Source organism: Loxodonta africana, chromosome 3 (genome assembly GCF_030014295.1).
Source record: "Loxodonta africana isolate mLoxAfr1 chromosome 3, mLoxAfr1.hap2, whole genome shotgun sequence".
Taxonomy (NCBI): Eukaryota; Metazoa; Chordata; class Mammalia; order Proboscidea; family Elephantidae; genus Loxodonta; species Loxodonta africana.
In genome coordinates this window covers 135218297-135290385 of record NC_087344.1, presented here as the reverse complement: position 1 = coordinate 135290385, position 72089 = coordinate 135218297, and the positions used below count along the sequence as shown (strand labels likewise).

The following is a 72089-nucleotide window of genomic DNA, read 5'->3' as shown; positions in this document are numbered from 1 at the left end:
TTAGAATGTTCCATGTGATATTCCTTTCTGCCTATTTTGTTCCCTACTGTATCTCTAGCACGTCAAATGACACCTAACTTGAAATAGCTACTTAGTAAATAATGATTATTATGGATGGAATTGTGTCCCCCCAAAAGATATGTCACATTCCTAACCCCCCATATCTGTGAATGTGACCTAGTTTGGAAGTAGAATCTTTGAAGATATTATCAGTTTAATTAACATGAGGTCGTAATAGAATTCTTATTTGTTGTTAGGTGCCATCAAGTTGGTTCCTACTCACAGCAACCCTGTGTACAACAGAACAAAACACTGCCTGGTCCTGCACCATCCTCACAATCATTGCCGTGTTTGAGACCACTGTTGCACCCATTGTGTCAATCCATTTCCTTGAGGGTCTTCCTCTTTTTCGCTGACCCTCTACTTTACCAAGCATGATGTGCTTCTTCAAGGATTGGTCTTTCCTAATAACATGTCCTAAGTGCGTAAGACAAAGTCTCCCCATTCTGACTTCAAAGAAGCATTCTGGCTGCACTTCCTCCAAGACAGATTTGTTCATTCTTCTGCACTCCATGGTATAGTCAACATTCTTCACCAACACCATAATTCAAAGGCATCAATTTTTCTTCAGTCTTCTTTATTCAGCATCCAGCTTTCATATGCGTATGAGGCAATTGTAAATATTATGGCTTAGGTCAGACGTACCTTAGTCCTCAAAGTGGCATCTTCGTTCTTTAACACTTTAAAGAGATCTTTTGCAGCAGATTTGCCCAATGCAATACGTAGTTTGATGTCTTGTTTGCTGCTTCCATGGGCCTTGATTGTGGATCCAAGTAAAATGACATCCTTGACAACCACAGTATTTTCTCTGTTTATCATGTTGTTGCTTATTGTTCCAGTTGTGAGGATTTTTCTTTACATTGAGGTGCAATCCATATTGAAGACTGTAGTCTCTGATCTTCATCAATAAGTGTTCCAAGTCCTCTTCGATTTCAGCAAGCAAGGTTGTGTCTTCTGCATATGGCAGATGAGTCTTCCTCCAATCCTGATGCCACATTCTTCTTCATATAGTTCAGCATCTTGGATGTATTTTCTCAGCACACAGATTGAATAAGTATGCTGAAAGGATGCAACCCTGATGCACACCTTTCCTGATGTTAAACCATGCAGTATCCTCTTGTTTTATTTTAACAACTTCCTCTTGGTCTATGTACAGGTTCCTCACGAGAACAGTTAAGTCTTCCAGAATTTCCATTCTTCGCAATGTTATAATTTGTTATGATCCACACAGTCAAATGCCTTTGCATACTCAATAAAACACAGGTAAACATCTTTCTAATATTCTTGGTTTTGGCCTGGATATATCTTACATTAACAGCAATATCCCTTGTTCCACATCCTCTTCTTAATGGCTTGAATTTCTGGCAATTTCCTGTTGATGTACTGGTGCAATCATTTTTTAATTATCTTCAGCAAAATTTTAGTTGTGTGTGATATTAATGATATTGCTTGATAATTTCTGTATTCTGTTGGGTCACCTTTCTTTAGAATGGGCACAAACATGGATCTCTTCCAGTCAATCATCCAAGTAGCTGTCTTCCAAATTTCTTGGTATAGACAAGTGAGTGCTTCCAGCATTGTACCTGTTTGTTGAAACATCTCAAGTAGTAATCTGTCAATTCCTAGAGCCTTGTTTTTTGACAATGCCTTCAGTGCAGCTTGGACTTCTTCCTTCAATACCATTGGTTCTTGATCATATGCTACCTCGTGAAATGGTTGAACGTCCTGGAGTTAGGAAAGACCTGGAATTAGAAAAGCAAAAGGGAAAAACACGCTTGGAATTTTCTCAAGGTGAAAGAACAGAAGAAAAGCACTGAACCTCCAGTTGCAATATTGAGGGAGTCTATGCACAACCTATTGAATGACGCAGGAAGCTTCAAAGGAAGATGGAAGGAATACATAGAGTCCCTGTACCAAAAAGTATTGGTCGATGTTCAACTACACTAGAAAGGGCTTACTTACTGTCTAAGTATCCCTGTCTGTGAAAGAGGATATTGGATAAAGTGGTCTCACTGTGAAGACCTGTTCTCCAGGTTCACAGTGTTCCCTCCTACAACATGAACTTCCTTGAGCTGGGTCAGTTGACCCCCACGTTTGTACTCAGTCCCACCGCTAGGTCTCAAAGTATACTCTCGCATTGTGTGGAAAACCATCTCAAAAGACCAGTATGCTGTAGTTGACTCTGATGTCATTCCTGAATTCCTATAATCCACTGAATATCCCACGTCTTATGATTGGGTGACTATGGCCTCCATTTATGAGTTCTTATGCAAATGACTGCACAGGATCTCCTTACCTCTTGTGCTGCACCCTGAACTGTTTCACATTAGCCAACTCACAAGATACTATAGCCTGACCATGATTTCTGCTCCGAGGTCAGTGCCCTGATTGGTATACAAGACCTTCCAAATGCTGAAGGTCTACCTTCATTCTTCATCACTCTGTTTCCCATCCTTTTGAGTAGGATTTTTGCTTGCCTGAAGTGCAAATTTCTACTGTCATAATCTCTTGACCTGTTCATCAAACTAAACTATTTTTCTCTTCTAGTCATGCCAGCTCTTTTTTTTTTTTTTTTTTCGTCCCACTCCAGGGGTCCATTGTAATGAGTGGCTCAAAGCCTTTCCTGCTTGTCCTACCTTGAAATTACTGGCCTTTAATATAACAACCGTAATTATATATAAGTAGTTAGTATTTAGTAAATAGCTTTCTATCAACCAAATGAACAATTGTGTTGCAATATCTGAGATATAGAAGATACTTAGTAAATGTGTTTTTAAATAAAATGGATTCTCTTTTTCAAAACAGAAGTATCTTTATAGATTTTCCTGATTACAAGATGAACCCATACCAATTGTTTAAAATATAAAACTCCTGTACAAGAAAAATGAGCCACATGTAATCTCACTACTTAGGTAAAAGGATTATAGCACCATAATATTTTTATGCCTATCTTTTTGGCTTTGTTTTACACATATTTAAATATTTTTATACAAATAGGAGAACATATGATTGACTATTAACTACTTTTTACAAGTCTACTCAGAGTTAGCCATTCAGATAAATGAAGACAGAAAAAAAAAAAATCCAGATCTCATGTACTGAAAGTTAAAAAACAGTTTGAGTTGTTTTTGGACAAGTTAGTTTAAGTTGTGTCTGGACAACTTATTGGATTTATTTTCCACCAACTTGATATAGAAAATTTGTATAAATGTAAACAAAGAAATAATTTTATTTGAGTTAAATAGAGCTGATTTCATATCAGTAGGCTTATTTCAAAATAAACTAATAGCACTTCCATTCTTTCAGATTCAATTTGACCATACAGATACAGATTTTCCTAAAGAAGGCAAATTTTAGGGAGTCTTCAAGGAAAAGAATATTAGAAGAAAAGTGATACAGTTCCCACCTTGAAAACCCAAGAGATCCCAATTGAAAGGTTATTGGAGCCAATAAAAAAAATTGAAGCGAACAAATGCAATATCATGTTATAAATATCAATAGTACTCCTATATATCAGCGTAGGTTAAAGGCTATAATGAATAACCCTACAATCTCAGTTGCTTAACACAAAAAAAGTTGATTTATTACTCTTGTGCAAACTTGTAGGGATGGGAACCTCTGCTTCTTGGAGTTTCCTGGGGACTCAGGATTCTCCCATCTTTGGCCCCATTCTTTATTATGGTATTCATAGTGATAATATTAAGTTCCACTGATCCAAAATGTTCAAACTAAATTGTTTGACATTTTGTCATTTCTGTGGGGATAATAAAGTGCCAATACTGGTTGGGGTCTGCTACCTCTTAAAGTTTCTTTATATTTATTTCATGTTTCTCAAATACCAAGAGATTCCCAGAATTTCCTGTTGTTACATCTGCAGCTTACAGCCCCGCTCCCCCTCATATGGTTCCCTCTGGGCTCCACAGTGTAGTCCCAAGCCACAGGAGCCTGAATGTTGTGTGTGCCTTATCCCAGATTTGTGGTTTTGCTTGACACTGAGGGACTAGGAGATGCAGGGTGATTAAGGACTTGAATAAAATTCTCCTTTTGTTAAAGCAACGTACATCCTTAAGTTGTTTTTACCTAGGTTTGAACTTACAATTTATGATATCAAGCATCCCTCACATCAGCCCCTCTCAAGACCTTCTCCACTTGATCAATTTTCAGTTCTCATCTTATTTTACGTTTCAGCAACATTTAACAAAGATGGTCATCCCTTTATTCTTGAAGCATTTTATATCTCTGGCTGCTTGGATGCCATATACTCCTCATTGGTCTGTATATCACCAGGGAACTGCCAGAAATTCAGGCTGGTTTCAGAAGAGGACGTGGAACCAGGGATATCATTGCTGATGTCAGATGGATCCTGGCTGAAAGCAGAGAATACCAGAAGGATGTTTACCTGTGTTTTACTGACTATGCAAAGGCATTCGACTGTGTGGATCATAACAAACAATGGATAACACCGCAAAGAATGGGAATTCCAGAACACTTACTTGTGCTCATGAGGAACCTTTACATAGATGAAGAAGCAGTTGTTCGGACAGAACAAGGGGATACTGGTTGGTTTAAAGTCAGGAAAGGTGTGCATCAGGGTTGTATTCTTTCACCATACCTATTCAATCTGTATGCTGAAGAAATAATACGAGAAGCTGGACTATATGAAAAAGAACGGGCATCAGGATTGGAGGAAGACTCATTTACAACCTGAGTTATACAGATGACCCAACCTTCCTTGCTGAAAGTAAAGAGGACTTGAAGCACTTACTAATGAAGATCAAAGGCCACAGCCTTCAGTATGGATTACACCTCAACATAAAGAAAACAAAAATCCTCACGACTGGACCAATGAGCAACATCATGATAAATGGAGAAAAGACTGAAGTTGTCAAGGATTTCATTTTACTTGGATCCTCAATCAACAGCCATGGAAGCAGCAGTCAAGAAATCAAAAGACGCATTGCATTGGGCAAATCTGCTGCAAAGGGCCTCTTCAAAGTGTTGAAGGGCAAAGATGTCACCCTGAAGACTAAGGTGCACCTGACCCAAGCCATGGTATTTTCAATCACATCATATGCATGTGAAAGCTGGACAATGAATAAGGAAGACCGAGAAAGAGTTGATTCCTTTGAATCGTGGTGTTGGCGAAGAACATTAAATATACCACAGACTGCCAAAAGAATGAACAAATCTGTCTTGGAAGAAGTACAACCAGAATGCTCCTTAGAGGCAAGGATGGCGAGACCGCATCTTACATACTTTGGACATGTTGTCAGGAGAGATCAGTCCCTGGAGAAGGACATCATGCTTGGCAGAGTACAGGGTCAGTGGAATAGAGAAAGACGCTCAATGAGGTGGATTGACACAGTGGCTGCAACAATGTGCTCAAGCATAACAACGATTGTAAGGATGGTGCAGGACCGGGCAGTGTTTCGTCCTGTTGTGCATAGGGTTACTATGAGTCGGAACCGACTCGACGGCACCTAACAACAACAACAACAAAGTGTTTCTTAATGAGTGGAGCACCTAATGAGTTAAAATCATTGATCTTTTGGTTAGCAGCTGAAAGCTTTACTACTGCACCACAAAGGCTTCTTACCACAAAATTAGTGGAGTAAAATAACTCAAATATATTTCTTTAGAGTTCTGGAAATTAAAAGTCAAAAACAGGTTGGCAAGACTGCTTTCATTGTGGAGGCAATAGGGGAGAATTCATTTACTTGCCATTTCTAGTTCCTAAAGGCGTCCTGGGTTCCTTGGCTCATGGCTCCATCCTCCATCTTCAAAGCCAGCAGCATAGCATCTTTGAGTCTTGCGTTCTCTGCTTTCTTCATCACATTGTCGTTTCTGACTCTGACCCTCATGTCTCCCTATTATAAGCATTTTTGTGATTACTTGGGCCACTCAGATATTCATGATAATCTAGTTATATCAAAATCCTAAAATTAGTGCCAACTTCAAAGTCCCTTTTGCCAAGTAAGGTAGTCACAGGTTCTTGAGGTTAGAACATGGACATCTTTGGGGAGCTGTTATATAGCCTACCACAGAAGATATCTCTACTCTAGGTCAATTTATTTCAAACTCTCATTGAAAGCAAATATTTGACTAGAATAGCTTGCCCTTTAGTTAAACAGTCTCATTATTATTCACATATTCATGACTGTGTGGCTTCTCTCTTCTAAAGGTAAATCTGTTCTTCCTTCTAAACACTTGAAAACATGGCTGGATAGAGCAGTTTAAAAGTGCAGATGTGTCAAACCCTCACAGACGGTGACAAAAGGTGACAAGGTCACAGTGGAGGAGACTAGACCAGAGATGTTCTTTTGTTATGCTAGTTTTTAAATTACCTGCTAGAGAACTTAATACTGTGCATAAAATCCAAGTTATTATCTCTAACCTATGGAGAGTTCATGGAATTATGGCAATTGCAAACACTCATGTATCCATCATGGTTTTGTTTTTACAGCAGATGCTTATTTAGCATATTCCATGGCTAAACATATTCTGAGGGAAGGCACAGAAAAGCGAATAGTCTCTCTCCTGAAATGAATTTTACTATATAAAGAAAAGCAAAAACTGAACACCAGTCGGTCAACCTGGGCCAGGAATATATTTATTACCTGGTACTCATGTGCCCCTAATTTGACAGGAGGTCTATGATGTCCTTCTGGTATCTGGATGTCGATGCCAACTTGGATCCTGATTCCAAGAATCCTTGAAAGGATTGGGTATTCCCATTTCCCTATTGCACAGATACTTGAGTAAATGGTCAGCGGTCCCCTTGGGGTTACACTATGGAAACATTATCATTTATCCTTGTCCTGGAGCTGCAGTTTCCTTTTTTCTGGGGATCTAGGTTCTCCTCAAGGCAATGGGTTCCAGGTCTAAAACTGGCTCAGGTCAAGGCTAAGCATTTTACTGGGGCTACCGCTAAGCCCCCCACACATCTGTTAGTTTGGTGTACTCTGGGGGCTTGCATGTTTCTGTGAAGCTGGAAGCTAAGCCACCAGTATTCAAACACCAACAGGGTCACTCATGGTGGACAGGTTTCAGCTGAGTTTCCAGACTAAGACAGAACAGGAAGAAGGACCTGGTGGTCTACCCCTGAAAAATATTAGCCAATTGAAACCTTATGAAGAGCAGCAGGACGTTATCTGATATAGCGCCAGAAGACGAGCCCTTAGGTTGGAAGCCACTCAAAAGACGACTGGGGAAGAGCTGCCTCCTTCAAAGTAGAGTCCACCTTAATGAGGCCGAGGGAGCACAGCTTTCGGAACCTTCTTTTGCTGATGTGGCATGACTCAAAATGAGAAGAAACAGCTACGAATAGCCATTAATAATTGGAACACGGAATGTATGGAAGTATGAATCTAGAAAAATTGGAAGAAGTCAAAAATGAAATGGAACAAATAAAAATAGATATCCTAGGCATTAGCGAGCTGAAATGGGCTGCTATTGGCCATTTTGAGTCTGACAATCATACAGTCTACTATGCCAGGAAAGACAACTTGAAGAGGAATGGCATTGCTTTCATCATCAAAAAAGGACATTTCAAGAACTATTCTGAAGTACAATGCTGTCAGTGATAGGATGATATCCATACGCCTACAAGGAAGACCAGTTAATAAGATTATTATTCAAATTTATGCACCAACCAATAAGGCCAAAGGTGAAGAAATTGAAGATTTTTACAAACTTCTGCAGTCTGAAATTGATCAAACACGCAATCAGGATGCATTGGTAATTGCTGGTGATTGGAATGCGAAAGTTGGAAAACAAAGAAGGAGTGGTAGTTGGAAAATTTGGCTTTGGTGATAGAAACAATGCCAGAGGTCGCATGACAGAATTTTGCAAGACCAACAACTTCAATGAAAATACCTTTTTCACCAACATAAATGGTGACTATGCACACGGACCTCACCAAATGGAATCAAATTGAGTGCATCTGTGGAAAGAGAAGATGGAAAAGCTCAATATCATCAGTCAGAACAAGGCCAGGGGCTGGCTGTGGAACAGACCGTCAATTGCTCATAAGCAAGACCAAATTGAAGCCGAAGAAAATTAGAACAAGTCCATGAGAGTCAAAGTATGACCTTGAGTATATCCCACCTGAATTTAGAAACCACCTCAAGAATAGATTTGGTGCATTGAATACTAATGACTGAAGGCCAGACAAGCTATGGAATAATATAAAGAATATCATACATGAAGAAAGCAAGAGGTCACTGAAAAGACAGGAAAAAAAAGAAAAGACCAAAATGGATGTCAGAAGAGACTGAAACTTCCTCTTAAACAACAGGTAGCTAAAGTGAATGGAAGAAATAATGAAATAAAAAGCTGAACAGAAGATTTCAAAGTGTGGCTCATGAAGACAAAATGACGTATTATAGTGAAATATGCAAAGAGCTGGAGTTAGAAAACCAAAAGGGAAGAACACACTCAGCACTTCTCAAGCTGAAAGCTCTGAAGAAAAAATTCAAGCCTCAATTTGCAATATTAAAGAATTCTACAGGGAAAATATTAAATGATGCAGGAAGCATCAAAAGAAGATGGAAGGAATACACAGAATCAGTCATTTCAGGAGGTAGCATGTGATCAAGAATCGATGGTACTACAGGAAGAAGTCCAAGCTGCACTGAAGACATTGGTGAAAAACAAAGCTCCAGGAATATATAGAATACCACTTGAGATGTTTCAACAAACTGATGCAGTGCTGGAAGTGCTCATTCGTCTATGCCAAGAAGAGATCCACATTTGTGCCTTTCCAAAGAAAGGTGTTTCAACCACATGCTGAAATTATCAAACGATATCATTAATATCACACACAAGGACAATTTTGCTGAAGATCATTCAAAAGTGGTTGCAGCAGTACCTCGATAGGAAACTGCCAGAAATTCAAGCCGGATTCAGAAGAGGAACGTGGAACACGAGAATCACTGCTGATGTCAGATGAATCCTGGCTGAAGGCAGAGAATACCAGAAAGATGTTTACCTGCGTTTTCTTGAGTTTGCAAAGGCATTAGACTGTGTGGATCATAAACAATTGTGTATAACATTGTGAAGAATGGGAATTCCAGAACACCTAATTTTGCTCGTAAGGAACCTCTACATAGATCAAGAGGCAGTCATTCCAACAGAACAATGGAATGCTGCGTGGTTTAACATCAGGAAATGTGTGCATCAGGGCTGTATCCTTCCGCCATGTTTATTCAATCTGTATGCTGAGCAAATAATTCAAGAAGCTGGACTATATGAAGAAGAATGGGGTATCAGAATTGGAGGAAGTCTCATTAACAACCTGCAATAGGCAGATGACACAACCTTGCTTGCTGAAAACAAAGAGAACTTGAAGCACTTACTGATGAAGGTCAAAGACTACAGGCTTCAGTATGGATTACACCTCAACATAAAGAAAACAAAAATCCTCACAATTGGACTGATAAGAAACATCATGACAAGCAGAGAAATATTGAAGGTGTCAAGGATTTCATTTTACTTGCATCCACAATCAACACCCATGGAAGCAGCAGTCAAGAAATCAAAAGATGCATTGCTTTGGGCAAATTGGCTGCAACAGATCTCTTTAAAATGTTGAAGAGCAAAGATGTCATTTTGAGGACTAAGGTGTGCCTGACCCAAACCATGGTGTTTTCAATTGCCTTATATGCATGTGAAAGCTGGACAATGAATAAGGAAGACTGAAGAAGAATTGTCGTCTTTGAGTTGTGGTGTTGGAGAAGAATATTGAATATACCATGGGTTGCCAAAAGAACAAGCAAATCTCTCTTGAAAGAAGTACAGCCAAAATGCTCCTTAGAAGCAAGGATGATGAGACTTTGTCTCACATACTTTGGACTTGTTATCAGGAGGGACCAGTCCCTGGAGAAGGACATCATGCTTGGTAAAGTGGAGGGTCAGTGAAAAAGAAGAATATCCTCAACAAAACGGATCAACACAGTGGCTGCAACAATGGGCTTCAGTGTAACAACCATCATGAGGATGGTGCAAGACGGGGCAGTATTTTGTTCTAAGTAGAGTCACTATAAGTCAGAACTGACTCAATGGCACCTAACAACAACAACAGCCTCTCAACCTTTTGATAAACCACCCTTGATTTCATTAATTTTTGACTCCCCGTCCCTTTTACCCAACCAGTGCGCTCTTCTATTCCCCACTTTCAGAATTCCCCACTGGCCAGGCCTCCTTGGCTGCCACTCCAAATGTGCTGCTGCTTACTATAATTGTATCTACTTGGCATCTGATAATGAAGTGTCACCATCTGGCCTCCATTGTGCCAGGGTCTATCATCCCCAACACTACCAGTGTGTCTGGCTCTGCAATGGCACATTTTCCGTGTGCCCTGGACTACAGAGGAGGGGCCACCACTGAACTTTTTAAGGATACTGGTATTTCTTTCACCAGTGCATGTTATTGTTTGGTATTCCTGCTTCTAACACCTTAAAACTATAATTCAGAAATAGAAAGTTGAGGCCACTCTAGCTGAGATTTCGAAGGATCACAGGAAACATTAAGGCTTAGTTTTGAAGTGAATAAAGGAATTTAAAAACCAACACCAAAATGAAACAAGACTGGATGCAAATTTTGTGGTTTCCAGCACTCTGATCGTATTCCTAGAGCTCCTCATGGAGCTGACTGATGCCGTTTCTGGGAACACTGAGCAGCAGAATCATTTAATGGTTAATTGCCATGCCTTGTATTATCATTATTAATATTAAACATTACATTTCTTTTCTTATTTGTTTCTGAATGATAATACAAGCTCATTTTACAAAGTTCAAAAGATAGAAAGATATAACAGAAAGTAAATATCCTTCCAACCGCTGCGCCTACCTAGTTCCCCCCACCAGGAATCAATGTTACCAGTTTCCATGAATCTGTCCAGAGATATTCTATGTGTCTGTATGCATGGGTGCATATCCTTATTGTATTTTTACAGTGATCACACTGAGCACTTTCTTGTACCTCATTTTTTCATCATAAAATTATCTTCAGGATTGTTCTATATTAGTACAAATTGAGGACCACTATTTATTTAGTGGTTACATAGTACTTCATTATATGTTTGTACTAAAATTTATATTACCAAATCCCGGGTAAATAGGTTATTAAATATTTTCCAATCTTTTAGTGTTAAAAGCAATGCCTCGATGGACATCTTGGGTTTGCGTGTATGATTTTGTACATGTGTATTTACTAAAAGCGAACACGCTAAACCAAAGTATATAAACATTAAAATTATGTTTTAGTTTTGTTTTCTAATAATTAAAAGTTGAGTATCTTTTAATTATTTTCTATGAACTACCTACTCATATATATTGAGTAACTCTTTCTGGTATAAATCTTAAATAAAATAGTTCTTTTTCTGCAATAATAGCTGAAAATATCTTTCCAGAGTGTTGTTTTCTTTGACTTTGTCATTTTGACAAAGAGGATTTACTGTATTTTCATGCAGTTTTATACGCATTTCATGTCTTCTGGGTTTATGTCATACATAGATAGAAATTCCATGTTCCAAGATTTTTTTTTAATTATCTGGTATTTGCCAATTTTATGGTTTTAATCTTTATGTTTGAGTCTATGGACATTCTAGAATTTACTTCGTTACAAGATACATGATGTTTTTTCTAGATGACTACCTTATTGTCTGAGATAATTTATCAAACAGTTCGTCTTTTCCACTGATCTGAAATAAAACCTTTAAGATAAACAGTTCCTGCAGGCATTTGGTTCTCTGTCTAGACTTTAAAGATGCTCTATTGATTGGTCTGCATTGTGAAGTCCCAGTGCTGCACTGCCGATTATCACAGCTCTGCAATAGGTTTTCATACGGAGCAGATACGGTCTTTCCTCGCTCTTCTTCTGCATTATCCTGGAAATTTTTAGAAACACAGTAAGCACTTCAACTTAGACTTTCATGAAGGTAGCATGTCTAACTTCATAAAAATATCTCTTTGATATTTTACCTCACAGCACATTAAATTTACAGATGAATTAGAGAAAATTGACTTGAATATGCATACTTCATATAATTCCTTTTGTGGCTTACAGTAGCATTCTTGATAAACTTATATAAAGTATTTTTTTACTACTATACCAAATTTGATCTTGTTCTCTATTCCATCTTTTGAATTGGTGATAGCGAACTTTTTTTCTCAAGAACCAGGCAATAAAGATTTTAGGGCTTTTTGGACCATACAGTGTTTTAATTACCCAAGCAACCATAGACAAATGAGCATGGCAGTGTTCTTATATAACTTTTTTATAATATCAGATAACAGGCCTGATTTGGCCCACAGGCCAGAATTGGCAAACACCAAAGCTAAAGTGCTGTTTGTCTCATCTTTAAATTAACTAATAAAATCAATATTTATTCTATCTAATGTGGCACAATGTCCTCTAGTAGATACTTTTTATGTTTAAGACTTTGCTGGATAGAAATGAAAAACTAATACACCAAATATAGGTCAGAGGATGTATCCACATTCCATAATTCAGACCCTACAAAGGTCCTGGCCAGCTTAACCTTCAGCTTATGCTCCGCAGCTAATTCTCTTTAAACAGTGAGTTGAAACTTTTCACAACATTACCAAAAAATTTACCAGGTGCACACAGGATGAACTGATTTCTTTGGCAAATGTGTCAAGGGCCTGTGAAATAAAGGGATTATCATTTTTAGTAGTATCAACAATACTTTTCAAATAATTTATCTCTGCCACCATCTCTTCAGATTTCTCTTAAATCCTTCATTAAGCAGATCCTCTTGGTTCTAACACAAAAGATGGGAAGGGAGTAAAATTTTTTAAATCTGAAATTTTTAAAAGAATTACATTTTTGCATTTAAGGACTTTGTGAAGCTGTCTATGTTTTACTCCTAGTAGTGTTCTCTCTTACTACATCATGAGAGGAGAATATTGGCAACAAGGAATATGTTCTGCCTTGGATCTGGACATTGAGAGAAAGCACTGTTCACAAAATTGCTAACATTCACCCACACCATTTGAGTTTTGCTAGGGCACTAAACTAGGCATGAGAACAAATACTGTAGTAAGTTCCAACCAAAAAAATGCCAGTTGGGAGGAAGTCATTGGTCTGATTGTAGTAATTCTAGGTCTGACTTGGGATGGCATGGTCATCTGTATCTTAAGAATAATAGGAACCTAGATTAGTTAATCTAGAAAACCCTATAAATACTCCCGGACGGAAAAAGAGAGAGCTCCCCTGTGCTATGTTGTGACCTGGGCAGGCTATCCTCACCAGAGGTTAGACGCTAACAGTTGCCTATATTTCTAATTTTCTATATATTCTAATTAGGACTTATCTGATAGTTTTAGGTCAGCGTGGCTCTAACTCAGGGTCTTTGAGTTCCTGATAACTGGCAGTGACCTTGGTAAAGGAAACCAGTTGCTACTTATTTTACATACACCTAGTTGAAACATATGGCCTTGTGAGATCAGTTTAGAATCATCCAAAACAGCAGTTCAAACCTACTTATATTCTCCAAAGACTTGGATGGGCCAAAGTTATTCTGGATTCTTCAGAGGTTCAGTGTGCCGCAGAACTCAAAGGCCTCTTGAAAAACTGGAAGGATTCACAGCTTTTAGTGGGTCATGCAGTAGGTGACCATGAAGCTTCCTTTCATTATGTTGCTCTAACCTTCCTGGGGTACCAGGGCAATGACCTTCAGGCACTACCAAGGTCCCAGCTTATGCTCCATTGTCCTTTGTATCTCTCTAATATAGTTCTCTCTTCCCTTCTCCAGTTTCTCTTTCATTTGCCACTTGTTTTCCTCTAAACTCCTCTCTTGAGCCTCTTCCTGCTGCTGCTGCTGCTGCTCCATCTGTTTCTGTCTTAGAAGTTCCTGTTCTATTTCAGCTGCCTCCTTCTTGGTTTGCTCCACTGCCCATGAAGATTTTAGAAAGGGAAGAAAATAGTAGTTCAGGCCTGAGCTCTACCTGCCTGAAATCAGAGACCAAACAAAATTTGAAAGAGAGGTGAGAAATCCTGAATTCATCCAATATCAATTTGGACATCAAGAGCAGGTTTGAAAATATGATCAGAAAGACCCTGCCTGTCCGGGTGGACTTACAGCCACAATCTCCTTATTTTCAGATTCAGCAGAGTGCGTGTTCCACAGAAGGAAAGGAAGCTCATTGTCTCAGGAAGATCTTTCTCTCAGATTCCTCAGAGGGCATTGCAGGAACCTCCCCACCCACTGTGGGCTAAGCCCTGCCACTGTACCTGCTATGGCCTTCTCTGCATTTGTGAGGGCTTTGACTGCAGAATAAAATTTTCTATTTGCCTCTGAGACTGCAGGAAGTTCTGGAGGACCTCATTTGCCTGAGGAACCAAGAAAGACCAAAGAAATTTCCACTGAGGAGATTAGTGCTGCATAAGCAAGTCGGCCCATGTCATTTTTGCTTCCTGCTGAAAGCCTCCAGCATACCCCTACAAAGTCCAAGCTTCTTCGTGTAAGCAGAGACCCTCCTAATCCCTTTCCTCTCTTCCTTCAATCCCCCCTCCAGTGCTGCTCCCCACCACCGCCTTAGGTTCTAGCCAGTCAGAACCATGCACAGTTGTACAAACACACACCCTCAGGTGCTTTTACATATTTATACACCTACCTATTTTTTTTTTTTTTTTACCTAGGGCTTCTCCCTTCATGTAACATCTCAACTTTGATAACATGTACAAATACTTCAAAATTTACGTTACCTTCCTTTTCCGGAAGGTTTCCTAGACCATCTTCTCAATCAATGGGAAACACTGCCTGTAATCCTTGCTGCTGCTCTCCCCTGACACTTGCTGGCTGTGTAACTCTAGGCAAGGTATTTAGCCTGCCTGTGCCTCCCCAGCTTCCATCTGTAAAACGTGGAGAGTATGAGTAGATGCTTCTTAACCTTATTGGGAAGATTAAATTAAAACCTCCAGGCAAAGTGCTTATCATTGCCTGTCACATGAGGAAAAAAAGTCTTCAATGTATTTATTTTAGTTGTATTTTTACCCTCATATTTCGTACCATGACTGGTGCAGTTCAGGACCACAGGTTCATAGCTGAGAGCTCTGTATGCAATGTATGCAGTTGTCTATTTATTTGACTCTTTCTCACTTTCGATCCACCCTCAGTGCAAAGACTCTGATTTTACTTGTAAATCCTCAGCCCTTGGCACAATGTCTGTCTCCTGGTTCGATGAAGGGAATGAATAATTTCTGTTCTGTCTCTCCTGGATTTCTGATTTCCGTATTCTTTCTTTGGAAATGAACATTTCTATTGCCAAACATTTATATACAAGAGTAAATAAATAATGGACTTTGAAAGTTAAAGGTTTTATGATATCACCATGCTTCTTCCTTACAGATGGTGTTGCATTATCAGGTTTCAGGGACCCCTTGATTCTGTTCTGTAGGCTTCCTTGTGCTCCCCTTGCTCCTCACCTTTACTCCTTTCCCAGGCACTTGAGAATAGTCTTGTTCAGTCTTTTTCTTTGCTTCTATGTAGAACTTGTGCCCTCCAGGGACAAAGAAAATTCCAGCTGAAATACTTTCCACCAGGGCCTTTGAAAGCTGCTTCAGCCTATCCCAACAGTATCTACAGATTCCTCTTCATTCTGCAGCAAGAAATCCTCCTTTTTGTTTTCTATGATTTCCTGCAAGAGAAATGCAGAGGAAACTCATCAGAAGAAAGGAACTGGGGAGATAAAATTTTAAAGAAACCAGAATTGTTGATTGTTGACATAAGTAAAAATCAACTCAATGGCACCTAACAACAACAACAAGGGCATGCAATGAATCAGGAATCAGGGGACTTAATCTACTCCGAACTCTGAAAATTTTCCTAACCTGCCTGGGCCTCAGTTTCCTTGTCCATGAAATGATGGGGTGGCAATAAATAACCTCTATGATTCTTTGCACCTATAGCAGTCAGTGACTCTATCTTCAATGATACAAGAGCACTAAAGTTTAAGGATAGCCTGAAATGAGGCTCTGATAAGAGAAATGTTGGTCCTAAGGAATGAGAGAGTGTGTTCAGAAAAGCAACAAGTTCAGGAATGACTTTTGGCTGCTTTGTGCAGGCTTTGAATCCATAGAATTATTCACATAAGGTGATATCTATATTGATCTTGTTCAGTGATCATCTCGATTTCTAGATAAAGTGTACCAACTTTAGGGAAAATATAGCCCCCTATAGCTCAGACTACTTTATTCTTCAAGTTAGAAATAAGCCATGGGGACAATAAAGGCACCTGTAGGCTTCATTCCTTAATGAGAAGTGTCACAAAAGGTAAATATTATGATTAAGTACCACGAGCATCTTCTGGAACTCGTGATTTTCATCTTTGAAGCAGTGCTCCATGAAGACTGCGATGACTTCCTTCTCACAGGCCATGTGAGCATCCAGAAGCTCCTGGAGTGTGTCTGTAGGAAGCCTCAAGCACTGAGCCATCTGCTCGCTGTAGTGGTTGGTTGCCTTCTGCATGGCTCCCGAGTTCTCAAGTCAGGTCCAAGTTGTCACCGCATTCTCTAAACAAAGCACTGCACCACTGTTGATGACATCCACAAAGGTCACTACCAGAGTCCCCAGGCCTGAATGAGGCAGGAAATTCAGGAATAAATATCAAGTTCCAAGATTCTTAGACTACGTTTCTAAAATCATACAAACACACACACCTACTTCCTTCTAATATCATCACCTTCATTTTCCTATTGACTCTTCCTTCTTGGTTCTCCAGGCCAGAGCATTAAAAAAAATTAAATGTTTACCTTCATCTAACCTACTCAAGAGTGTCAGGAAAAAATTAATTTTCCAATAAAAGGAATTAAAAGGAAAATAGATTACACAAGTAGTCAGATAAAGCACAATAAATCAGATCATATTTATTCCTAATTCATAGGCTTCTGATCAATTTTGGGGAATTTATGGGCTAATATTGATTTCTGGGTTGCATTAAACTCTAAAAATATCCTTCGTATTCTCCTTGCAAAGAATATTTTTCATATAGGACTTTCCCTACAGAAGATGGTATATTTTGTCCTTACAGGCATTTAGTGAATCCCATCTCCAGTTGCCAAAGCATTAAGCAATCCCCAGGTTTTCCCAGTTGAGTAGCACTTGAACTTCCCTACCCCAAATTTCTGTGGGTTCCAAACATGAAACCAATTTTTTTTTCAATTACTCTTATTTGAAGAAAGAATTAGGTGTGAAGGAAATGTGAAAACCACCACAGTAGGGAAAGCAATTACTGTTGAGATTGTCCCATCCCTTCCATCCCTTTAATTATTATTCCACTTTTCCACTAGACCTCCTAGATGGGCCCAATGCACAATCTGTGGAACCTTAGGTGAGTCTAGGTTAGATGAGTCTGGGAGGTCCACTAATGAATATTTGAAGTATAGCAGTCATTTTATTTAGTCATGTATATGCATTTTATTAAAAAAAAAAATTAACAAGTAAATCAAGCACACCTGCATCATATTACAAACATGGTAAAGAAAAATTATGTGTACACAAATGACAACCAAACAAAATCTGACATTCACTACCAAACCCTAAAATCAATTTTCTTGTTCTAGCCTATTTTTCTGTATCTCAACCTCTTCCCGCATCTTCTTACATGGGCAGAAAAAGTCAACCCTCCCTCAACTTTTAATTTCCAACATCATACCCAACAGTGTAGCAAATTAGGGACACTAGTAGAACTCTTTCTTCCTAGAAAAAAACAGAAAATTTTAAATAACATGTGTGTTTGCAAATTTATGGTTAGAAATAAGGAAAACATCTTACCTGAATAAATACTCAAATCTTGAGTGTATAGAGAATTTTTAGAAATCGATAATAAAGAGCCAAGCTAATTAAAAGTGGGTAAGATACTTGAGTAGGCTTTCTTCATGAAAGGAGATTTCTTAATGGCCAAAAGACACAAGAAAGTATATTCAACATCATAACTCGTTATGGAAACACAAGTTAAAAGCTCAATGATGAACAACTGCCGCCTTTGCCATGAGACTGGAAGACCTGGATGGTGTTGGGTTATCATTACTGAATTTTTATCCAGGATTCTATAGAGGAATCCTGATCAAAAGGGGGGAAATGCAGAACAAAATTTCAAATTTTCATGGACTCTAGCTTTTGTAGAGCCATGGAGGGTGGATGAACCCCTGAAGCTATTGCCCTGAGATAATCTTTAAACCTTAAACCAAAAACACTCCCTGAAGTCCTCTTAAAACCAAATAATACTTTAGCTTAACTAGTAAAAAATATCTGCCTTGAGCATTATGTTCTTTTTTTAAAAAAATAATATTCTATTGTGTTTTCAGTTAAAATTTATACAGCAAATTAAGCTCCCATTTAAAAATTTCTACATGATTTGTTCAGTAACAATGGTTACATTTTACACAGCATGTCAACTTTCTCATTATTTCCATCGGGTTGTTCAGTTTCCAGTAATCTAATTTCCCTGCCGCCTTGCCTTATCGTCTTTGCTTTAGAGTAAGTGTAGACCTTTTGGACTCTAGAGTAAGTGTTGACATTTTGGACTCATACAGATGATGTATTTTTATTTTTTAAGGAGTATGGTATGCACAGGTGATATTGTTCATTTTATGAGCCAATGTATTATTAACTAGACAATGACCTCATGGAATAGTTTTGTTTCATGGTTTAAGAGTACCTCAGGGCAATAATCATGGGAGTCCAGTAAGTGTGGACTTTTTAAGAACTTGAGTTCTGTTCCACATTTTGCTCCCATTCTATCAGAATCCATCAGTTGTGCTCCTGATCAGAACTGTCAGTAGTGGTAGCTAGCTACCATCTAGTTCCTCTGGTCTCAGGGTGGATGAGGTCTTAGTTTATGTAGACTACTAGTCCTGTGGACTGGTTTCTTCTCTGAGCTTTGGTTTCCTTTACTCTCTTTTGCTCCACATGCATAGAGAACAATAGTGGTATGTTAGATGGCTGCTCTCAAGCTTTTAAGACCCCAGACGCTACTCACCAAACTAGGACGTAGAACAAAAACTTAAGGTACTATATTATGCCAATTGACTGAGTTGTTCCACAAGACTATATGGTCCTAAGCCTTCAGACCCCATAAACCAATCCCACGAGGTGTTTAATAAGTACCCGTGTTTGTGCCACCTATGTGCTTTATTGTATATATGAATATGGATGGATGCATACACTTACATATATATATATATATACACCTGCATATACCAAAAACAAAAAAACTATTGCCATCGAGTCAATTCGGACTCAAAGGAACCCTATAGGACAGAGTACAAACTGCCCCATTGGGTTTCCAAGGAATGGCTGGTGGATTCGAACTGCCAACTCTTTGGTTAGCAACTGAACGCTTAATCACTGCACCACCAGAGCTCCTGCACCTGTTTAGCTGTGTATACGCTCAACAACAACCAAATAAAATTTAAAAATCACCTAGAATGAAACAAACAAACAAAAAACCTCAATGAAATAGCATTACACACCCACCAGCATAGGCAACATTTAAAAGACAGAGAACACAATAGTCCTGCCAAGATGTGGCGTAAGTTACTGCTGATTAGAATTCCCTTCTAGAAAACTGTTTGGCACCTTCTGGTGAATTGAAACTTGCACCTATCCCACTACCCAGCCATTCCAGTACTTGGTATAAGCGTATTGAATAAAAATGCAACGTATCAAAATTTGTGAGGAACAGCTAAAGCAGTGCTGGGAGGGAATTTCATGGCACTAAATGCTTATATTTGAAAAGAGTCTCAAGTCAATAACCTTAAGCTGCCACCTCAAGAATCAAGAAGAGTAAAATTAACCCAATGCAAACGCAACGGGAAATAAAGATAAGAGCAGAAGCCAATGACATAAAAAAGCAAAAAAAAAAACCAACAGAGAAAACCAATGGAACAAACACTAGTTTTGTGAAAAGATCCATAAACTTGACAAAGAAAAGAGAGAAGATACAAATCACCAGTGTCAGGAATGAAACGGGATATCACATATCCCTGACTTGGAGCTGATGAAGCCGGCAAACTGGAATACAAAAAAAGTTCCAACAAAATCCTGTCCTATCTAAGAGTAGGAAAAGGACAGCTTAGCAAGACAGAAAACTTTTAGGCAATAACCACTCTCCTCCAGCCAACGGCCACAGAGAACATTAGTTTCATTGTGTAGCATAATGAGGCAGAAGAAACGTAGAGAAGACATGAAAGAGAGAAAAGCAGGAGGACCTATCTGTCCAAGAACAAATCAGCAACATACTGTAAAGGTTTTTACCTCAATAATATTAAAGGAAACAGAGAGGTTGCCAGGAGCTTGTGGCGCACCGTGATCGTATAGCGGTTAGTACTCTGCATCTTGGCTGTAGCAAGTTTTCAGTTTGAATCCAAGTCACGGCAATGTCTGGTGTCTACCATGGCTGAGCCTGGCTTATCTTTTCCTTTCACTTGTTCATTTCTGTGCTGGCTGTGCCCATTACCTGAGGCCACAGAGGTTGCCTTAGTGCTGCCTTCCGCCAGCAATCCGCTGTCCCAAGAGGGGAAGGAAACCCTACAGTGCACACACCTGCATCGTGGTCATCTGGAAACCCCGGGCTTGCCTAATGTCTGAGCATGTGCACAAACTATCCCAAAAGGTGAAGGCTGTCCATAGTTTCCACTAATGAAATGTGTAGTCATAACCCCCCACCTTTTTTTTTTGGTCAAGTTTTTTCAAATATCAGTGTGGACCTTACAGACAAAAATAGAAATAAGAATTCCCACTGCAACAGGAAATTTTGCAATAAAAAGTAATAAATACAAGAAAATCTAAACTTGATGCCGTCAAAGTCTCCCCTTTTTTATAACAGTAAATTATTGAAGTATAATTCACATAGAGTAAAATGCACAAATCTTATGTACACAGTCTGATGAATCTTGACAAACATAACCATCTCCTAGATCAAGTTACAGGTTTCCATCAACCCACAAAGATCTTTTGAACACTTTTCCAGTCAATCTTTAACTCACTCCCACTTAGGCAATCACCATTCTGTTTTCTATCTCCATAGTTTTGACTATTATTGAAATTTACATAAATGACTATACTTTTTTGTGATTGTCTTTTTTTTTTAATTGAACCTAAATTTTTTTTTTCAATGTTTCTGAGATATATCCATGTTGCTGCATGCAAGTGTGTGTATTATTTTGGTGTTATTGGTGAGTGTAATTTCAATGTGTGAATAAAAGACAGTTGATGAACAATTGGGTCATTTCTAGTTTTGGCTATTGTGAATAAGGGTGCTATGGAGATTCTTGTACAAGTCTTTTTGTGGATATGTGCATTCATTTCTTCTGGGTATGTACCTATTAGTGGAATCGCTGGGTTTTGGAGTTTTCCAGATTGGTTGTGCTATTTCACCGCTTTAATAGCAACAAGAGCTACCGTTGATGCACATTCTTGTCAGCACTTGGTGTTCCCTGTTTTTTATGTTTTGCCCATTCTGATGGGTGTAGGATGGCATACCATGGTGTCATGGATTGAATTGTGTCCCCAAAAATAAATGTGTATCAACTTGGTTAGGCCATGATTCCCAGTATTGTGTGGTTGTCCTCAATTTTGTGATTGTAATTTTATGTTAAGAGAATTAGGGTGGGATTGTAAAACCATCCTTACTCGGGTCACCACCCGACCCAAGGTAAAGAGAGTTTCCCTGGGTTGTGGCCTGCACCACCTCTTATCTCTCAAGAGATAAAAGGGAACGGAAGGAAGCAGACAGTTGGGGAACTCATCCCACCAAGAAAGTAGCACCAGGAGCACAGCGCGTCCTTTGGACACAGGGTCCCTTTCCCTGAGAAGCTCCTCAACCAGGGGAAGATTCAGGACAAGAACCTTCCTCCAGAGCCGACAGAGAGAGAGAGAAAGCCTTTTACTGGAGCCAATACCCTGAATTTGGACTCGCAGCCTGCTAGATTGTGAGAAAATAAATTTCTCTTTGTTAAAGCCATCCACTTGTGGTATTTCTTTTATGGCAGTACTTGATGACTAAGACACATGGTGACTTAAATTTTTGTCTCCATTATGAGTGATGCTGTTGAAGGTTTTTTCTTATGCCTTTTGGGTATTAAAAAATCTTCTTTTGTGAAGAGAGCCTCTTCAATTTTAATTGGCTTAACTTTTTTTTAACTTTTAAAATAAATATTTTATCTTAGGTTACATTTATACATATAGAAAAGTTGAGACAGTAGCACTGAACTTTCACATACATTTCACAACCAGTTTCCCCTATTACTAATATCTTAGCACATTTGATGCAATTAATGAACCAATATTGATACATTCTTATTAACTGAAGTACATATTTTATTCAGGTATCCTTAGCTTTTGCTTGATATCCTTTTTCTCTTCCAGGACATCATTATATTTAATTGTCATGTCTCCTTAAGCTCCCCTTAACTGTGACAATTCCTCAAACTTCCCTTGTGTGTGATGGTTTGACAATTCTAAGGAGTTCTGGTCAGGTATTTTGAAGAATGTCCCTCAATTAAGATTTGTGTGATGTTTTTCTCATGATTAGACTGGGGGTATGTGTTTGGGAAGGTAAAACGCTATTCCATCACATCATATCAACGTGATTTACCACTGTCGATGTTAATTTTGGTCATCTGTTTGAGGTAGTGTTCCTCAGGTCTTTGTTCTAAAGGTGCTCTTCTTTCTTTGGAAGGAAGTCACTATAACTAGCCACATTTAAGTAGTGGGTTTTGTGCTACACCTCCTTGAGCCCAGAGTACCTAAATTATTTGGCATTCTTCTGCAAGAGATGTTAGTCTATTCTTATGCCAATGAGGGGCATTTATATTTATTTAGTCAATCCTTTGTTTATGTTAATAAGAACTTGTGAATGTGTATTTTATACTTTGGTTAATCTAATACTAAAAAACCAAAACCAAACCCAGTGCCGTCGAGTCGATTCCGACTCATAGCAACCCTACAGGACAGAGTAGAACTGCCCCATAGAGTTTCCATGGAGCGCCTGGAGGATTCGAGCTGCTGACCCTTTGGTTAGCAGCCATAGCACTTAACCACTACGCCACCAGGGTTTCCAATCTAATACTACTGTATTTATATTGTTGCTAAAATTATTTTAGTTTGGCCATTGGGAGCTCTTTCAATCAACTCCTGTGTCCCTTTGACCTACCCTCATCATTTTGGTTTTTTTAAAGGAGTCTCCGGTTGGTGCAAAGAGCTAAGTGTTCAACTGGGCAGTTTAAGTCCAGCGAGAGGCGTCTCAGAAGACAGATGATCTGCTTCTCAAAGGTCACAACCTTGAAAACCCTACATAGCAGTTCTACTCTGCACACACGAGGCTGCCATGAGTCGTAATCGACTCCACAGCAACTAATGCATACCTTTCTTAAAGTCATTATTTGTATTTACTCCAGTTAAAAGCCTAGTTTACATTTCTACCTCCAAACATAAGCTGACAGTTTTAATAAATGCAATCTTGATATGTGGTGCACAGATCCAGGCAGAGTCTCACTGCTTCTGCCCACCCTTCTCTTCTGCTTTGTCTCTATACGTTCTTATTTCTGTCTAGATCAGGGCCACTGCAGATGCCAGCGCTTTGCTCAGCTTCGCTCCTCCTTGGATGCCCCACTGCTCTCTGGCATCAGATGACTCTGCTGAGGGCAGCTGAGCACACAAAGCTGGTGTAGTTGAAGATAACAGGCTCTCGATTCATCCAGGCTCTGGTCTAAGGGTCCTACTGACTGCGTCTGATTATTACCCACAATCCTCAGCCCTCTCTGACCCCTAAGGCCATAGTCTCTAACACCGTTACAACCACTGGGTGTCTGTACCACCTCAAAGCTACTCTCTTTCCTGGAGGCTCAGTTGCTTGATTCCCCACAGTGTGGCGAGCACAGTGCCTAGTCTAAGGCCCAGCATGCGAATCACAGAGTAACAGTGACATTATTATTCTTTGCATGGGCTCCTTGCATCTCCCTGGAGAACAGGCAAATGTGACAAGAACATTATTTCTAAGTTTCATAATATTGTAACACAGCAGAACTTACTTCCCAGCTTGTAAGACATGCTGCAAGGGTGGTTATTGCACCTCAGGTCAAGCACTAATTCCTTTAGGATCACATCCTGGTCCCCTAGGCTGCCAAACTACTGTATAGGCAAACTCTTGAACACTTTTGATTCCAGTATCACTACCCGGTTCTCCACACTTCCTCATTGACAGCAGGGTTGCTCCTGGCTGCTGGATGTCAGTGTAGACCAGATTTGCCTATGGAATAACAAGTCCAGCAGAAGTAGAAAAAGGGTTGCTGCTCTGGTCTGGTACGCACAATAAAAACTTGTGCAGTGGCACCCAGAGGCAGTAAATGAACTGTGACGGAAAGAATAGGAACCACACATTGACCAGGAATTAAAATTGGGTGTTCCTGTACTACCGCTGAACCACTAGTGTTCCAAACTCAAGGTTGCCTCCATAGCTCATAACAATCCCAATAGCCTTGTTTTTCCCTGAACTGACATCCTTGAGTGACTAAAGAGGAGTGCTAAAGGGAAGAAATCTTGGAGTGACTTTTCACTTCCTTGCTTTTTTGTAGGTCTCTGTAACACATAATAGTTTAAAAACAGGACCTTTTTTTTTTCATTGTGCCTTAAGTGAAAGTTCACAATTCAAATCAGTTTCTTATACAAAAACTTAAACGTACGTGGTTGTATGACCCTAGTTGCTCTCCCTACAATGTGACAGCACACTCCTCTCCACCCTGTATTTCCTGTGTCAGTTAACACGGCTCCCAAAAACAGGAACTTTCAATCTTTGGTCTTTTCCAGGGACTCAAAAGAGACTTCATAGAAGAGAAGCTCAAGAATCACCTAGACCTCCTGGAGTACCTCAGACACATCCCCAAACATCCAGCCTCCTGAACCTGTCTGGGAAAGAACTGGAACCCATCTTAAGGTTGGAAGGAAAGCGATGGGAGGCACCAAGCAATCAGAGGGCAAAGAGGTTGCATCAGCCAGTGAATAAATGACCTTCTCTTAGGTTCATGCAGATTTAGGGCCAGAGACAAGGGACTCAATGATTTCTGATGTTTCTGTACTGAGGTTTGTTATGGATTGAATTGTGTTCCTAAAAGATACGTGGTATAAAGCCTAACCCCTATACTTGTGTTTGTAATTCCACTTGGGAATAGGGTTTTATTTGTTATGTTAATGAGGTGGAATTGGTATAGGTTGCGTCTTAAGCCAATCAATTTTGAGATCTAAAAAGAGCAAATTAGACATAAAAGCACGGAAGCACGTATGGAGAAAGATTGATGCCACTCGGAGATTACCAAGGAAGCAAGGAAGAGAAGCTGAAAGAGACAAGGATTTTTTCCCAGGGCTGATAGGGCCTTCTCCCAGAACCAGGGCCCTAAATTTGGACTTCTAGCCTCTGAAACTATGAGAAAATAAGTTGCTGTCCGTGAACACCTTCTCCTTGTGGTATTCCTGATACGGGAGCACTAGGAAACTAAGACAAGGCGTATTGCCCAGCTGGAGCTCTGGTGACGCACTGGTTAAGAGCTTGGGTGGTAACCAATTCCACAATTTGAATCCACCAGCTACTCCTTGGAAACCCTACGGGGCAGCTCTACTCTGTCCTAAAGAGTTGCTCTGGTATGAGTCAGAATGCGATGGCAACGGGTATTATCCATTTGGAAAGAGCCAATTTCTGAATTAGCCTCTTTCAAGTCAAATCATTTTATTTGAATGCAATAACTTTAGAGTGCTGCCTGAAACCCTGTGTCCTGGGCATCTTTTATAGGTCTTAGCTATTTCTTCCAAAGAGAACACTGTTTAAACCTATTTTAGAACTGCTTTTTCCAAGTCCTGCCGGAGTCGTTTTCTGAATAGCCACAGCACCGTCAGTAGGAAAAGTGTCCCCAGAGAAGCATTGGTGGTTCAGTGGTACAATTCTTGCCTCCCATGCAGGAGACTTGGGTTCTACTCCCGGCCAAGGCAAAGCTTCCTCCCTCTCCCCGCCCCCGCCCCACTCCCTCCTTCATGTGCCCAAAACTGTTCCATGTCCTGCTCTGCTGGATTACCCGTTACACGGGCAGCACAGGTCATTTTGCCCTCCGGCTCAGGAACGGGAAAGGAAGGAAAATGCGAACTGTACATCTGGCATTATTTCTAGAGTAGAAGACTTTAAGGAGTCAATGTGAACTGCCACTTTGGGTCCATCTGAACTGGGACCTGCGGTGATCCTGCAGGGGTTAGTACTGGGCATGCAGGGCAGCAACCACATGGCCAGACCCAGTCTTTGAAATGACAATTGAGGTGAGTGGGTCTCTGGGGTTTTATGTACTTGAAATTCAAACCATTGTTACTTTTATATCTTCTCTTCACTAATCCCTGGAATCTAAAGTGTCATTTGGTCATTGATTCAAGTCCTAGAACTTGAACTGACCACTGGGCCATGTCTCACTATGGAGTGGAGAACAAGAAATGAAATTCCTGAAAGCAGAGAAGCTGTGCGCTGGGCAGATACCCCTGTGGGGGAGGCCTTTGGTGCCCAAAGAAGAGGGAGGCTTGTGGCAGAGGAAATTCTCAAGATGAGGTGAGCTGTGCGGAGGGGCCCGAGATCTTCCTTCCTGAAGCTCTGCTGCTCTTGGTAAAATTAAGGACAAAAAGGAGGTGTAAGTGGAGAACAACATGTACAGGAAAATCACTTTTCTCACTCCTGCTTGTTATATACTCCACCGGGTAAATCTGCACGTCAGGGTATCGTTTTTAATGCTTATGGTTAAGCAGCATTGGGAGGAGGCCATGGCAATCCTTGGCTCTGGGGGTTTGAAGCAGGAGATTCTGGAAAAGGAATACCTGGGGCCATGTGGTTTGTCCACAACTTTTTCATCAACTCTTTTCTTCAGCAAAGCTTGTATGGTCCCCAGATATCTTATCAGAGCTACCACATTGGTGGTTTCAGTGAACCTGATTCTTTCTTGAAGGGGCAAGAAGTGATTGACCCAGGCCGTTGGAGTGAGATTTAAGCACAGAACTTCAAATGCTTTTCTCCATCTTGTCCTATGTCCGCTACCTCTGCGCCTGACCTTTCACGCAGTGGTTCAAAATAGCCCGTAGTCTCTTTGTTGTTGTAGTTGTAGTTGAGGGGTGTTGTGGAGACGATCTCGACTCATGGCAACCCCAAATGGCAGAGTAGAACTGCCCATAGGGTTTCCTAGGTTATAATCTTTATGGAATGAACCCTGGTGATACAGTAGTTAAGTGCTTGGCTGCCAACCAAAAGGTCAGCAGTTGGAACCCTCCAGCCGCTCCTTAGAAGTAAGACGTGGCCTTGGAAACCCTATGGGGGCAGTTCTACCCTGTGAGTCAGAAGAAAGTCTTTGTGGAACGGGTTTAGTTCTCCTTTAATCTTTACGGGAGCAGACCACTGACCAGTTAAGCAGCCGAGCACTTAACCGTTGCACCACCAGGGCTTCTTTGCAGTCTCTCAAAAAGTTTACAATTCTTTATACTTCCTGGAAATAATATTTCCCTCTTGATCCTATAATTCCTCCAGGGTTGATTTTGGGGGAGCTTAAAAAAAAAATTTTTTTTTTTTGTCAGCATCCCAGACTAGTTCAACATCCTGAATTATTTGAATTTCCCAAACTGGAGTAAATATCACATAAAAAAAAAAAAAAACCTGTTGCCATCGAAAGGATTCCGACTCATAGTGGCCCTTTAGGACACAGTAGAACTACCCCATAGAGTTTCCAAGGAGCACCTGGTAGGTTCGAACTGCCAACCTTTTGGTTAACCGCTGCACCAGCATAGTCATTTGACATAATGTTCAGTTTTAATTTTTTTAATTAAATTTTTTATTAAAAAAATTTTTCATTTTTGATGGATGAATGAATAAACAAAATGTGGTATATACATACAGTGAAATACTACTCAGCCAAAAGAGAAAGGAAGTCCCGATACATGCTACAACATGAGTGAACCTTGAAAACATTACGCTGAGTGGAATAAGTCAGTTACAAAAGGGTAGTGTATGATCACACCTACGTGAAATAACAAAACTAGGCAAATGGATAGAGACTAAAGTTTATTAGTAGTTACCAGGGTGTGACGGAGGGGGCAAAAGGGAGTCACTATTTCGGAAGCAGTGAGTTTCTGTTCGTGATGATGACAGACTTGGCAAGGATTATGGGTGATGGTTGCACATAATGATTAACCTAATTCAGAGCAGTGAATTATACACCTGAAAAATGTTGAACTGGCAAATGTGTCGTGCATATTTTCACAATAAAGAGATGTTACCACACTAGATGACAGCAGCCCTAGGGATGCCACAGAACAAAACAAATAAGGAATTCTATTGGTTTTCAGAAAAAAATTGGTCAAGACCTGGATATGGGCAAAAGAGATCTCTGGGTGTCCTTCCTGTGGAGTGTTGGGCATTGTTAGTGCAGAGGTCAGCAACCTTTTTTTCTGTAATGGACCAGACAGTGAATATTTTGGGCTTTGCAGGCCAAGAGGCAAAATCAAGGATATTATGTAGGTACTCACACAAGAAGGAAGCGAATTTGCACAAAATTTTTTATTGACAGAATTCAAAATAAAGGATAACAATTGAGTACGACCCCTCGGGTGAGGATATCCTTTGCATGAAGGCCCGGGAATTGTGTTGCTTGCCCTGGCTCCCAGAAGCAGCCCTCCCTGCACTCCCCACAGAGCGTTTCCTCCCTGCTTCCATTTTTTTTTTTTTCCATCAAAAAAGGAGTCAGCACGCGAAAAGCCTGGCGGTCTGCCCGCCAGTCGGCCCCGGAGGGGCACATCAGGCCCACAAGTCTTGGAGCGATTTGGCTAGTCCCGGCCGGGCACCTCAGACCTGACCTAGAGATGCACCTTTGTTCTGCAGCAGGTGCAGAGCGCGCCGCGCAGCCTGGCAGCGTGTGAGGTTGCCGCCAGAGGTGGGAGAGGAGGCGCCCTGGATGAGAAGAAAGTGAAGGCCCAGCACCTAGACCATTACCTCCAAACTCAAAAAGGACTCGGATGCAGAAAAGGAGACAGCTTGGATCGAAATCGCTTTCCAGCAGGGCTCTGGAGTGGGGGAAGTGGGAACCCTGAACCGAACTTCAGATCTTCCCCCTAAAATTGCTGCACCTAAAATTTTCCCCCACTAGTTGATGCCAAATCCATCATCCTCCCATCCCCCAAAATAACCAAACCAATCGGTTGTTGTGGTGTCAATTCCAACCGATGGTGATAGTTCTCTTTGACATAGGTCTTTCTCATCCCACACCCAGTCAGTCAGGAATTCAGGTTTTCCTCTACAGTCAGGTTCACACTTTCATCAACACAATCCCATTTTCCTGGTCTCTGAACTTAGGCAAAGGCTTCTCCTGGTAAAAGTGCAGGGATCTCCTCAACTCAGAAACCTGTGTCCATTCAGACCTTAGGTTTTGAGATCTTAATTACAGGATCATAGGGTTGAGCTAGAGTTGCACTTCTGTTTTTGTTTTGTTTTATTGGCTCTATTCTCAAAATCCACCTTTTCTGGGCATATTCTCCAGGGTGAAGGAAAGGGCTGGGTGCACGAGGTAAGGCTGCTTTTGCTCCTTCAAATCAGCAGGAATCCAGCTTCTGTCTTCTGTAAAAAAGGTCTGTAAGTTTTTTTCAGCATTAGTCAGTGTCAGATCTACAAGCAATATCTAAGAGTATTATTTTCTGGCTGAAAGACACTTTCCTAGAAATGGTATGATTACAATCCTCCCTGGAATCATGACCGCCCCTTCATGACTTACGAACACCCCTTCTGTTTATTATCATCTTCCCGTATTTTCACTTATTACCTGTTTTGATGCATACTTTTTCCACATGATTATGCTATTTAGCTCCGATTTAGTTTTTAAATCATAGAGGTAGCAGCCTTGCTAACACTTTTTGGACCCTGCACAGGGGACTCTCACAGAATTTGATAGGTAAAGACTCATACACTCCCGCTGTGCAAACTATCTACCTGGAGCCAAGCAGGAAGTAAAGCCATCGCTGGTCCCTAACGCACCTAGAAATGTGGGCCTGCCCTGATAGTACTATAGTTACCTGTTCAACATGGAAGGGAACTAGGTAAATAGTTTAGCCCTTTTACTGGCTTTAAGGCAAACTATTTGTAAATAAGTAATTGTGAGTTTTTTTTTCCCCTCCTACCTTATTTCCCAGTCCTGGGCCAGATTCTAGTCTGAGGGTACAAAGATGGCAATACAATCACTGCCTTCGAAAAGGTCACACTCTAGTGATTGAGGTGTAAGTTGAAGAATGCGGTCTTTGCTCCCCAAACCATATATTATACGAAAGTCCACACAGTTCTCTAATTCATGTGCTCTGGAATTACCGGAGTGTTTTTGGGAGAAAATTCCTGGGCTCCTCTTCCAGTGATTTCATAGCCTTTAGGTCTTAGAATCTGCTTTTTTTTTTTTTTTAAATAATTTATTTTACTTTTTGTTGGTGGTGGTGAGAATATACACAGCAAAACATGTACCAATTCCACAGTTTCTACATGTACAATTTCGCGACATGGATTACATTCTTTAAGTTGTGCAACCCTCCTTTCTGAGTTGTTCCTTCCCCATTAACATTAACTCACTGCCCCCCAAGTTTCCTATCTAATCTTTTAAGTGGCTATTGCCAGTTTGATCCATATAAATAGATCTGAAAAGAGCATAATGCTCAAGGCAGACATTCTTTACTGGTTGAGCTAAGCTATTTTTTGGTTTTAAGAAGACTTCAGGGGATATCTTTATTGAAGGTTTAAAGATTACTTGAGGGTAATAGTTTCAGGGGTTCGTCCAGCCTCCATGGTTCCAGAAAATCTGATTCCAGGAGAATTTGAAATTCTGTTCTATGTTTTCCCCCATTTGATCAGGATTCTTTCATAGAATCTTTGATCAAAATGTACAATATAGCTAGGCACAATCCTTTTCTTCCCGTCTCAATAAAAAGGAGGTGGTTGTTCATGGAGGCAATTAGCCACCCATTCTATTTTATTCTCCTATTTCTGACTCTCCTTCTTCCTTTGTTGCTGCAGGCAAATGAAGACCAATCCTTGTGCCTGGAATCTTTACTTTTTACCAAGCTATCTGGATGATTCTGACGCATGTAGACAGCAGATGAGTTTGAAAAACAGTGCTTTAGTGAATTGATTCATGCCTGACCAAATAAAATAGTTTTTTTTTTAATTAAATTGAGAAGTTTTCATTGGAAATTGCATGATAGACACTCAATAATATTGTTTGAGGAAAATTAACCATATTTTAGCCTTCTAGAAATAAAACAAAGCTAAAACCAGAAAAAAAAAAAACAAAAAACACAATGCCATCAAGTCAATTCTGACTCATAACTACACTGTAGGACAGAGTAGAACTGCCCCTTAGGGTTTCCAAGGAGCCGCTGGTGGACTTGAACTACCAACCTCTTGCTTAGCAGCAGAGCTCTTAACCCCTGTGCCATCAGGGCTCCAAAATAAAGCTACCACACCCTAAGTCTTTCCTAGATACAGTCATAGAAAAACCAAAAAATTCAAAGAATAAAAACAAAGCCCATCAAATGCACAGAAATAAGTCTGTCGGCCTACTCACACCTTAGTTATAGATAGACTTGCCTTTAACTCTATTACCCTCAATTATTCAAACACTGACATGAATGAGATTTCAGTTGTCATAAGTACATGAAAACATTGGCTTAAACTGCTAAGTGAGTGGGGCCATGTGCCTCTCTCCCAACTGCACAGTTCTTAAACTTTTCCCGGTTTCTCTCTTCCTTTTCTTCTTTCCTTGCTGCTGCTTCTCCTACCTCCTCTCGGCCTTTTCTTCTCCGCACACTAATGCAGGCCACCTGAATATCAGAATACACTGCCACAATCTGAGGGGATGCAGGACTATTTTTTATCAGTAGGAGTGCAGTTTTCTCTAGTCAAGGCTTTTCATTTAGAGCTTCCCCTCCGCCCAATCTTATTTTATTATAGCACTTCCCTCCCCAATCTTAGATTCTATGAACTCATGGCTTCTTTTTATTAGGTCAATGTGTTATTATCCATTACTATTATTGTTTTTGATGCTCAAATTCTCTCATTTTCGACCAGATTGGATCTTTTCAAGCTGGTGCCTGTGATTTTTTTACGTGTTTCCATGAATCAAGGAGCACATTCTTCCTTTCTGTCACAAGAAGTTCCAAGTTCAACTTTCCAAAATCACCCATTTCTCCAAGGAATCTGGTTGTTTTGGTGGCAAATGGCATTCACAACAAAGATGTAGCCCCTAGGCAACATTGCTTCTAGGCTCCGTAAGTAGACATGGTGAGCAAATATTCATATTTAATTCATGAGCTTATACTGACACTTTCAATCCCAATCCAGCACCAAGAGGTTATCCCTCAACTTCCCCTGGTCCATATTTTTGTCTCTTCTCTCTCGTGTTGATAACCCTGATTCCAAACAATTTTTAATACATTTACTCATGTGTGCTATCCTATAATACACACAAAATTGTTTCCAAATTATTCCATCAACATGACTATCAACAATAAATCTGCAAAGCAAAGTTCAAAATTTCTTTGCAGATTCTTCTGACATAAGAATATACACCACTATGAATCACAGAGAACTGCATTTAAAATCTACTTGATTATTTTCTGTGTGATTGTATTGTCATTTTGATATACAGTTAAATTTAACTGGTTCCACTTTTACCAATTGTAGTGTTTTCTTTTTCTTCTTTTTTTGAAAATGTAAAACATCACATCATTTAAAAATCAAAATTATATAAAAAAAGATAATATTTAGCAAAGCCTCACCACCACTTCTATAGCTTAAACCACATTCCCTAGAAGAAAACATTTTTGTTACCTTCTGGCTTAACCTTCCTGAAAAATAAGCATGTATTAATAATAAGTACAAATATATCTATCCTCTCCTTTCTTAAAGAAAAGGTAGAATATTGTATACTTTTTTTGCACTTCTTGTTTTGCTTTTTTTTTTCACATAAACAATTTTTCCTAGCAATAACTCAACAGCAGTCCGTAGAGATCCTCACATTTTGGCCACATAGAACTCCATTTTGTCATTCTTTAATGTCTTATATGCAGTCTAACCATTTTGAAATCATTAGCCCAAGTGATCAAACTCACTTTTCAAAGGCACAAACTAGCCTTAGGAAGAAGAAAGGGAATTTTGTAAGGTATTTAAACTATGTATATAATTTAAATACAAAGTTTACATCTATTATACAGGTATTTAGTGTTGTGCTGTTTTGTGTACATAAATGAAATAATGAGACAATACTGTAAGGCAACTTGGATAAACATGGCCTGTGACACAACAATGAGTGCCTCTGGATACATTGATATATTTACATGTAGGAAAAGCTCAAATCAATTCCCACTTCTCTAACTCCAAATATTTATTGATCAACCCAAATCTACCTACTATCAATTCAATTCTGTTCCACTTTTGTTCTGACACCAGGTACACATGCAGCATCTTCCTCTGACTCTGAGCACCTGGAGCTAGAGCAGACCTCACAAGTAAAGGGCACAGATACCAGCTGCAACCTTGGGAGTCCTCGTGATCCACTCACTTCTGACCAGCTGGCTACATATTCAGAAGTTCCCTCTACCCCTTCAGAATGCCAGCCATAATCTGGGAGGAGCTCAATCCCCTCACTTCTGACCTGCTGGCTCAGGTTTGATAATTCACTGGAATGACTCACAGAATTCACAGAAAGTCCTATACTTATAATTACGGTTTTATAGCAAAAAAAATACAAAAGAGGAGACACATAGGGCAAGGACTGGGAAGGTTCTGAATGTGGAGAGTCCTTGTCTCAAAAAGGGCTACACTACCCTTGCATGTGCATAGATGTCTCTCACCAACCAGGAAGCCCATGGAGCATCTGTGTCCAGAGCCTTTTTCTAAGCCTCATTACTTAGGCATGCTTGAATGAATTTTTTCCCCCATTCTCCGCACTTCCCTGTCCCAGGTTGGCTGATATCAGGAGTTCCTCTTTCTAGCTTTGCCAGCCCCAACTTGAGTCACCTTATTAGAATATACCCTCAAGTGTGGTCTGGAGGCCTACAGAAAACAAAGGCGTCTCAATTACTCAGCAAATTCCAAGCATTTAGAGTTATCTCAAGGAGCACTGGAGAAACAGTGGGTGAGTGCTGGGCTTCTAACCAAAAGCTTGACGGTTTGAACCCACCAACCACTCTAAGGGAGAAAGATGTAGCAATCGGTGTGGGTGAAGAGTTACATCCCTGGAAGCCCTATTGGGCTGTTCTACCCTGTCCTATAGGGTTACTAGGAGTCAGAATCAACCTGACAGAAAAGGGTTTAATTTTTTTGTTTGTTTTTATTTTGGTTTTGGTTTAGAGTTATCTCCAAGAAACTAAGGGCAAAGACTCATTTCTTTGGAAGAAGTTAAATCTTTACTGCACTTAAAAAAAGCAAAAAACTGTGAGGTTTCTGAGTCATGATATATTGAGAAATTGGAATGTAATGGATGTGGCCAAGCTCTCAGAAAACAGACTGCAGCTGTATGTATAGGTGTCAGAGCCCTGTCTGGTAGCCTCAACAGCATGTGGTCAATTTTGAGTCACAGCAGATGAGGTTAGTCTGGTTTGTTTGAGTGTAGAAATGTTAAACAAGGTTGTTTTTTTGTTGTTGTTGTATATCTAACAAATATGTTTGTTGTAAGAAAAACTTATCAAAAAATAAATGCATAAAGAAGAAAATGAGAGTTCTCCTGCCTACCAAACCCACTCCTCAGATAAAACACTGCTGAGACACCTTTCTATATTGCACGTAGGAAGCTGTGGTGGCTTTGGAGAGTAATAGGTGCTGTTTGGACAAGCCACCCAGGAAGTCCCAAGTCCTGCTCTGACAATCATCTGCCCTCCCTGGGCAATGAGAAATGGGTGAAGGCAGAGAAAAGGAAAATAACACTGTTTGCAGAAATTTCACCTTCGGACAGGGAACTCTGGTAAATAAGGCCAAGTATGTGATTTATGACAGAGGCTTAAAGAGCTGTGCCATTGCCCTAAACCCAAAGTGGATTTTACCTCAATTTCCTGAGATGCAAATGAAATGATAGAAGTCAATAAAAAGGGAGGTGCAGAAAGAAAGCAAGGTGGATGGATCCGCTCAAACAGGTCAACGATCCTCAAGTCCTGTCTGACTGAGGACTGCCTTGAGATTAGTCCTGGAAACTATGCATGCTAAATGAGTATTCACACACCTCTACTGAGATGCTCATACAGGGTCCCTATGATTCGGAATCCATTGGATGGTAAGAGGTTTTCTCTTTTTTTTTATTGAAATGATCATAGATATGAGTCAGAATCGACTCAGTGTGCAGTTGATTTGGGGATTAGTACTGCAATATAGGCACAAAGATTCACTGTGGTTCCATGGTGTAATGGTGAGCACTCTGGACTCTGAATCCAGCAATCCGAGTTCAAGTCTCGGTGGAACCTTAATATTTACCCTAGATGAAGGATTTAAAAAAAAAAAAAAAATCCTTAAATTGTGAATGAAACTTGTTACTCCCCTTTCCTCGTCCCGCCTCTGATCTTCATTTAGGAGCTAGGAAGGTTTAGGGCCGGGAGGGAAGAAGTGTGACTGCTCCAGATGCCTGCTCCCCGTGGCCTTTTCCGCCTCTCGGCTGGTCCCCTTTTCCTCTCATCACCTCCTCAGGAACTGAGGTCCCAGAAACCCGCAGAAAATAGCTGAGGAAGGAGGAGAGACTGGAAAGAACAGAGAAGAGAATAGGAAAGAAAAAGGGAGGAAGTAGGGGGTGGAAGGCAGGGGGGCTGCGCGTTCACAGCAGTGGTGTCAGTTGCTGGGTGTGGACCACCGCGGCTCCTCACTCAGGATCGCTCCCATACCTTCCTGTCCCAGCCGAGAACCCGGTTCCACCGATAAACCTCAAAGCTGCTTGCCTGGCATTTGTTCTTGCAAAGTTTCCTTTCCCTGTGTGGAGGGGTGAAGTGGATTAAGTTGGTTGGCACGTAAGTGGAAGCCAAGTGAAGCGCCTTGTGGGCTCCCTTGGTATTGAACAGCAGGTGGTGCACCCATCCACCCAAATGCACAGCACTTTTCCCCTTGCAGGGTGTCTGCAGGGCCTGGAGTGAAAACTGGGAAATCATGGCATAGCAATATTTCTTTAGAGAGAGAGAGAGCCACCTAATTGGTTATATGGGTTGAAAGTGGTTATCTCTGGAGAACAGGAAATGTAGAAAGGGATCAGGGCACTTCTGTTTTTCATAACAAACTATTGGGCATATAGTACTTAGATAAAAATACATACAAAATAAAAATAATTTCTTTGTTATGTAGAATGTTTTTTATTTGAATTGAAATTTTGATGTACTCCTATGTATCACTCTTTAAAGATCCTGGGGTTTGTGTCACATTCTACAATCCTTTCACTGTAAGATTATAAAAATGTTATTGGGGCAATTTTGAAGCAAACAAGCAACCATTATCCCCCTTTTCATGAGCTGAGCAGATGGACTAATAGACTTGAAGATCCTCCCACATATAACTGTCTCTATAGCTCACGCTCTGAAGCATCAACAACTGAGAGGACAGGACGTGGTTTAGTGCTAAACAATCCTGAGACGAAGGAAATCCATTAAACTCTGCAAGTGTCAGCTTCCTCATCAGCAACTCGCCAAATGTTGCCTTCAGTGTTGGCTCAGATATAACTGGGCAATCTTCCATGCTAAGGAGAAGAGCAGCTCTCAGCTCTTACTCTTCAAGCTAGCTCAGTCCATAGGTCATACAAGTTCTTATTTTAAGGTCCTACACATTGCCTAGTTTTCCTTGTCGCTACCCTTGACCAGCCTCTTTGCTATCCTCTTTGGTATCCAGTGGCTCCTCTAGTTGTACAGATAGATCCCTATGTGCTGTCTCCACAGCGGCCACAAGGAGGGGCCAGGACCATTCCCCTTGGGACTATTGTTGTTAGTTCTTCAAACTTTTTTTGTCACTCCAGCTGCTCTATTTCCGAGGACTACAGTTACATGGACATTAGGCCACTTGATGTTTTCTCACAGGTCAATTGATACTCTGTTCTTTTTGTTTTAATTCTTTTTTCCCTCTGGGTTTCATTTTGAATAATTTATGTTGCTCTGTCTCCTACAGTGCCCAATTAACTGATAAAATCATCCAGCGTATTTTTCAATTCTACGAGTTCATTCGAGTCATACATATATGTCTTTCATTTCTCTCATCAAGTTCATGCTTTCCTCCATTTTTCTGAACGTACACAGTGTGTTCATAATGCCCACATATTTTGTCTATTGATTCTATCATCTAGGTTATTTCTGTGTCTATTTCTGTTGACTCACTTTTCTCATGGTTATGGATCATATCATCTGGCACCAGGACTCCACTATTGGCATACTTAATAACTTTTATTAGATGCCAGGCATTATGAATTTTATGTTAAGTATTTAAAAAAATATTTTTATGTAATCCTTTAAATAATTTTGGACTCTGCTCTGGGATGCTGTTAAGTTACTTGGAAATAGTTTGATTCTTTCTAGGCTGGCTTTTAAGCTTTGTTAGGTGGGTTCAGAAAATCCTTAGTCTAAGGCTAATGTGGACACACTGTTGAGGTATTGCCCTTCTGAAGACTCTCCTTCATACCACATGAGTTAGATGCTCTTTCCATTCAGGCTGGTGAGAGCGCACACTCTTAGGCACTCAGTCCGACCTCTGTCCTAAACTTCCTGTGGTTCAAAGCTAAATGTAGGAAAATGTTCCTTGACAAATGTACATGAAGAATATATGAATATATGAAGTTACTATTCTTTCAGTAAGACAAAGTATTCTTTCAATAAGACAAAGACATAGTGAAAGGAGCAAAGGCCTAGAGTTAGAAAACTAAAAGCGGGGAGAACACTCTCGACATTTTCCAAGCTGAAAGAAATGAAGAGAAAATTGAAGCCTTGAGTTGTAATATTGAAGGATTATACAGGGAAAACATTAACTGATGCAGGAAGCATCAAAAGAAGATGAAAAGAATACACAGAGTCACTGAAACAAAAATAATTGGTTGACATTTCTAACATTTCAGAAGGTAGCACATGATCAAGAACTGATGGTACTGAAGGAAGAAGTTCAAACTGCACTGAAGGCATTGGTGAAAAACAAGCCTCCAAGAATTGATGGAATACCAATTAAAATGTTTCAACAAACAGATTCAGTGCTAGAGGGGCTGAGTCATCTATGCCAAGAAATTTGGAAGGCTTCACTTGGCCAACTGACTGGAAGAAATCCATACTTGTGCCCATTCCAAAGAAAGGTAATCCAACCAAATGCAGAAATCATCAAACAATATAATTAATATCATGCACAAGTAAAATTTTGTTGAAAATCATTCAACAGTGACTTCAGCATACATCCACAGGGAACTGCCCGAAATTCAAACTGTATTCAGAAAAGAACGTGAAATGAGGGATATCATTGCTTATGTCAGGTGGATCTTGGCTGAAAACAGAGAATACCAGAAAGATGTTTACCTGTGTTTTATTGTCTATACAAAGGCATTCAACTGTATAGGACTTGACAACTTATGGATAACATTAAGAGGAGTTGGAATTCTAAAACACGTAATTGTGGTCTTGTGGAACCTGTACATAGACTAGAAGCAGTTGTTGGAACACAATGCCCATGGAAGCAGCAGTTAAGAAATCAAAAGACTCATTGCATTGGGCAAATCTCCTGCAAAAGAGTTAAAAAGCCAAGAAGTCACTTTAAGGACTAAGGTGTGCCTGATCCAAGCCCTGGTAATTTCAATCGCCTTGTATGCATGGAAAGCTGAACATTAAATAAAGAAGACAGAAGAATTGATGCCTTTAAATTGTGGTACTGGTGAACAACATTGAACATACCATGGGCAGCCAGAAGAATGAACCAATCTCTTTCAGAAGAAGTATAGCCTGAATCCTCCTTAGAAGCAAGGATGGCAAGACTTCCTCTCACACACATTGGACGTGTTATCAGGATGGACCAGTCCCTGGAGAAGGACATCTTGCTTGATAAAGTAGAGGGTTAGTGAAAAAGAGGAAGAGCCTTAACGAGATGGATTGACACAATCGGTGCAACAATGGGTTCAAGCACAAGAACGATTGTGAGCATGTCGCAGGACTGGGTAGTGTTTCATTCTGTGGTACCTAGGGTCGCTGCGAATCGTAACCTAACAACAAAAAGATAAGGGAGCGGACCCCATTTCCTAGGTGGGGCTACAAGCAGAAACCCAGAAAGCTACACCTGAACAAGTTTTGTATTCCGAGGCGGACACCGATGATGGCACAACCGAGGAGCGCGGCCCCCTTCCCACTTTCCCTGCTCCCCACCACGGGCCATATCCCAAAGAAACCCACGACTGACTCCCCAGGGCAGTACTCCGCCCCACACCGCCACCCCACGCTGCCCTTTCTGAGGCCCAGTGCTCATCCAGAGCCGCCTCTTCGCTGCAGGTGGGAGCAGAGAGTCCCCAGGAAGCAGGAGGCAGGCGGGCTTCTCCCGCTGAGGGTCGGGCGTGGCTCAGGGCTGGAAAGGCTCCAACCAGGAGAAGTGCAGGTGGGCCAGCCGACCCACATGCCTATGTCAGAGAGTGGAAGTGAAGGGTCCCCAAGGCAGGAGTGGAAGGTGCTGCAGTTAAGAGCCAAAGAGATATGGAAGGAGAGAGGAAGGGGAAAAGGAAAGAGAGAGAAGAGAAACAGACTGAAACACAATGTCCGCGGTTCCAGTCTGGCAGCTGTAAAACTTTGCAGTTCATGCAGATATCCAGCAGGAAGATGGATGGGCTTAAAGAAAAACAGATACAGAAGGAACTTAGAAAAGACCTACAAGAGTAGCAATCCCAACATTGCTCAGTGGTGAAACGCAGAATGTCAGGGAAAGCGAGAACACAGTACCCACTACCACAAATTATACAGTCAAGTTTCCCACAAGTGGGGAAATCGCAAGGGTCAGCACGTCCTGAGTGCAATGGATGAGCACCGCCTGGGAAAACGTCCTTCGTGATCATGGCGTCTCCTCTGACAAGTACGCATGGCTGGAGCTCCTGCGGGAACGATGCACCCTCCTATCTCTTCACTGCACACTCATGGTCTCCATTCTCCCCTGTCCTCCGGCAGCCACTCTTGCAATCCACTCCGGGAAAAACCATTCAAGCCACAGACCCGAACAGGAACCCAAAGCATAGCCAACCACACAGCCTTGAAGCAAAGAATCCCAACCAGCCACCACTGCGCCATCTCTTCTCCATACTTCTCACGCTGCCTTTGCAGGCTAAGGCCACTCCACCTCCCTGGCTCGCTCTCCTCCTGGGTTACAGTGGACACAAGACAGATATGAACCCATCTTGGGAGTGCTGAATGCAAAAGAGAAAATGCATGCAGTGCCTGGAAGAGGCTACGGGGGATAATGATCACAGCAATGGTAGAGTTGTGAGGCTTTGCTCTGATACCATGGTTTTGATACTCCCTTTTTCCTTTTTACATATAATTTCTGCTTATGGCACTGGTAATGGTTTTCTGTTCACACATACTTCACATGCTGCCTTTCTTGGGTCACTGAATATCACCTTCCACGAACGACCTCATCTAAATACAGGACAGGTCTCTATGACCTCACCTCCCTCCCATCATAGCATTTATCACATCCAGTCACCTCTTCCAAAAGCCTAGCCATCAATTTACCTGCAAACATAGTCCAGAATGCTAAGCTGACCCACGTACCTGGAGAGTACATACAAACTCCATGACTTGGCTTGTCCTCTCACTCAGCTATTCAGAGCTCAGCAGTATGTGAGCCCCTGGAGCAGCAGCAGCAACTTGGGTGTAGTCCAACAGCAATTTGAATCTCTGCAAGGCTGTGTAAACCTGGGTAAGAGGCTTAGTGGGTGTCTAAAGCCACTTCTACCCATGTCAATATGAACATGAAGCAAGACCAGTGTGACCGGAGAAAAGCCTCACCATTACTCTTGACCAACTTCTCCCCAACCCTCACCCCACTGACAGGGAGCATTTGGACTTGGTGTAGAGGCTCTTCTACTTCTGGTCCTTGGAGCACCCAGACCTCCTGGGATAAATAAGACTTGCTTTGTGTGGAAATGGAAGAAGGATTCTGACCCTGAACTGACCCAGGGTCATTCACCTCAGTATCCTAGCCACTAGATCACCAGGGAACTACTGTATCTCCTTGTCCATAACTCAAGAAATGAGTTGTCTCATTCTAGCCACACCTCACAACTGACCTAGAGACAGCTTTGCACAGAAGAAGCTTGTGGAGAGATGTTTGAGGGAACCAGGGCAGTGGATGAGCTTGCCAGCAGGCGGCAGAATAGATGGTCCCCAGGATAAGAGGAGGCTGAGAACCAAGACCCAGGTATCTCCAACCTAATGAAAGGACTCATACAGATGCAGGAATGGAGATGACCTGGATAGAAAACACTTTTGAACAAGGCCCCGGGTTCTGGGCTAGATGTTCCCGCTAAAACCTACAGCACCTGCAGTACTCCCATCTTAGTCAGTGGCAACTCCATCCTTTTATATACTGAGGCAAGAAACTTAAGAGTTCTCTTTGACTCCAGAGTTTTCCTTCGACCCCAAATCCAATTAGTCAGGAATTCATGTTTTCTAGTCACTCAGGTATGAGCACTGAGTTTCTCAAACTCAGCACTACTGATATTTTGCATTTGATAATTCCTTCTTGTTGGGGGAGGGGGTTCTCCTGTGTATTGCAGGATGTTTAGCAACATCCTTGGCCACTGATGACTAAATGACAGTAGAAACCCCCACCACCTACCCCAGTCGTGAAGATCAAAATTCTCCCACATCAGAAAGTATTAAAAAAAATATTAACTGCCCTGAAACCACCAACATGGTAGCTGTGATATAATATCTGGGAAATACACAAGCTCTGCTGAAGAAGAGAGTAGATGAAAATGGTATGCACAAACCACATGCCCGCAGGCATTCCTTTTCCAGATTCTCCTCTTCCAAACCTCCAGAGCTAAGGGTTGCTATGGACTGCTCCCACTGCTATTTAACCACAAGCATCAAAAATGATTCCCTGACCTGAAGATTTGCCTGGTGGAATGTGCAAAAAACAGGAGTGAGAAAACTGATTTTCTTGTACGTGGTGCTCTCTGTTTATGACTCAACCTGTGTCCTTAATCCTACCAAGACCAGCAGGGCATAGGGCCCACCACCACAGGAAGTCTGTAGCCCCTCTGCACAACTTCCCTCCTCCAGAAATCATTCCCTCTTCTCTGGGCTCCAAAGGCCTCGCCCACCAAATGGGCAGGCAATACAGGATGCTAGATGGAAGAAACAAATATTCCATGCAGTCTTCCCAGTCTTAGGTTCATGAAACCAGGGGAGAATGGATACTTAGAAAGTGAGGAGGTGTGTCAGGGAATCAGTTTCTGTTTTTTCTGTCCGTGCCTCTCCTTAAAACCTCAGATACTATGTCACTAAACCCCATTGCACAGGAATGCTGTGGATCACCACAGACAACCACAGATCCATGATCTTGATTTTACTACGTCCTGTCAGAAAATACAAACACAGGAAAACCACAGGTCAGTGACTTTGGTTAACCCAAACAGATCTCCTAGTCAGTGTCCCACAGAAACTACTCCTGAACATAAAAAATAGCATCAGTTTACAAGCCATCCCAAAATAGATGCCCACTACATGTATTCAGGAAGATGTATGTACACCTTAGGGGTCCAAGGAATCATGAGCCTAGTGGGAGGTAATCAACTAGCATGAGCTATTTCAATGACTTTGACAAGTAGGAAAAAAACCCTGTGGAGCTAGAATGGAATTCTTAAGTGAAAAGTACAAAACGTGTATATGGAGATTAAAAAACAAAATAACTCACACACTAGAGGAGGGCGGGATTAGGACGTAGGGATGTGAAACTTCACTTTAAGTTTAATGAAAACCCAGCATGGTTCCCTGCTGAGGAAAAAGAAGCCAATGTAACATTAGGATGCAGCAAGAAAAATATTAGCCAAGGCAAAACTCTTATAATGTATTCACAAACTGCGTAGAGTATTACACTCAGGATTTTGTTCTTATAATATTAAAATGGTTGGGGGATGGGTGGACTGGAGAAGAACCAAACAAGAACACCAAGATAGTCTTTAAGTTTTAAGTTTTCCGTTAAGCTTTTCATGAAACAGAAAAAGTGACTCCATGACATTCTTTAAGAAAATGAAAGAATTTGGAGGAGATATGGACTCCTTGATGTTTTCTATGCATTTGCAAAAATAAACAATGAAAAACGTGCTTAAATTTTAGAAGGAGACAGGTCTTTTGTATCAGCAATAGGGTACACATATACCGAGACTGGTGCTGAGGGTGGTCCCCTCCTTCAGATGAGACCAGGCAGCCTTGCGTATCAGCATGACCCAGGCAACTGGAAGGCAGGGGCACCTAAGATTCCATGACACCCCCCAACTTCCAATTCTGTTATTGCAACTCCAAACAGTTACCAGGTACTCTGGGTCCTCCTTCTAGCACTTCACTCGGAGCCTGACCTAGAGGCAGTGACTTAGGCTCTGAGCTCTGGACCTTGCTCCTTGTTTTGGTGATTCAAGACTGTCAAGTGTTATGAGATGCTGACAACGTTTATCCCAAAAGTAAGTTATAAATCACATCTACATCCTTTAATATAAAAAAATTAGACTGGTTTAAATCACTTTTTTCACTTAAAAAAAAACTTTCTCGGGTTATAATTTTATACTGCAAAATTTACCCATTTTAGCTGTACAATTCAATGATTTTTAGTAAATTCATCAAGATATGCACCCATTAGTATAATCCATTAACTTGTCATTATTATCTGTCTGGTTTTCTTCTCCCCAGCTCTGGCTCCACTCCTTCCACCATAAGCTTCAGCATGGAATTAGCTCTCACCACTTGCTCTAGGCAAAGGACAGACAGGAATATCCTGGAAATCAACCAGGAGTTGCTCTCCCAGCTAGCACAAAGCAAACAGCAGGTCAGAGACCTCAAAGAGAAATTCCTTTTATCTGAAGCTACTGCCTACACCCTGGCCAACCAGCTGCAGAAAAATACAGTAAGTCCTACATGGTCAAGGCCACCAAAATGATGAATGATTGTCTGTCTGCTCTCGGAGAAACTAAACACTCTCCAAAAGCTAAAGGTATTCTCTCTCCTTCATCAAAATAAATTTTATCCTGACCAGACTCCTAGAGAGGTAGAAGTGGATAGTTTATCCTTAATTTGCAAAGCGGAGGCATAAAGGGGTAAAGCAACTTTCCCAAGTTTGCAGTGAGAGTAGGGAGCAACAGAGGCTAAAATCCTAGTTCAGCCAGAAAACTGCCTTTTCTTGCTCAGGAACCTGTTTCAGAGCGTACAAACATGTAACATCACCGTTGACCTAAATATTTCAGGATTCAATTCAAACTTTTACTGAAAAAGCATTTTGTCAGCCGCACTGGGGAGAAAGAGATCCTAGTACACCATACCTGCCTCAAAGGAGCTTAACTCTGTGTCTTCCCAAGCTAGCCTCAGGAAGCTAGACATGGGAACATCAACAGGAAACAGAGGGGAGTCCAAGCTAGCCTCGGGAAGCTAGAGATGGGAACATCAACAGGAAACAGAGGGAAGTCCAGATGTTTGCAGCAAGATTCTTTTCCCCTATAAGTTCAAGGAAGCCAGTCCTCATAATCTGGTGACAGTATCTCCATGAAACTCAGAGAATCTATGACACTCTTTCTCTCTCTGAATATGAACCTTGCAGACTGCAAGCAAGTCCAGGTGGACCTCCAGCATCTGGGCTATGAGACACATGGTCAAAATGAGAACAAGGCCAAGTGGAAGAAACCACCAGTCCCAGCAGGCTGGTGTAGAGACTGGCCCCTCCCTCCCCACAGTCAGCTTTCACATCTGAAAACCCACTGGGAAATCTGTTAATAATGAGAGAGAGGGATAGAGTTATACTGACTAAAGGGAACATGGGAACAAGAGGGTCAGGGATCTTAGAGGAAGATTCTTGCTGACATTAAAATGTTGGCTTTCAAATACATACAATTATTTTTCAACAAATCAGTGGAGGATAAAATTTGCTAATCAACTTACTGCCATAGACAAAAAAGTAAAAATGAAGACTACTTATTAAAGAAGTGAAAAGATAAGCTTTGGGGGATGGGAGACTAAGGTTTTTGTTTTTTGTTTTCCTTCACTTTATTCATTATAATACTGATAAAAATGTAGGACAAAATTTCTGAAGCTAGGGAAGAAGATATTACCTAAGATCTTAGTGTAGAGGTAATGCAGTGCAGTGATTAAGGGCATGTAACTCAAGGATAAACTTCCTGGGCTCAAATCCAAGTTATCTTCTCTATGCCTCAGTTTCTTCATTTATAATGGTAATAAGAGTGAAAAAAAAAAAAAGTAGTACCTACCTTTTCAGGTAGCAGGCATAATTATACGAGTTAATTCTTGAAAATCTGCTAGAACAAAGCCTGGCACATGGGAAATACTCCTTCCTACCCATTCTAACTTAATACCTTTTATCATCTGAAGATAAGTCTTTCAGGTATTTTTTTTCCCACTGCATTTTTACACAGCTTTATCCAGATAAACTTTCAAATATTACAGTGTTATTGAAACTGTCAACACAGGAGAACCATCAGTCCTATAGTCCTTAGGGCCTTCCCAAGCTTACAGGAAATAGCTACTTCATGCCCCAGGTGAATGTTTTACTGAACAGGCCACAAGGCTTGGTAAAGGGGCCCAAGTATCAGAGTCAGAATTTAGGGGATATGAATTGTGATTCTGCCAAATACCAGTTGAATCATATTGAACAATTACTTTACCTGTCTCTGAGCTTCTCTTTAAAAAAAAAAAAAATGCCTTCAAGTCAATTCTGACTCATAGCAAGCCCGGGTGACAGAGTAGAACTGACCCATAGAGGTTCCTAGGATATAATCTTTATAGAAACAGATTGTCACATCTTTCTCCCACGGAGCGGTTGGGAGATTTGGAATGGCCAGCTTTTTGGTTAGAGTTGAACTCAACCATTGTGCCACCAGGGTTCCTTGAGCTTCTCTTTAATTGCCTCTAAAATGGGGGTGATTAAATGCCTTACAGAGGGGAGAGTGAGAAATAAAGTTACGGAAACCCAGCATAGAGCCTGGAACTGGGGTTATTTTTGACCTTGAGATTAGCCTTGGGGTTATGAATATTATGAGTGATCGTCAGTGTCAGGTCCAGCTTTCCACGGGGGCAGGTGTGTCTGTCTGTTCTCAGAGTGTGAAGAATACAAGGACCTCATTGAATCCGTGCTCAGAGAGGAGCTCCAGTTTGAGGAGGAGAGACCAGTTGCAAGGATTGGGTAAGGAGAGATCTGTGCAGGGCAGGCTATGGCAAAGTCTAAATCTCTGCTTGAAGTGGGGCAACCCGTACTGGTAGGATGAAGAGCAAATTTGTGCAAAGACAAGAACAGAAATTTACAGGAAGGCATAAAACTAGACAACCAGAGGGCTATAGGAATTGGATGGTAGTCTAGTGCGTGGAAGAATTTAGGTCTCTGGGGTTCTCACTTAAATAATGTGTAAATGAAATACAGGTGGATGCCTGAGTTGGAATACTAGCAATGTTAACTTCTAGCTTTGTAATGTTGGGCAAATTTACCTAACTTTCCTGTGTCTCAGTTACCTTGGCTACCTCATCTGTAAAATGAAGATACCAATGCTACCTACCTGAGAGGGTTATTAAACACATGAGTACAAGTAAAGGGGTTAGAACAATGTACGGCACATATGAACTTCTCAAAAAAAAATTTGCTGTAATTATTAAGCTTTCTTTTTTTTTTGTCAGAATGGTGGTTGTCATTAATAGACTAACATTTTCTACTACAGAAGATAATTTTCAAGTTTTCCTGATAAAAAGGTTTCTTCTCTCCAATTTTGATTTTTTCTAAGTATCATACTATATAAGGTATTAACTGGTAGGACCATTGGGTAGACAGATAATTGAGCAAATATTGCCAGGAAAATGATTTATTAATTTGCTGAGGACCAGCATTTCCTATGCTCAGAAATTTTCAGACATAAGGTAGACTGTGGCATTCAAAACTTTTTTTAATGCAGTGCTGAAATGAGATCTCAGAGGCTCAAATGTGTAAGACACACTAAAACACAGTTACTTGATCAAAGGGGCCTGTGATGGTTAAGATTTGGGTCAACTTGGCTGGGCCATGATTTTGAGTATTTTGGCAGTTGTGTGATGTAGTGGTCACTTCCTTGCTGAAATTTGATATGTGATCACCCCCATTATGGGATCTGATGTAGCCAGTCAGTTAAAGGGGAGTTTCCTTGGTCATGTGGCCTGCATTGAGTGTAAGCAGATGTTCTGGCAGGGCTCAGGAGCTTTTGCTCATTCTGAATCCTGCAGCTGGCTCCTGTTTGTCTGAACTCTAGTTCTTGGGACTTGAGCTAGCAGCTTACCTTGGTGTTGCCTGAGTATCTTGGGACTCATTGATCTTCACAGCCTGTGAGCAAGAGCCCTGCTCTCCAACGTGCTGATCTTGTGTTTCCCAGCCCCTGCAGCTATGTGAATCAGGAGAAGCCTCTATCCTGACTCATAGTCTTGGAACATCACAGCTCCTACAACCACGTGAGCTATTTCCTTGATATAAATCTCTCTCTCACTATATATATATATTTATACGCTTTACTGATTTTGCTTCTTTAGAGAACCCAGCGTACAACAGCACCATAGCTGTGGAGCCCTTGCTTCTGCCTAGTCTGTCTGTAATTCCTCTGACACTTAATAGGAATTCAGAGAATAGAATTTCAAAGATGTTCTACAGATGATCTCTTCTTGGTGCAAAAGGGGGAAGATTCAGGCATCAGATGGGGTAGATGAGTGTAAATGTCTAGTCCAGATTTAGGAGTACCCAGTTCTAAGTATTCACAGAATGCCCAGTTGTGCGTTTATATTCTACCAGGTGCTGTGAGTTCCATAATACATGGCACTGTCTCTAATCTCACAAAGCACCCATTCTAGATAGGGATCTGTGATGGTTAAAGTTATGCACCTACTAGGCTGGGCCATGATTCTCAGTGGTTTGGCAGTTATCTAATGATGTAGTTTAGCAGTTATGTAATGATGTAATTTGGCAGTTATATACGAATTTAGATATACTCTATTTTGTGATATAATGTAATCACCTCCATGATGGGATATGATGTGATAAGCCAATCAGTTGTTAGGGGAGTTTCCTCGGGGATGTAGCCTGCATCCAGTATATATGGATGTTCTGGTAAAGTTCACGGGCTTTTGCTTACTCTGAATTGTGCATCCAGGTTGTCATCATCTGACATCTGATACTTCAGCCATCAGTCTGCTGTAATCCTTGTTGATCTCAGGATTCATTGGCTCCTGCAGCCTGCGAGCCAGAAGCCTGCCGTCTTATCTGCCCCTGCCTGGATTTGTCAGAGTCTGGGGTCTGTGAGCCAACTGACTGCTGTCTGATCTGCTGATCTTGGGCTCGTCTCCCCTTGCAGCTGCATGATTCAGGAGAAGCCTCCAGTCTGACACCTGACCCACAGACTTGGTACTTGCCAGCTTCTACAATTTCATGAGCCATTCCCTTGAGATAAATCTATTTATCTCCTTCTCTTTATATATACATATACATGCATACATACTTATACATATACTAACATATATACACATGCACACTCACACACACACACTTTACTGGTTTTGCTTCTCTAGAGAACCCACCCTAAGATATTTGGTACTGAGAGTGATTCTAGACAAACAAAATTGTAAGGATGAGTTTTCTAAATTGGTTCTCAAGTCTTGTTAGTCTTAAAAATATTGATGATTTTCTTTCTAGTAGTAGAGAGGGCACCGTTAATCCATGCAGTGAGGTAGCAACAGAAATACACAAAATATCACCACCAATAGATCATGTACTGCTGAGAGGCAAGGCTTTGGTGCTCACATCTTTGATACTTTTCTACAATCTTGTTAGAATGAGAAGTATAAGGAGGCTGATTAGTTGGTTCTACTTTAGCAAGACAAAGTAGTGAAAGAAAGAGATGAGCTCAGAGCTTCAGAATCACAGCTCAAGCACCACATAAACGACCTCAACTTTGCCACATAGGCTCTGAAAGAAAACCTTATTTCTTGTAGCAACAGAGCTGATATTGCTGAAGAATAAACCCATAATCTTACAGTAAGAATGGCTGAATTACAATGCCAATTGAATTCCCAACCTCAAATGGTGTCTGAACTTAAAGTGGGGGCATTGGTTGGGAATAAATTGGAGCCTGAAACTTGAGATGGGGACATGTGGGCAGATAATCAGGAAGTTGGGGACAATGAGCCCTTAAATTCCATCAACTCACTCAACAGAACCAGCTTTCTAACTCCCATCTGAAGAGACTACTTCATCTTTGTCTGCTAATCCACCCTCCCCAGTAAAACCATTAACTTCTCCACTCCTATCTGATGAGAATAACCCAGCTGTGTCTGAAGAGCATTTTTCTGAGATATCAACAGGGGCAGCATCTGGGTCATTGCCTGTGGCATCATCTGAAGCAGATGCCTTACAAGACATTGCTGAATATTCTCAGAACATATCCACAACACCCATTTTACTGCTTCTAGACTAAAGTCCCACCAAGCACAAAAGGTGAGGTAGAAAGTGTGACCCAGGAGGAGGTATGAAACACAGGAAAAGAACATCCCAAACTGAATTAAGACACCTAACTACAGTGGGGCTGGTTGGACCCTGTGGTGGTAGGGGCTAAGTGCTGGCACCGATTGACAAAGACAAGGTGGGTGTGGTTACTGTAACGAACAGTAGTGCCAAAGCATTAATTAGCCCTAGTCTGACTTGCATGGACTTATGGCATTTGCTGCTTAGTCATGGTGTCCCTACCAATGAAATAGATGGGAAATCTACTAAATATTTACTTTATCTGTATAAGCAGAGGATTTCTGGGTCAAGTGAGCTGCAGTCTAACTTGAATCACCAGAATAGAGAGTTACAGTCCCTCAATCAATTCCCAGACTTGAGCCAGTTTATAGATCAACAATCCCTTGAATATAGCAGAGGCTTGGTCACCTTGAAGAAGGACAGCACTACACTGCTAAAAATTTATACTGTTAATCTTTCTCCCAGTCTTCCCAAAAGTGTTATATGACCTCTTATGAGAGTAACTGTTCATTGTGAAAAAGGAAATAATCAGACTGTTGGGGGATTACTGGATACTGGCTCTGAAATTACACTAATTTCAAGAGACCCAAAACTTTGCTGTGGTTCACCAATCAGAGTAGGGCCATCTGGGTCCCAGATTATTATCGGACACTTAGCTCAGGTTTATCACACAGTGTGTCCAGTGGGTCTCCAAACCCATCCTGTAGTGATTTCCCCAGTTCCAGAATGCATAATGGAATAGATTTAATCAGCAGCTGGCAGATCCTCAATACTGAATCCCTGAAAACTGGAGTACGGGCTATTATGATAGTAAAAGCCAAATGGAAGCCATTAGAACTGCCCCTACCTAAGAAAATAGTAAACAAAAAGCAATACCACATTTCTGGAGGGTGATTGGAGAGACCACTGCCACCATCAAGGATTTGAAGACTGCAGGGGTGATGATTCCCATGACATCCCAACTCATCTTGCCTATTTGGCCTATGCAAAAAACAGATGCATCTTGGACAATGACAGTGGATTATCATAAACTTCATCAGGTGGTGACTCCAATTGTAGCTGCTGTTCCAGATGTGGTTTCATTACTTGAGCAAATTAATACATCTCCTGCTACCTCGTACATAGTTATTGATCTGGCCAATGCCTTTTTCTTAATTACAGTTTTGATGGAACACCAGAAGAAATTTGCCTTCAGCTGGCAAGGCCAGAAATACACCTTCACTGTCCTACCTCATGGGTATATCAACTCTCCGGCCCTATGTCATAAATTAGTCTGTAGGAAACGTGATTGCTTTTCCCTTGCACAAGACATCACACTGGTCCATTACACTGATGACATTATGCTGAATGGATGTATTAAGGAAGAAGTGTCAGTGATTCTGAACTTATTGGTAAAAGTTTTGCATGCTAGAAGATGGGAAATTAATCCCACAAAATTTCAGGCTGCCCTCAAGCCACTCCGCCTCTGGGGCTATATTATCTGGCTGATGAAATGTAGCTTGAAGTGTCAGTAGCAGATAAAAATGCTGTTTGGAACCTTTGGCAGGCCTCTATTGTCGAATCACAGTGCAGACCCTTAGGATTTAGGAGCAAAGCCCTGCCATCCTCTGCAGACAATAGTTTCATTTCGAGGAACAGCTTTTGTCTTGTTACTGGGCCTTAGTAGAGACTGCTTAACCGTGGGCCACCAAGTCACCATGCAGCCTGAGTTGCCCATCATGAGCTGGGTGTTGTCTGACCCACAGGGCCATAAAGTCAGACATAACATGACATCATTAAATGAAAAGGGTGTATACAAGATTGGCCTTGAGCAGGACCTGAAGGTACAAGTAAGTTGCATGAGGAAATGGTCCTAATGCCCGTTGTCTCCACTTGTATTACATTACCTGCCTCTCCCAGGATGTACCTATGGCCTCATGGAGAGTTCCTTGTGATCAGCTGATTGAGGAAGAAAAAACTCATGACTGGTTTACAGATGGTGTCTTAGTCGTCTAGTGCTGTTGTAACAGAAACACTACAAGTAGATGGATTTAACAAAGAGAAGTTTGTTTCCTCACAGTAAAGTAGGCTAAAAGTCCAAATTCAGGGCATCAGCTCCAGGGAAAGACCTTCTCTGTTTGTGGGCCTTTTCATCAATCTTCCCCCAGACTAGGAGCTTCTACGCACAGGGAGCCCAGGTCCAAAGGACACACTCTGCTCCTGGCACTGCTTTCTTTGTGGTATGAGGTCCCCTATCTCTCTGGTCACTTCTCTCTTTTAATCGCAAGAGATTGCCTCAAGACACAATCCAGTCTTATATATTGAGTCCTTCCTCACTAACACAACTGCCACTCATTCTCCCTCATTATATCATAGAGGCAGGATTTACAACATACAGGAAAATCACACCATACCAGGAATCATGGACCAGCCAAATTGATACATACATTTTGGGGGGGATATAATTCAATCCATGACAGATGGTTCTGCATCAAGTGCAAGCACCCCTTAGAAGTGGACAGCCTCAGCAATGCAGCCCTTTCTGGGACCTCCCTGAAGGACTCTGGTGAAGGGAAATCTTCCCGACAGGCAGAACTTTGAGCAGTGCACCTCCTTGTTCACTTTGCCTCGAAGGAAAAATGGCTAGGTGTGCCATTGTATACTGATTCATGGGCTGTGGCCGATGGTTTGGTTGGATGGTCAGGGACTCGGAAGGGACATGACCGGAAAACTGGAGACAAGGAGGTACGGAGAAGAGGTATGTGGATAGATCTCTCTGAATGGGCCAAAGGAATGAAGAGTCTTATGTGTCGTATGTGAAAGGTCACCAAGGATGACCTCTGCAGAGGAGGATTTTAATAATGAAGAGAATAGGATGACTTATTCTGTGGAAACCAGTCATCTTCTTTTCCCAGCCACTCCCATCATTGTCCAATGGGCTCATGAACAAAGTGGTCATGGTGGCATTGATGGAGGTTTTACAAGGCTCAGTAACCTGGCCTTCTCCTCATCAAGGCTGACTTGGCTATAGCCAATGCTGAATGCCGAATACGCCAGCCTTGAGGCTCCGAAATGGCACCATCCTTGAGGTGATCAACCAGCAACCTGGTGGCAGGTTAATTACATCGGATTACTTCGATCAGAGAAAGGGCAAAGTTTTGTTCTTACTGGGATAGACGCTTAGTCTGGATACGGATTATTCTTCCCTGCACGCATAACATCAACAGTGGACTCACAGAATGCCTTATCCCTCATCATGAAATCCCACAGAGCATCTCCTCAGATCAAGGGACTCACTTCACAGCAAATGAAGTATAGCAATGGGCCCATGCTCATGGAATTCACTGGTCTCACCATGTTCCCCATTATCCTGAAGCAGCCGGTTTGACGGAACAATGGAATGGCCTTCTAAACACACAATTATGGTGCCACCTAGCTGGCACCACATTGTAGGATTGAGGCAAGGTTCTCCAGGAGGCTATATATGTTCTAAACCAGCATCCAATACATGGTGCTGTTTCTCCCATAGGCAGGATTCAAAACAGATCCAGGAATCAAGGGGTGGAGATGGGAGTGGCACCATTCACTACTCCCTCTATTGGTCCACTTGCAAAATTTTTGTTCCCTGTCCCCGTAACCCTATGCTCTGCAGGTCTAGACATCTTAGTTCCAAAGGGATGAATGATCTCACATGAAGACACACCAAAGATCCCACTGAACTGGAATTTAAGAATGCCACCTTGCCATTTGACCTACTCATGCCTTTGGATCGACAGGCAACCACGGGAATTACCATATTGGCTGGTGTGCATGACCCTGACAACCAAGGGGAAATTGGATTGATGTTGCATAATGGAGGTAAAGAAGAGTATTTCTGCAATACAGGAGATCCCTTAAAGCATCTCTTAGTATTTATTACCATGACCTGTTATTAAAGTCACTGAAAAATACAGCAATCCAATTCCAACATGACTCCTAATAGTCCAGGCCCTTCAGAAATGAAGGCTTAGTTCACCTCAGCAGGCAAAGAACAATGACCAGCTGAGGTGCTTGGTGAGGGGAAAGGGAATATGGAATGGGTGGAGGAAGAAGGTAGTTCTAAATACCAGCTATGACCATGTGCCCAGTTGCAGAAATAGGTCCTGTAATTGTTATGAGTATTTCTTCCTTGTGTGTCTGCATCAAATATTTTTGTTTTTTTCACTGATAAAATATAAGGTGTACACAGGGCTAGTGTTTTTTTGGTTGTATGCATGTTAGATGTATCATGTTAGGCATAAGTATGACTTTGTAATTGTCTTCATTTAGCAATCTTATATTGTTTAAGGAGATGTGTACAGGTGCCAAGTTGACAGAGGTGGACTGTGATAGTTAAGGTTGTGCATCACCTTGGCTGAAGTGATGAACTGAAGGGGCGTCATTTGAAAGCAAAGTTAGTAAAACAAATATACCCAAGGCTGTTTCCTCATTCCTTCTGCCACAGCAAAGTCAAACACCTTGTGTAGGAATTAAACTTGGAGAGTTCTTTGGGGTATTCTAAGAGATGTCTCTGATGAAACTGTCATAGCCTATCATTCACTATGTTCACTCTTATATTTTCCTCTTCTTTTCCATCTTAGGAAATATGAGTCCCTAATTCAGGCTCAGGCTCAAGAACTGATCTATTTACGTCAAAAAATACAGGAAGGGATTGGTGGATGTTACCTTTTCACAGAGCATGTGAAAAACACGATCAAGTCTTTTAAGGACTTCATCGGAAATGCTAACATTGCCAACTACCAGAGACAGAGATTTTGTGATCAACTGGCCCAAGGAAGCCACCTGTCAGAGCACCGCATGAGCAAACTCACCATGGGTAAGTTGGCCACAGGCTCTGAAGACTCTTAGCTCCTACCAAGGTCCTAATCTCACATAAGGTTCTATGCCTCCACAACTCTATGAGTACTTTTTTAACCAGATGTTCTGCTTTTAATCTCACATTCTAGGGGCCATGACAATATCAGGATGGGCAAGGCATGAGTACAGTGACGAAATACATAGAGCTGGAGGTCACATTATTATAACTGGCTCCTTCGTCACAGGCTTTTGGTGCAGGGGGCAGCAGCCTTCTGACCCTCTTTGCTTGTTTGTTTTTTATCAGTGCTGTCTTTACTAAGGAGCCCTGGTTGCACGGTGGTTAAGAGCTCGGCTGCTAACCAGAAAGTCAGCAGTTCAAACCCACCAGCTGCTCCTTGGAAACCCTATGGGGCAGATTACTCTGTCCTATAGGGTTGCTGTGAGTCGGAATTGGCTCAACAGCAATAGGCTTGGCTTGGGCTTGGTCTTTACTAACTTTCTGCAAGTGATTTATCCTTCCTGGATTTCTATTTCCCACATTTGTAAAATAGGTCAAATCATGCAATCCGTGATTGCTGTAGACATCAAATGAAGTAATGTTCCTGAGTGTATTTGAAAAAAGAATAAAGCCCCTCACTGTTTTGGGGTTAGCTGAAACACTGGGTATAGTAGAACCTACTGATGGTAAAGTTGATTTATACCGGAGCACTTTTTACACAGAAAATTACCCCTGAGAACACCTGAGTAAGCAGAACAGGGGCAGACATGGAGGCATCCTTGTAGTCCTCTGACTTTGAAGGACAGGTGGGACCTGGTTGTTTATTCTCTCCTCAGAGACTGGAGTAGGTTCCATGTAAAAACAGTAGTGGGACACACAACCATGGTCTAGCGACCACCTCTGTGGTGCAAATGAAGGCTGGAGAAGTTCAGACAGCAGCTGGGGAAGTATCTTGTGAACTGGAGAGCAAAAAATATTTTAATTTTTTGCCTGACTCAGGTGGCAAACATGGCAGTGATTCATTACATCAGAAACGCTCTATGCAGGGGGCTCAGGAAGGCATGTCAGGCCACTTCTCTAAACACCAACCTGAGGGCTCCCGGAATACTTCTCAGAGCACCCAGACTGCACATGTAGAGTTTTTATGTCTCTGAACAGATAGGCCCCTGTGTTTTTAATTTAGATTCCAGGTCAGTAGTCTTTGATGAACTGTGAAGACCAGAAAGGTGATATAAACCTGAAAAAGGGCAAAAGCCCCAGTTTTCAAACTGATAAAAAATAAAAGTAATAAAAAATTGAAAGTATACGTCCTGTTGATCCTTCACAAAGTATAAATTTGTTATATTCAAACTATAATATCCCAGTTGCATTATGGTGTCTAACTCTTATTACTGAAAAACAAACAAACAAAAAAGCAAGCATATCTTCAGATTGGCAAAAGTGTTTATAAACTCGCAAAGCATCCTCAAACTGCCTTTATTCCTGCAAGCTTACTATTTACTGGGTTCCTGCTGTGTGCGATATCCACCTCGTTATCCCTCCCTGCACAGCACTCACCTTGGATCCCTTTTTCACTCTCATACTTAGCATTTCCTCTTGCTTTCAAGGACCCTTCTGAGAACTACACTTAGACTACTGGAACTACTTTGCCTGATGGCTCAGGGACCTGGAATTACCTGCGTGTTTATGTCCCACAGCAATCAGTTGCTCCCTGCCTGAAAAGCACTTAACATTGACAGATGCTGGAGTATGAATTCCATCTACCTGACTTGAGGAGAGCTTTGTGGTGAACTGGCTTTGGGAAAAAGGGAATCTAAAGGCCAACTTTGTAAAGATTCAGATAAATAGAAGGAAAACAAGAACTCTCAGGACAATGTTTATCTTGGAAGTCCAAATGAGAGAATGATTTACCTGAGACTGTGAGAAGGAAAAATAAAATCTTTAGGTTCAATGGGAAAGAAGCCTATGGTGGAAGAGAGGGGGAAAAGCAAAGATAATGGTGGGAATTTGGGCGATTCTAGTAAGAACCTGGTCAGCTTTGAACTAACACAAATCCTTTGACTCCACACCTAAAGATTCTGATTTAAACGGCGTGGAGTTGGATTTCGCCATTATTATTCTTAAAAAGTTCCTTGGGTAATTCTAATATGCAGATAGAGATGAGAGAGACCATTGGTCTAGTAGGATCTCAGACCACTAAAAAAACCAAACCAAACCCATTGCCATCAAGTCTATTCTGACTCATAGTGGCCCTACAGGACGGAGTAGAACTGCCCCATAGGGTTTCCAAGGAGTGCCTGGCAGGTTGAAATTGCTGACCTTTTGGTTAGCAGCCATAGCACTTAACCACTATGCCACCAGGGTTTCTGTCAGATCACTAGCATAGGAGTATTCCAAGGGTGTGGCTACTTCATAGAAAAGCCTGAACATCAGCTATTGATGAAATTGGCCTTCCTCTCTCAACAGTCTTGTTTTAATATAACATTGGAAAAAGAGAAGAGAAAAAAAGGTAGATGATACATTAGAAATACAACTGTCTATGTAGAATAGAGTCACTCAAACTTTTTTTTTTCCCACATGATGCAGTAAGAAATATATAATTCTTTGTGACCCAGCATATGTTAAGAAAATTCGGGGCTCTCTACACATAATAGATCCTAGTATTGTCCTTTCTGATTCTTTAAATAAAACCTGTAATTAGTCACAACATTGATTTCACAACCTACTAGTGGTTCAGAATTGCACTTTGAAAAACTTTCTTTTTACCAAATTTTTTTATTAAACAAAACCCCAAAAAAGAGCTTTTAGGACTTACTCAACTAAAGAGATGAGTCGATTCCAACTCAGCACAACCCTATGGGACAGAGTAGAACTGCCCCACAGGGTTTCCAAGGAGTGGCTGGTGGATTCAGACTGCCAACCCTTTTGATTAGCAGCCTGAACTCTTAACCACTTTGCTACCAGGGCTCCAAAGAGACTATAACAGTAAAAAACAAACAAACAAAAAAACTAAACATTTAGGGAACGTATTAAATATTTACATTTCCCATTCTCTACAATGGCGTAAAAGGAAATCTATAGGTGCAAGCAGTTTATAACCTGAAGGTTGGCGGTTCCAAACTTACCCAGTTGCTCCACAGGAGAAAGACCTGACCATTTGCTTCTGAAAAGATTACAGCCGAGAAAACTCTGTTCGGCAGTTCTACTCTGTCACATGGAGTCACTATGAGTTGAAATCCACTCAACAGCATCTGAAAACAAAAATACAATGGCATAAAGTACTTAAAAAACAAACAAAAACAGATTAGTGGTTTCTAAAAAAAAAAAATGATCATAGAACTACCACATGACCCATCAGTCCCAGTTCTAGGTATATACCCAGAAGTGAAAGCAGAAATGTAAACAGAAACTTGCACACCAATGTTCATTGCAGCACTTTCACAACAGCCAAAATGTGGAAACAACTGAAATGTCTGTCAACATGAATGGATAGACAAAATGGAATATTACTCAACCATAAAGAGAAATGAAGTCATGATGCATGCCACAACGTGGATGAACCTTGAAAACATCATGATGAGTAAAATAAGTCAGTTGCGAAAGGACCAATACCATATGATCTCACTTAAACAAAGTAAGGAAATATGTGTTGTTGTTGTTAGGTGCTGTCCGGTCAGTTCCTAATCATAGTGACCCTACGTACAACATAATGAAACACTGCCTGCTCCCGTGCTATCCTCACAATCATTGCTATGATAAAGCCCATTACTGTGGCCACTGTGTCAGTCCATTTCACTGAGGGTCTTAATCTTCTTCGCTGACCCTCTACTTTACAAAGCGTGATATTTTTCTCCAGGGACTGGTCCCTCCTGATAACATGCCCAAAGTACATGAGATGAAGTTTTGCCATCCTCACTTCTAAGAACCATTCTGGCAGTACTTATTCCAAGACAGATTTGTTCGTTCTGGCGGTCCATGGAATATTCAATATTCTTCACCAACACCATAATTCAAAGGCATCAATTCTTCGGACTTCCTTATTCATTGTCCAGCTTTCACATGCACATGAAGCAATTGAAAATACCATGGCCTAGTCAAGCACACTTTAGTCCTCAAAGTGACTTCTTTGCTTTTTAAGGCTTTAAAGACATCTTCTGCAGCAGATAAATCCTTGGATTGCTTGACTGCTGCTTCCATGGACATTGATTGTGCAAATAAATAAAATGAAATTCCTGACAACTTCGATCTTTTCTCTGTTTATCATGATGTTGCTTATTGGTCCAGTTGTGAGAATTTTCGTTTTCTTTATGTTCAGATGTAATCTATACTAAAGGCTGTACTCTTTGATCTTCATTAGTAAGTGCTTCAAGTCCTCTTCACTTTCAGCAAGCAAGGCTGTGTCATCTGCATATGGCAGGTTGCTAATGAGTCTTCCTCTAATCCTGATGCCTCATTCTTCTTTGTACAGTCCAGCTCCTCCATTTATTTACTCAGCATACAGTTTGAATATGTATGGTGAAAGGATACAACCCTGATGCACACCTTTCCTGATTTTAAACCACATAATATCCCCTTGTTCTATTCCCGTGACTGCCCCTTGGTCTAGGTACAGAATTCACATGAGCACAACTACATGTTCTGGAATTCCCAGCCTTCGCAATATTATCCATAACTTGTTATGATCCACACAGTCAAATGCCTTTTTGTAGTCAATAAAACACAGGTAAACATCTTTCTGCTATTCTCTGCTTTCAGCCAAGATCCTCTGATATCAGCAATGGCATCCTTCATTCCACTGACAGACTGACAGACGAGTGGGAAGGAAGTATATAATGGAAACCAAAAATTATTAGTTACCAGGGGTGGAAGGGAGCAGGAAATGGGGAGTTTTTGCTTAGGAGACATTGAGTTTACGTTAATGGTGATGGAATAATTTGGAAAAGGATAGTGAGAGTGGTTGCAAAATCTGAAAAATGTAATCAATGTCAATAATATATATGTAGAAATTATGGGATTGGCATATGTTTAGTTGTGTATATTAACACCACAGTTTAAAAAAAAATCTTTTTCCTTAAAAACACATTTGAAATGAATCAGGTCACAGAGGCCACCTAAAAACAGTAAGTTAGTAGTTTTTCACTTGAAAATTCTGGTAGTTTATCTATTGAACATATTCCTAGAAATTCCCCTAAGATACAACCTGATGCGGAAGTCACTTTAGAGAATATCGGCCTCCATGGGGTAAAAATGGATTGGTTCAAGATTAAAGCTTCACTCTTTATCTGCTAACTCACATTTTTCTCTTTCTGATGATTCCTTTTTTTCCCTGATCTCTTTAGAAGAACGCTTGCAAGCCCTTTCTGTAAAGCCTTTTTCCTTTCCCTACCAAGATGACCCAATAGACTCTGGTGCTCATCGGCTTTATCCAGATTGGAGCCTTTCTTCTCCCTTTCCCCAAACTCTGAGATGAAGATGAAAAAGTAAGAGGCCTGGGTTCCGGTCCCAGTTTCTCATTTGTAGGTCATCCAGGTTTAGCTGGTCCTTAGCCTCTTGCCACACCTGTCTCCTCATCTGCAAAAGGTAAAACTATACTTGGATGGTCCCTGCTCCTTTACACATTTTGGGACTCTTCCCTTGGCACCACCCCACCTATTCACAAGGACTAGGACATGAATTTAGGAGGGAGATTTTCCTGAATATATTCTCTCCTATAATCAGCTGTTTCTGAAAGTTCATGCTTAAGAGCTACCCACATCTTTTCCTGGGAGGTGTGAGAGGTCTTCATTTTCCTCCAGAAGAGTACAGTAGAGAGTAAACTGACAGCTGAGGAGGGATCTAACCAACCCATATGCAGCATCTTTGAGTAGGGCTATCACCAGCACCAGGGAATGGGATCTAAGTATATTTCAGAGCACATTTCCTCTAACCTGCTGTCGTCACTAACTTCTTCCAGACTGGAGCTCATCCACTTAACTGCACTCAGTGTGCACCTGGCCTCCATCACCACTTCTCACTCTAGCCTCATTTAGCAGGGGCTGATAGAAGATTCTCATTTGGATTTCTTCCTTTCTGTTTCAGGTGACAACGAATGCTGGAACTATGAAAAGATCTTCTCTAATTTCATCAGTGCATAGTCACAAACTTCAGCTAAGTTCCCAAATTGATGACCAAAACTAACACAACAAAACAAGTGAAAGTCCAAATCTGAAAGCAAGATGAAAATTGGATGTCACAGCCATTTAGGATTTTTACTCCAAACAGCTAGTTTCATGGCAGAAACCGCAAACCCTCAGCCTCCTAATGTGATAACTGCCCGGAGGGCACTGATGACTACATTCACAGATAACTTGAGAGAACCAGATCCTTTTCCCTCCCCAGTCCCAGCCTGTGGATGGCAGGAGTTAGCAGCAGCTGGAAGAAAATCTCAGGGACTTGGGAATAATAATATCACTGCAGACGATTCATCGGCTTTTTGGCACATGTCCATTTCCTTTGAAACTTGAGGGTATTAAAATCTCTGAAAATAAACTTTATTTTATACATGCTCTGTTGCCTAAAATTTTCTTCGTAGATATCAAAATTATAAGCTTTCTTTTCCAAGCTAATCTAAGAAATTCCATCATTAATACATCCACTACATTTATACCTCAGAGTGATAACAACCCAGTTTAGATGCACCACTTCCTTCCAAAGTTAAATGTTACTAAGCACCTGGTTTTACTTAGAAAAACAATATTGGGTCTCACACCCAGGAACAGAGCTAACACCATCTGTCCTTGTGGTGAGGTGCCTGTAATCAGGGCAGCAGACTCACACGTGTCTAAGCCTGGGTTCTCAAAGAAACAGCGATAGACTGTCTGCCAAAGAAGGATCCTCAGAGCTTGCTGTTCACACGTGTTGAAGAAAAACCTTCCTGTACAGTTCTAGGAGATATTCCATCCTAGAGGTCTCTGTTGAGGTCTCCCAGATGAAACTGGGAGGTTGCAAATAATTTTACTCTCCTGTTTTGTTGTTGTTTGTTTTTTTTCCCCTGGAAATAAATTTCTCATAACCATTGACTTGTCTTTTGAAATCAAGTATAAAAGCAGGACATCTTATTCAGAAACTTTGAAACATGTAAAGTAGCCTCAAACTTACCAGACTTCCAGTCTACAATAGGCTGATTCAAGGAAGAAGGACAAAGTAGACGTTTCTCCCAAATGCTGGGTGGCAGGAAGGGATCCCTTCAGATGAGTTTGTACAGCAGATTAGTGATCTTTCTTTATTGTAGCAGTGACTGGTAGTGGGGACAGTCACATCGTCCAGCAAGAAGGAGACCCATAGGGAGTCAATTTTAGTCCAGGATTCTGCCAGCTCTTCACAGCCTGCCATATTTTACAATCATCCTGCCCCCACCCCCAGCAACTATGGGAAAATTTTGAAACCTACAGAAAAAATTGAAAGAATTATACAATGATCACCTCACACTGTTCTACTAAGTTTAGCAATTGATATTCATTTGCTCTGTCTCTACACATGCCCACACAAACATACATATTTCTTTAGTAAATTCAGACAAAAAAAAAAAACTTCTAAACACTTCAGCATTTATATCTTGAGATTAAGAACATTATTCTGTATCACCATAATACAATTCAGTTATCAAACTTAAGAATATCAATATTAATTCACTAATACCTAACATAGTGTTCAGATACAAATTTCCTCTGTTGTTTTGTAGACAGATAGATAGATAGACCACGAAAGTGAGAGAGCTAGAGCCAGAGGGCTAGAGCGAGGGCAGGTGTGGTGCTGTTGTTGTTTCTCCAACCTCCGGTCAAGGCTCCTAAATGGCACTTGATTATTATATCTCTTCATTCCTAATTACATGGAACTGTCTCCCTACTCCCTTCCTACTCCTTTGTTGTGGATTTTGAAGAGGATAGACCCATTTTCATGCCCTACATTCTGATCAAGCTGAACTCTTTGGGCAATAACACCGCATAAGTAATGCTGTGTGCTTTGTACAGCATCCTGTCAGGACCGAGAGAGGGGTCAGTGTGTTCATCACTGTTACTGATTCTTAGTGTAAGGATGTGTCTGTCCTCTCCACTGTAAAGAGACATTTTTCGCTTTGTAATTTTTAGTTTGTGGGATACTTAGAGAGTGTGTAAACACACTGTATGTGTGCAGGAGTGTATCCTTAAAAAGTTTTAATGTTTGTTGATGATCCCTGCCTGCATCAATTGTTACATTAGTGCTTGCAACATGGAGACTTCTATGTCTATCTACAATTTTTAACCAAACATGTTGTGAGGTGCCATCAAGTGGATTTTGACTCATAGTGACCTCACTTGACAGGGTAGAACTGCCCCATGAGGTTTCCTAGGCTCTAATCTTTACAGGAGCAGATCACCAGGTCTTTCTCCCTGTACAGGCCAGCTTCTTTCCTGGGGAAAAGTTAATAGCCGTCTGGGCTAGAAAGCGACCTTGGAGGTCCCTCAAGTAGTTTTTGCAAAGAACTAGGGAAAAAGTAACAGCTCATCAAGGCTAGGAAAAAAAACCTCTAGAGCTGTTTTTTCCAAAGAACCAAGGCAAAAGGCCACGTAAAGGAACTCATTGCACCACAGATGGATAAAAAATTTGTTGTGCTAGCAAAGGTATTAAGAAAATGACTCATTGAGTTGCAAAAATAAATTGAAATGCGAATACATTTATACAACTATTGAACTGAAATGAAAAACATTTAAACATACGCCTTCCACTTTTGGCAAACATGGACTAACCAAAACCAAATCCGTCGCTGTCGAGTAGATTATGACTGATCGCGAACCTATAGAACAGACTAGAAATGCCCCCATTGGGTTTTCAATGTTGTAATCTTTACTGAAGCCGATTTCCACATCTTTCTTCCTCTGCCAAATCTTTCTTCCGCAGAGCGCCTGGTGGGTTCAAACTTCGGACTTTGGATTAGCAGGCGAGTGCCCTTAACCATTGCGGCAACGGGGCTCCTGAACAAAAAAAGACGAATTTTATGAACCACCGGTTTTCAAAACACTGGAAATCAGGCAACAGGGCGACCAACCGTTGAAAACCAGGAAACAAACAAGGTGAGCCCTAAGATTGCCCCAGCATAGTGCCTCTTCTGCAATTGCTCTTCCACACCGTACCCTATAGAAATAACTTGCACAAGTCGCCAAAGATACGTGTACAAGAATGATAAAAGTGTTCAATAAATAATAGGACAAATAAACACTGGGAAAAGCTCGTTTAATGATGATTTTGTTCTTTCAAGCATTTCGGGATTCCCAGGCGAACTCCTAACTTGTTTTCAACGACTCTTCTGGAAGGATTTGCGAGGACAGGAGAGTAAGGGAGCGCACCTCTTCCCGGGGTGGCCTCGAACTACAAGCCTTTCGGTGGTTAACTTCCGAATGCGGTAACCGGTTGCGCCACAGAGCCTTCAGAAACCAGTGTTCCTGGTCTCAATAAACAGGGATTTCTTACTAACCCCGATGCCACGAGCTTTCTGCGGCACAACTGCGCAGGCTCCACAGACCCGAAAAACCAGAAAGATTGGGGAGACAAATCGCATTGTTTTTCACATTTGAAACCTGTGCTTTCGGTGAGTCCCAAGCTAGAAGGGCCACCGAATGGCCTTCGCCCTCCCTACTCCTCTCCCGCCTCAGAAGTCGACGACCCCCAGAGACCCCCTAGTCTGCGACCCCTGTCCATCCCGGGCGGGGCCCACGACTAGCTGAGCCCCGTGGGCTTCGGGACGTCCCTTCGCCTCTTCTGCTCCGCCCGCCCGCGCCGCTGGGCGCCCCTGGCTCGACTTGGTTGGCGTCGGTGGGGCGGGAGCTGGGAAAATAAGGGGGCAAAGGGGAACAGTGAAGGGGAGCGAAGGAAAACAGGGAGGCGCGGGTGAGGACTAGACCTCCAGGGGACCCTGTGCGGAGACTCAGCTGGGATCCTGGGAGGAGAGAACGGTTTTTCTGAAGTAGCAGGATGGGGAGGCAGGCGAGGGAGGGAACCGAGAGAAGGCTTGAAAGAGAGAAAAGCGAACTATCTGTAGCTATCCAACAGCAAAGCGAGGAAATATTGGGAATGTTTTCACTTCAAACATATTCAAGGAAACTCATCATCTTTGCAAGTTTATGGCCTGCGGTGATGGGATAGTGAGTGGTTGGTACTCTTCGTGGTGGCCATATTAACCTCGGCAGTGTCAGGCGTCTGTCTTGGCACGAACTGACTCCTCCTGAGGTTTGCCTTTAGTTCTTGCACAGGCCGCACCCCTGATTTGAGGCCATAGAGCGGCAGGACTCAGCTGCGAATCAGGAGAAGCGAAAGAAACCCAATAGTGCACAAGCCTGGGGTCTGCTCATTCGGAAACTATAGACGTTCCCCACGAGTGAGGAGAAGGTGAAATGCTGCCTGTCACTGAGTCTAATGAGATGTGGTCATAACCATTTTTCTGACTGAGATATTTCAGCTATCAGTATGACTTTTTTAGACTAAAAAAGAATGAATTTTTAGTGAGTTGAAAATATCCAAGCTCCTTGCCATGCTCTACACAGTCTTATCCCCATCCTCCGTTCCCCATATTTATGCCAACAGTTAACTCTTCAAATATAACTCCCATAGCGTGAAATGTAAAAACCTTAGCTGGGCGGCTTACTAAAAGGGAAAATGTAATCATCATCCAGATGAAGTTATAGGAAATTTCCATCATCTCAGCAAGGGTTGTAGAACACTTTTCCAATCATTCGCCCCCCTCCCACGCTTAGTTATTAACTATTCTGATTTCTATCACAAGAGATTACTGTTGCTTGCTTTTGGATTTCACATTAATGAATGTGTATCTTGTAGTACCCGGCTTTTTTTTTCCCCCCCAGTCAAGCAGCGTCGTGTTTTTGGAATACATTCATCTACATTTTTGCCTGCCTGCTTCACTAGCTAATTTCTACGACATTAATGCAGGTTATTTTAAAGTGTGGAATACACCAGTATTGGTGCGCAGTTGGGTTATTTCTAGTGTTTGCTCGTGACCAAGACTGCTATGAATATTTTTGGATGAGTCTTTTGTAGACGTGTGCACCTATTTCCCTTGAGGGGTTAGTTACCCTCGTTACCTAGGAGCGGCCTACGTGGTATAGTGGTTGGGACTTTGCGTTATGGTCTCAGTAACTTCGGTTCAAATCCCAGTCGCGATAGGTAGTTGAGATTTCCTTTCACAGCCTAGTCTTCTAAAAGTTGTAATTCTGTTTTTGCTGGAGGCAGCTTCTCAGGAATGCAGTCAAAGAATTGGTGAATAATAGTTTCCACCAGCCATACGTAGAGACGCTTCAAGGCAAAATGAAATCCGCGGAAGCAGTAACCAAGGCTGCAAGTACAGTCTCCTCCACATTTACGGGAGCAGCGGAGAGGACCTTTCTAGAGGATGACCCCGGAGCTCCATCCTTTCAGAGGTTGGAGATCTGAACGCTTTGGCGACAGGAGCCAAGGACCCCGCGAGCAAGTATGCATGAGGCCCTGAATCCGATCTGAGTTTAAATCTCGGTGGCACCTTTATTCGCAAAGAATATGCTCTTTTACTCGGTCCACACAAAATTTCAGTATTTAAAGACAAAATAATGCTCCCAAATATATAGGACCTACTGTCCAATAACGCGTCGCCTTCTGCCCCCTCCTCCATCATGGTTTAGGGGAGAAAAGGGTTTGGGACCGGGAAGACGGAGCTTGGGCTGCAGCGCCAAGGTCCCAGGAGCAAGTTTCTGCTCTCCTCCTGCTCCCGGCGGTTGTTTGCGGCACTCATCTCCTTCCTTCGCGCTCTTCCGGAGCCTGGGTTCTCGAAACCCGGTTCTCAGAGTGACCAGGTCCGGAAGGAATTTTCGGAAATATCAGGGTTTCGGGACTCTTGATTCTCACGTCCGGTGAGTCCGTCGGACCCTGCACAAACTCCGTCTTTGAGCCTCGAGTTTTTCAGTGGGAAAAGGTAAAGACTGCGTCCATGAATTTGTAAACTCAGGGATTACTTTCACACTGAGTAATTATGACTTTAGCTTCAAAGACAATGAAAATTATGTAGAAAGGAAGGAGCTGCGGTGCCCGACTAGCTCAGTCGGTAGAGCATGAGACTCTTAATCTCAGGGTCGTGGGTTCGAGCCCCACGTTGGGCGGGTGCTTTTTATACTCCCTTCCATTGTTACAGAATCTTCTCTAGCCGCTTACCAAGAGAATAAACAAAAGAGAAGAAAAACCCATTGCCATCCGGTGAATTCTGACTTACAGCGACCCTATAGAACAGAGTAGAACTGCCCCATGGGGCTTCCAAGGACCGCTGGTGGATTTAAACTGCCAACCTTTTGATTAGCAACTGAGAGGTCTTAACCACTTTGCAACCCAAACTCCACCAACAGAATTAGGAGCTTCTACATTGTCAGTTGCTGCCAATGAGACTTCCTCTCACTTACTTTGGAATTGTTATTAGGAGGGACCACTCCCTGGTGACTGACATCATGCTTGGTAGAGGGTCTGTGAAAGAGAAGAGGAACCTCAATGAGATGGATTGACACAGTGGCTGCAACAATGGGCTCGAACATAGCAACAGTTGTTAGCACGGAGCAGGACCCGGCAGTGTTTCATTCTGTTGTACATACGGTGGCCAAAAGTCAGAACGCACTTGAGAGCACCTAACAACAGCAACAATATATTTTTGACACATCAGAAAAGAGAGAGAAGAAGTATATATTTGAGTGCATGTGGTGAAAATACACATAACAAAACCTACGCCTACTCCACGATTTCTACAAGTACAACCCGGTGACACTGATTACATTCTTCAAGCTGTGCAACCATTCTCACAAACCTTTTCCAAATCATTTTCTGGGAAATGATTTATCCTCACACGTAAAAAGTGATTCTCCCAGAACAAGAGACCTTGGAGGCATGTAAAGAACTGCCATGAGGCTTGTGAAGAACTACCCTGAGACCATCTCTCCACTTCCCTCCCTATCTTCTCTGAGAGACAGTCATGGGACAGTTTTTCATCGCCTTCCAGGTTCTGATGTGAGATATGAGATTTTATGGTCTGTTCACCTTCAGGCTATGGCTGCAAACTATAAAACTGCTTAGGTGCATTCCAGAATTGACTCATCAGCAACAGGTATCCCGCAACTGTTGCTGTATTCATCAGGCCCCTTTTGTTTCCATGTCTTCCTTTTTGGTGTAAGGAATTAGAACCCAGGCACCTTTGGCTACTCATCCTTTTGTTGTCTACATAAGTAATCAATTGTCTGAACCTAAATCATCCAGGCCTTGGCCCTGTTCTGTGTGATGGATCACTTTTGTGTGGCCATCCTAGTCATGATCTTATAACTCCCACCCAAGTGATTGGGTGGGACTGTGTAATGGGGTAATTGTGGCCCAGCAAGGGGATTGGTTAGTTCCGCCATCTTACTAGACTGACATGAGCCATCCCAGATGTGGAAAGGAGAGAATCCCACTACCACCAAGGCAGAACAGCCAGGAACCTGCACACCCTCTGGGCCCAGGACCCCTGCCCTGAGAAGCTCCTGGAAGCAGGAGTCTAATCTGTTACTTCCCTAATAAACCTCATAATCATGAGTATGGTCTACGAGTTCTGAGTGGCCATTGCAATGAATTACTGAAACCAGTAGAGAAGTAGAGAGCACCACGGGAGGGATAGTTGGTGTCAGAATGGTAAAGATGCAGGGAGGAGGCATGTCTGACCTCTGCCTCATAGGGATCAACCTTGGGCTGCTAATCTTGATTCTCCTTCCACCTTGTGAAGTTAGAGGAGGTCAGACACCACACCCACACTATTCTTACACCTTGTCTGCTGTTGTGTGCTTGACAAATTTGTTTATGATTTGTTTTTTGCCATATAAATTCTTACAATTTTTTAAAATAATTTCTATTATGCCTTAAGTGAAAGTTTACAGATCAAGTCAGTCTCTCACACAAAAACCCATATACACCTTGATACACACTCCCAATTACTCTCCCCAGCCCGCTCTCTCCCTCCACTCTCTCTTTTAGTGTCCTTTTCGCCAGCTTCTAATCCCCTCTACTCTCTCATCTCCCTTCCAGGCAGGAGATGCCAACATAGTCTCAAGTGTCCACCTGATCCAAGAAGCTCACTCCTCACCAGCATCCCTCTCCAACCCATTGTCCAGTCCATTCCATGTCTGAAGAGTTGGCTTCGGGAATGGTTCCTGTCCTGGGCCAACAGAAGGTCTGGGGGCCATGACCACCATTGTCCTTCTAGTCTCAGTCAGACCATTAAGTCGGGTCTTATGGGAATTTGGGGTCTGCATCCCACTGCTCTCCTGCTCCCTCAGGGGTTCTCTGTTGTGTTCCCTGTCAGGGCAGTCATCAGTTGTAGCCAGGCACCATCTAGTTCTTCTGATCTCAGGATGATGTAGTCTCTGGTTCATGTGGCCCTTTCTGTCTCTTGGGCTCGTAATCGCCCTGTGTCCTTGGTGTTCTTCATTCTCCTTTGATCCAGGTGGGTTCAGACCAATTAGTGCATCTTAGATGGCTGCTTGCTAGCGTTTAAGATCCCAGATGCCACTCTTCAAAGTGGGATGCAGAATGTTTTCTTAATAGATTTTATTATGCCAATTGACTTAGAGGTCCCCTGAAACCATGGTCCCCAGACCCTTGCCCCTGCTACGCTGGCCTTCAAAGCATTCCGTTTATTCAGGAAACTTCTTTGCTTTTGGTTTAGTCCAATTGTGCTGACCTCCCCTGTATTGTGTGTTGTCTTTCCCTTCACCTAAAGTAGTTCTTATCTACTATCTAATTAGTGAAAGCCCCTTCCCCACCCTCCCTCCCTCCCCCCTCTCGTAACCACAAAAGAATGTTTTCTTCTCGGTTTAAACTATTTCTCAAGTTCTTATAATAGTGGTCTTATACAATATTTGTCCTTTTGCAACTGACTAATTTCACTCAGCATAATGCCTTCCAGGTTCCTCCATGTTATGAAATGTTCCACAGATTGCTCACTGTTCTTTATTGAAGCGTAGTATTCCATTGTGTGAATATACCATAATTTATTTATCCATTCGTCCGTTGATGGGCACCTTGGTTGCTTCCATGTTTTTGCTATTGTAAACAGTGCTGCAATAAACATGGGTGTGCATATGTCTGTTCGTGTAAAGGCTCTTATTTCTCCAGGATATATTCCAAGGAGTGGGATTGCTGGATCCTGTGGTAGTTCTATTTCTAGCTTTTTAAGGAAGCGCCAAATCGATTTTCAAAGTGGTTGTACCATTTGACATTCCCTCCAGCAGTGTAGAAGTGTTCCAATCTCTCCACAGCCTCTCCAACATTTATTCTTTTGTGTTTTTTGGATTAATGCCAGCCTCGTTGGGGTGAGATGAAATCTCATTGTAGTTTTGATCTGCATTTCTCTAATGGCTAATGATTGTGAACATTTCCTCGTATACCTGTTAGCTACCTGAATGCCTTCTTTAATGAAGTGTCTATTCATATCTTTTGCCCATTTTTTAATTGGGTTATTTGTCTTTTTGCAGTTGAGTTTTTGCAGTATCATGTAGATTTTAGAGATCAGGCGCTGATCAGAAATGTCATAGCTAAAAACTTTTTCCCAGTCTGTAGGTAGTCTTTTTACTCTTTTGGTGAAGTCTTTGGATGAGCATAGGTGTTTGATTTTTAGGGGCTCCCAGTTGTCTAGTTTTTCTTCTGCATTGTTAGTAATGTTTTGTATACTGTTTATGCCATGTATTAGGGCTCCTAACGTTGTCCCTATTTTTTCTTGCATGATCTTTATCATTTTAGATTTTATATTTAGATCTTTGATCCATTTTGCGTTAGTTTTTGTGCATGGAGTGAGGTATGGGTTTTGTTTCACTTTTTTGCAGATGGATATCCAGTTATGCCAGCACTATTTGTTAAAAAGACTATATTTTCCCCATTTAACTGTTTGGGTCCTTTGTCAAATATCAACTGCTCATATGTGGATGGATTTATGTCTGGATTCTCAATTCTGTTCCATTGGTCCATGTATCTGTTGTTGTACCAGTACCAGGCTGTTTTGACTACTGTGGTGGTATAATAGGTTATAAATAGGTAAAATAAGGCCTCCCACTTTGTTCTTCTTTTTCAGTAATGCCTTATTTATCCGGGGCCTCTTTCCCTTCCATATGAAATTGGTGATTTGCTTCTCCATCTCATTAAAGAATGTCCTTGGGATTTGGATGGGAATTGCACTAAATGTATAGATTGCTTTTGGTAGAATAGACATTTTTATAATGTTGTCTTCCTATCCATGACCAAGGTATGTTCTTCCACTTATGTAAGTCTCTTTTGGTTTCTTGCAGAAGTGTACCGTAGTTTTCTTTGTATAAGTCTTTTACATCTCTGGTAAGATTTATTCCTAAGTATTTTATCTTCTTGGGGGCTACTGTAAATGGCATTGATTTGGTGATTTCCTCTTCGATGTTCTTTTTGTTGGTGTAGAGGAATCCAACTGATTTTTGTATGTTTACCTTGTATCCCGATACTCTGCTGAACTCTTCTATTAGTTTCAGTAGTTTTCTGGAGGATTCCTTAGGGTTTTCTGTGTATAAGATCATATCATCTGCAGATAGAGATACTTTTACTTCTTCATGAATCTGGTTGCCTTTTATTTCTTTATCCAGCCTAATTGCTCTGGCTAGGACTTCCAGCATGATGTTGAATAAGAGTGGTGATAAAGGGCATCCTTCTCTGGTTCCCGATCTCAGTGGGAATGTTTTCAGGCTCTCTCCATTTAGGGTGATGTTGGCTCTTGGCTTTGTATAAATGCCCTTTATTATGCTGAGAAATTTTCCTTCTATTCCTATTTTGCTGAGAGCTTTTATCATGAATGAGTGTTGAACTTTGTCAAATGCCTTTTCTGCATCAATTGATAAAATCATGTGATTCTTGTCTTTTGTTTTATTTATGTGGTGGATTACATTAATTCTTTTTCTAATGTTGAGCCATCCCTGCATACCCGATATGAATCCCACTTGGTCATGGTGAATTATTTTTTTGATATGTTGTTGAATTCTATTGGCTAGAATTTTGTTGAGGATTTTTGCATCTACATTCATGAGGGATATAGGTCTGTAATTTTCTTTTCTTGTGGTGTCTTTACCTGGTTTTGGTATCAGGGATACCCTGGCTTCACAGAATGAGTTTGGGAGTATTCCATCCTTTTCTATGCTCTGAAATACTTTTAGTAGTAGTGGTGTTAACTCTTCTCTGAAAGTTTGGTAGAACTCTGCAATGAAGCCGACCAGGGTGTTTTTTTTGTTGGGAGTTTTTTAACTATCTTTTCAGCCTCTTCTTTTGTTATGGGTCTATTCAGTTGTTGTACCTCTGTTTGTGTTAGTTTAGATAGGTAGTGTGTTTCTAGGAATTCATCCACTTCTTCTAGGTTTTCAAAT

General features: G+C 41.4%; 1 long non-coding RNA gene and 3 other non-coding genes across 4 annotated transcripts; 2 read left to right on the top strand and 2 right to left on the bottom strand.

Annotated features, from left to right (window-relative positions):
* Positions 1-29550: 29550 nt before the first annotated feature.
* On the bottom strand, positions 29551-60093 carry LOC135230750 (uncharacterized). The gene is made up of 2 exons (XR_010321443.1): positions 57777-60093; positions 29551-29718 (listed from the first exon to the last, which is right to left on the bottom strand). It is a non-coding gene; the product is annotated as an uncharacterized LOC135230750 (long non-coding RNA).
* On the top strand, positions 35507-35578 carry TRNAQ-CUG (transfer RNA glutamine (anticodon CUG)). Its single transcript has one exon. It is a non-coding gene; the product is annotated as a tRNA-Gln (tRNA).
* Positions 40010-40171, bottom strand: LOC135230917 (U1 spliceosomal RNA). The gene has a single exon (XR_010321642.1). It is a non-coding gene; the product is annotated as a U1 spliceosomal RNA (small nuclear RNA).
* Positions 60094-66736: 6643 nt separating the features above from the next.
* On the top strand, positions 66737-66809 carry TRNAK-CUU (transfer RNA lysine (anticodon CUU)). Its single transcript has one exon. It is a non-coding gene; the product is annotated as a tRNA-Lys (tRNA).
* Positions 66810-72089: the final 5280 nt, after the last annotated feature.